The sequence below is a fragment of the Anguilla rostrata genome, chromosome 11, assembly GCF_018555375.3.
Source record: "Anguilla rostrata isolate EN2019 chromosome 11, ASM1855537v3, whole genome shotgun sequence".
NCBI classification, from domain to species: domain Eukaryota; kingdom Metazoa; phylum Chordata; class Actinopteri; order Anguilliformes; family Anguillidae; genus Anguilla; species Anguilla rostrata.
Genome location: NC_057943.1, coordinates 33439163 through 33511251, shown reverse-complemented (window position 1 = coordinate 33511251; position 72089 = coordinate 33439163). Strand labels below are relative to the sequence as shown.

Below are 72089 nucleotides of genomic sequence, written 5' to 3'. Positions count from 1 at the left end.
TAATTAAATGAATTTAAATACTACTATTGTTAACAATAATCTTTTTGAGGACTGAGCAAACTGTCCAGCGGGTTTAACGGCTAAAACCCTCATTTATTGTTTGGCGTTCTGAATACTGAACACGGGTGCATCAACAGTTAAGACTTCTCACTTGTCCAACTTATAAAATAAATTCATTTGATTTAATTGGGAAATGATTGTAAAAGATATCTATCGATTACATCGCCTTATTTGTTGGTAGGCAGAGAAACCTGTTGGATCAACTTTTTATCAATATGTACAACTCATAACCAGATTGACTCTAGAAAGAATAAATATAGCTGCAAGCAGCAATAAACGGGGTCCAAGCACACAGGGACAGTATTACACCACTTAACAAGTAGCCAGTCAGTTCAAAAAACCATGCAGTGGCCAAGTTTCATATGTCTCAGCCAGGTTATGGCAAAGCTGGGGATAGAGAAAGTGGCTAATAGCATTTCCATGCTGGCAATCCAAGAAGGTCAGGTACAGATCTATGTTTCAGATGAGGAAATGGATCAGTTTAGCACGTTTTGAATGTCTAAAAGGAAACAAAGATTTTTCATGAATTTATGAAATAAATAAAAAAATATTGTGCTCTACAATGCCACGACGTTCCTCAATTGGGCAAATACTTCACAGTCGGGCTTAGCATGCATGTGAGTCCTGCCCAAGTTCTTCTCTGATAGATGATACGTTTCAAGTTTGAGGGCAACCAACCCCTCCTGTGTTCCTTCAAGAAATCGATGAAACTCCTCTCTTCAAAACGACCATGCTGAATGAAGACTCCCCAGAAAACTCCACCAGATTAATGTATAAATGATTGTGGGGGGTTTTCTGATGTTATAGGGGGGTCCCACCCCTCCAACCGCACGTAATTCAAACCCTAATCTTCAAACTCTGATACAATTTAACTGAATGAAAGCATGACATTAAAGGCTGAGAGAGTGTGTCCACCTCACAAGAGAAGCATATTGTGTAATTCTAATTTGGACTACTTGAAGCAGAGAGACTCTCTTCTGTCAATGGAATAGAAGGAATTTGTGTACAACTCAATAAATTTAAAATCTTGGCGTCCCCACTCCTACATTACGGTCCAGAGGCTAATTTGCTTTTCGGGCGATGTGGAATTTAGTTCACTTTCCCCCCCCCAACCACGGCAGAGCTTCAGAGGTGGTTGTGCAAGAGCCGTCTCAAGCCCCCCCCCCGTCCCCCGCCCCCCCTGGCGGAACTTCGGAAATAACCGTAAAATCTGCAGGGCGGTGAAGTCATGTTGGTGCCGTAACGAACCGGTCCCAGCAGAACATTAGCATCGGTGTACACAGACCGGGGCAGCGCGGGGGCTGGGGGGGGGGGGCGGGGTTTTTACGGGACGTTCTTAGGACCGTCGTTTTGTACGCCAAAGTGTCTGGGGAACCTGTGGCGTGTTTTTCCCCGCGGTGAAAAGAGACTCTTGTTTTCTCCGACGTGCTAGCCCAATGGATGATGCCCCCGTTTGGTGGGCTGGGCTCTGTGGCTTTTGGATTGCTCACAAAACAGGACCCCCATGGTGGCACTCAAATGGACCCTTCCCTCCAGCTAACAAAAATATACAGTAACCCTTGTGTGGATTCAGGGCCACAAAGACTGGGTTAGTTTTAAGCTGTAAGAGAAACTGTCTCAGTACTTTTAGGCAAACTTTCTATAATATTGATTGTACATGACTAAAATATTGATAGTAGGGGTGTGCAGAGACGTCATTATCTGTATATGTATCTGTTCAACCAACAGAATTATCTGTCTGTGTATCTGTATTTGGATAGAAGACCGGAAGTGGGCATGGTTTATACGAAAGTCATGTTAAATCGGGCAAATGTTGTGTTTTCTAACCTAATATTCATTGGCAATGCAATTGTTGTGCCTTCAAAGCATCAGAGTGATTTAATATTGGCATATAATTAATTATAAGTTTTACGAACTGTCTGAACCCGGCCCCTTTAACTGGGGGACATTGAACAATCAGAAACTGAAAAAAATGTTTTATAAATCGAAAGATTCTGTTTTACATTGGAAATAGAAAGTATTGAGCAAATAGAAAAATATCCTTCAGGTGAAGGGAATAATGTTAAATTCCAATGATGCTTCGTACGTGTTTCTTGATGTGTTAACGTTACTGCAGTTTGCTCAGACAACATGAATTAGGCTACTACTTTACAATAGTAATTACATAACAGTAATACATGAACTTTTTTGCCTGTTTTTTTCCCCCTACTGAACTAAGTTTGGATAGACTGCAAACCATCTGATGTCCTCATATTTTCCCTTGGTGGCAACTATTACCATGAAAATCTAGACTGGATTTCGTGTTAATTTGATAGCCAAGACCTATATGATACATACAGCATGTTACATCTTAAACGGATGAATACAAGGTAAAACGTTGATTTTTCAATATTTCGACTGGATTTTTTTAAATGGAGGAAATTAACACATACAGCTGAAACTACAGGTTCTAAGCTTCATTTTGATGTATAAGTTGCGGGGGTTTGAAGGAATCCAGCTGCCACCCCAGGCCTTTGTCTCGCTAGCTCCCGCACCTGATGCCTCCGCCTCCTCGATGCGGGAGCTGACCCGGGAAAGGGTCAGCTCTCAGCCCGCTGCCTGCTGTGCGCTGACTCGGAGGGGGCGACTACAGAATATAGCGATCACTTTTCAATAATGTGGAGTAAATGAAACGACTAAGTTAGTGAAATCAAAGTCCTATGTTGCAAACAGAATGGGCATTTTTATCCTGTGGCCATCATCAACAATGATATGAATCGATTTGAAGAAACGTAATGGCTGACGCACATAACGGATTTATTGAATGTTTTGCAGCGCAGTGGCTCAAAGTTTGTTGGTGTGTGTGTGTGTGTGAGAGTTAGTGATACCAATGCTATATATATATATATATATATGCAGATATATACATACACACATACAGATGGGCGACAAAACCAACATAAAGTGTCTTGATGTTAAATATCTTCTGGAGAGCATGTTGTTGCATTTGATCAGCATTTGAACAGCAGTACCATCTTTTTAAACCTCTGTTCATCTTTGTTGGAAAGAGTTTTTTTTCCTACTCCAAAAATCCTATCCCAATGTAGCATGTGTTTTGTGTTCACGGTTAGTACGACAGACATATTTTAAATTCCTCTGCGGCATGTGTGTGTCTAATGATGTCCAAGCACACAGGATTCTTGTGTGCATAAATATAGGCGGGGAGAGATATAAATGTGTGTGTTCTGTTCATAAATGTCAGTGAAGCCGGTTGCCTGGAGTTGGGGCAGGATGGAGGGTCTGAGGTCTGAGGTCTGCCATTTATCCGGTTCCCTTGGCGACACGCACCGGGTTGCACGGACTGCAGGTGTGCTGGCGGTGGTGAACGGTTCTGGCACGTCTGGCTTGAAATACCACGAGGACCCGAAAGGAGACTGTGTACGCGCCTCTCACCCAGAGTGCTCAGTTGGACCAGGCTATGGGTGCTGTTGAGTCATGGTGAGGCATGGGCATACCTGGGGATCAGACTGTCTCATTGAAGAGCTCATGGGATCTTGCCTTCTCCAGACTTCACTAATAAAACGGTACCGCTGCTTCTCACTCTTTCTTTTTCTCACCACGTCTCCTCAGCTTTCGTAAGAAATGAGAGCTGATGGATTTAAACTGGCTTCAATTGCATTACAGCTGTTGTTCAGAGTTGGCAAAGATTTTTGGAGCGCAAACGTGGAAGGCCCACAAGCCCCGCCTCCCACACACACACACAGACACTATCTTTTTCTTTAGGTCATTCTCTCTCTCACTCACAGTCTCATTGTCACCCTCTGGAAACCTAATTACTTTCTCACTGGCATTCTACAGCCTCCTGAAAAACTCTCACATCATGTGACACAGTATATAAATGTCACATCCACAACCATAGTGGTTTCTCTGAGAGAGAGAGAGAGAGAGAGAGTGTGTGTGTGTACACAGGGATAAGCCTAACTGTGAGAGTGTAGGCCCTTGTGTGAATCATGGAGCTCAACACGTCTGGTTTGGACAGCTTAATAACAGCAATCTGACACACCTGCCAGGACAGCATTCAAACTGAGAGGTGCAACAGATTATCCAACCTGAAGTTATGAATCAATTAATGTACAACTCACATGTAATAGGAATCTATATATAAAGGATTCACAGTTAGCGTTTGCAGATGGAACAGTGGCTAAGCATTCAAAAGTCCCTGGGGGGGTGAGGGTGGCGGGGCTGTCTTAAGTGGTGAAATTATGTTATTCTGTTGGTGTCTTCCAAATACTGAACTCCATGTTAATAAGAGCAACTGCAGGAAATTCCAATACATTCCTCTATTTTTGCTAAAGCTTAAAAGATGTTCAAAATGACACAAATAAATCCAAATGTAAGCATGTTAATTAAATTCATACTAGATTACATAAATTTTAATGTTACTGAATGGTTCTTCAAAAAAATTACATTAAGTCTGATGGAGCTGGTTCGGAGCTATTTCCTATGGCGCATGCGACCTGAGGTCCACTGTGTTCAAGGAAAGAAGTACCGGCAGAATAAAAGCATTGATATTTGTGTTTTTAATTGTGAGTAAATGCTATTCATTCAATCTGTGCATATGTATAGTCTGTGGAAAACACAACACAAATGTACAAGCTGCTTCGGATTTACTTCAGATGCCCCTGATACTAGGCATTGTATGCCCAGCCAATCACGAGAAACTTCTGTGAGTATCTAAAATGTCCTTCGTTGGATACAGATTGAAAACACACGCTGAACATGCAACGTGGACCCGTTCCCGGGCTGAGCTGGCTGCAGGGAGCCCATGGGGAACAGGTGCTCAGGGTCTCCTGATGGATGAGGACGTGTATTTATAGATGATGGATTTCCACACCTCTGGCCAGAGAGCCATGTCGGAAAATACCCCCGATGACCTGCAGTGACGCTAGCGGAGGCAGCCAGGGCCCCACTACGGCACTCAGATCTGCTGTCTGAATGGTGACTGACAGGGAGGAAACAGGAAGTAAATCACGACAAGGAAAGAGGAGAAAATAAGAAGTGTGAGTGTGTGCCTGTGTGTGTGCACACACACTGTAGAGCCAATATCTCTTGGTATGCTACAGTAGAGCACTCTAGTACAGCCTGTAGAGTAGAGTACTCAAGTAGTAGAGCCTATATTTCAGTAAACTACAGTAGAATACTCTAGTAGTAGAGCCTATATCGCTATGTAAACTACATAGTGCACTCTAGTATCAAGGTCTGTATCTCTCTGTAAGCTGGAGTAAAGTTCTCTAGCAGTCTGTACGGTGTTTCCTGGAACTGCCACATCTCCCTCCCAGGGGTGTCACGCTTGGGTGTGACAGTAAGCTATAGAGTAGAGTACTCTAGGAGTACAGCCTGTATCCTTCTGTATGCTAGGGTAGAATACTCTATTAGTAGAGTCTGTGTCAGCCCTATGTACAGTAGAGTAGTAGTAGTAGTACAGCCTGTATCTGTCCTGCTTACTCACTTGAGCAGAGCAGTGTTCCTCTTCCTCACATCAAATGCTTTTTTGTGTGTTTGTCTCCCCCTGTTGGCCAGTGTACTTTTCATATTCTGGCAGCTGACAAAGATCGGGTTTCACTTGACATAGCGTGGGCTCTCTAAAGCTGGAAGGGCACATACACACGGCTTTATATGAGATTACACAGTGACATTACAACCCCCGATCAGTCTCCGTCAGATCAGAGGAGACTGCATCGCTCCAGCGCTGTGTACAGTAGCTCCTCAGGGACTGGACCCTACACCCTACCGGCGTCTACCCCCAGAGCCCTGAGTACCTCTAATCGTGCTGTTATGGAGCAGTGCAGGGTACAGACGGCGTCTGCATGAAGGTGTTAATATGGTGTTGAAACTGTTGATGTGGGCAGCTGCACCTCTGCCAAAAAAATAACTGTAAGAGCATGGGGGAGAGAAGACCCCCCCCCCCCCACAGATGTACAGATGACATGGCGGGTCTGGATTTGATTATGTCAAATGCATTATAGACGGGCTTTGAGTTTAAATCCCTTTTCAATGTTGTGAAATACTTGGGATTTACACATGACAATAATAGCATAATGATCATTATGCATTTGTTATAATAGAGTTATAAACACCTATAATATGTATATAAATCATAACTGCAAGAAGAAAGTTTACATGATTGGTTCATTAGTTAATAAGCAGTTAAGCATAAAAATACCATAAGAATGGAATGTATTATGTGGATAATAAAATTCAAGGAGAATTATAAAGATAGACATTTATGTTTTTTTTTTTTTTAAATAAGTGTGAAATATTGAGAAAGAGGTAGAACAACAATAGCTGCATTCAGATGAATCTACAATATAACTGCAGAACTTTCTATGGACAGTATTGAAACACTCGGGTGCCCCCTTGTGTTAAGAGGTGATGAATGTGCCATAGAAGTGGTCTGAGCAGGCGGGAGGAGAGGGCGCAAATTGCAGACTAGGTGGATGGCAAAATCGCAATGAGCCGCACCAAAATTGCCGTGCGCAGGTTGATCTTCGCTGACAGGCTCTCCTCCCACTTCGGGGCCTGGCAATTACCAAATGGCACAAAATGACCGAACAGCTCAGGCATGTCAAAATCCATGACAGAAATACCACTGTGCAGAATGGCGGCTTATACCATGCCATGTGCCGACTGGAAAATAGAACCCTAAGACTTTCAACTGATGATTTCAATTAAATGGCATTCAGACTTATAATCATAAAGCAAACCATGAAGCGTATGGCATTCTGTGGCCACGCTGGGCCCAGACCCCACATATAGCTTCGTGTTCTGTGTCTCTTCAGGAGTAGTTAGACTCTCTAAGAAAGGAGACACCATGACACCTTATAGATTTGTTGCCTTTAGTTGCCTAAGGACATTCATTTTGATACCAGTGGAGGGGAGAGAGAAACAGATCAGGTCAAACAGAGCAGGCCACTTGACAACAATGCAATATTGTGTGGACTATGAGAAAGTCTGCCATATCGAACTGCATTGCCTCTCTCTCAGAGGCCATAGTCTAAAAAACTACATACCTGACAAAAGCAATGTTTTAGATATTGTTTTGGGTATTTTGTCCCCTGCCCCACTTCTCCCAATTTGGAATGTCATATTGTACTTTGGCACTCATAACTGGACCACCAAGTCATCAATTTAGGAGAGCACAGACAAGCATGTGGTCTCTACCAAAGCATGTCATGTGTGGCTTCTTATCTCACCGAGGCCTGTGAGCCAGACTTACACTGACGTGGGTCAGAGAAAGACGCTGCATGTGAAGCTCAGCCAGCAGACTTGCAGGTGCCTGATCAATCAACAGAGGTCACTAGAGAACCCCCCCCCCCCATAACCCTGCCCAACACTACTGCCGATTATGCATTGCCCCGTCACAGACAGACCTGCCATTGTTGGGATTCAGCCCTTGACCATGGAGCTTATCCATGCACTAGCATGAAATATGTGCCTTAACTGAATGAGCCACCCATCAGGGATGAATGGTGGATATCTAGTTCAGGACAGCAGTCTTTTACTTCCTTGTGTATATATTATGCATTTGTGAATGCATTAAGACAACACATGGGCAAAGAATTCACAGATTTTTGTTTCCTGGACCTTTAAGGATGGAACACATCTCTTGGCCAATTGCAAGCAGTTTACCAGAAGTTTAAACGTCAGGATTAAACATTTTGATCATTGATCTGCATAAGAACTGGAACAGTCTGTGAGATGAGAACCAACTGTTCCAATTATAATTCAGTCATTTGTTTGGGGTGTTTTAACCCGAGATTTAAACCTGAGGTTTAAACTCCTGCTCATTTGGCTACAATTTGATTCTTATGATCAGAAATATAATTTAACATTTTTATTTAAAAAAAGTTTCAAGTTATTAAACTGTGCATTTGCTATATTTACTTGTTCATTCATCATCATTAATGTACAGAAAAACAATTAAGGATTTTTATTTAATATTTTTCATGTTTTTGTCAAAAGAGAGACATCAGGGTAATTATTCAGAAGGTGTTCTAATCGAGATATTATATTGTCCATAGTATTTTTAAATATCCAATTTCTTGCCTTAATCATATCCTTATTTCTTGGTTCAATAAATTATTTTCATTTTTAATTCTGAAAGTAACGTTTCTCTCTTCAGTCCCTAAATATATACAGTTTTTGTGACACTATGATTACATTTTGGCTATCCTGTCTCCTTTTGTGTTGCATTGTTTCCTATGTATTAATTAATTTCTGGACAGGAGTGTAGTGTAGCAGTTAGATTACTGGGTTATGAGCTCTGTGACTAACACAAAGGTTGTGGCTTTGATTCCCAGATAGGATGCTACAGTTGTACCCATGAGCAATGTACTAAACTTGAATTTATCCAGTAAACATCCAGCTGTATAAATGGATTACATCAAAGGAAAATGTAATATGCCGCAGTTGCTCTCGACAAAAGCGTCTGCTAAGACGTCTGTCAGAATGTAATGGAGTGGCCAAGAGGGCACACTTCCCCCTACTGGCTCATCAAAGCCACTTCCATTTACACACGTGTGTATGTGTTTGTGTGTGCCTGTGATTGAGTGACTGAGCATGTGTGTGTATGTGAGTGACTGTGTGGTCATGTGTGTGCGTGTGTGTGCGTGCGTGTAAGCGACTGAGTGTGCGTGTGTGTGTGTGTGTGTGTGCGCGTGCGTGTAAGCGACTGAGTGTGTGTGTGTGTGTGTGTGTGTGTGCGTGCGTGTAAGCGACTGAGTGTGTGTGTGTGTGTGTGCGTGCGTGTAAGCGACTGAGTGTGCGTGTGTGTGTGTGTGTGCATGCATTTGAGTGACTGAGTGTGCATGTGTGTGTGTGTGTGTACAGTATGTGAGTAACTGAGTGTGTGTGAGAGTGTGTGAGTTTGTGTTTGTGTGAGAGTGTGTAGACACAAACAAGCTTCCAGAAAAGATTCCAGTAAACAACAGACTTTAAAGCAACACATGCTCTGGACTCCCAAAAAAGGTTCTGGCTAATATGCCAACTGGGCTGAAATATAAGACGGTTCCCTGTCCCATCGTGACGAAGTCTTCAGCCCCCCCCCCCATTGGTTATTCCTGGTTCCCTCTACAGATTTCTTCCTTTCCCTCCCTGCTTCCCCCAGCTTTAAGATAATTCAGCAGGTAAGTTATGACGACAATCATTCATTAAGTACATTTGAGTGCACAGTACAATTCATTGAGTCTAACTCATGTTTGCAAATAAATAGTAGAAAATAATGAGATAATGGTAAATGAAGATATTTCTTACATTACTCCTACTGTTACAAATCTGTGGAACAAGAAACTCTTGCTGGATATAAAACTGCTAAAATATTGGATGCTAACTCAAGACAGTTGAAGTAATTGCATCATTGTAATAAATTTAATTATTATTATTATTATTATTATTATTATTATTATTATTATTATTAGATGCAAAAATCAACTATCTAGCAGCAAAAAAACCTCTTTGGAGTACAGTTTAATCATGACTAAATAAATATTATTTGTATCTGTAACGTAACTGCAATATTTAATTTTGCGAATATACTGAAAGTAATGTAAAGGATAGCGACCACAGTTCAGTGAACGTGGTCTCAGATTAGATCAGGAATACAACCTGAAACGATTCAGAATATTACCGGAGAAATTTACATTTGAGCACTTTTTGTTTCAGAAAAGAAGTTCCGGCTTTTTACACTAGCTCTTACAGACCTAAAGGTTCCTGTATGAAAAGTTACCTCATTGAAAGTGTCCGGTTGCGTGTACCGATTGAACTACCAGATTTGTGTATAGTATCTTGTTACTATGCAGTGTCTTTCGTTTTGCCCGACCAATCACGACAGCGATTGACACACCTCCTTAAAAAATGGCGGCGCCCCGTGTGTGCCTGGCAACCGAAGAGATTTCCTGTATCTGCACGTCAAAATAAACGTGTCGGTTGAATACGTGAAATGTTCCTCAGAATGGGGCATTTACTTAGCTAAGGTTTGTCATTTTCCCTTGTATAAATGGCTACTATTAGCAAGGTATCTTGCGGACGAGCTAACTGGGTTGCTAGTTTATAAATGTTGATTCGAACATTCTGCGAACCTAGTTGGATGCAAAGTGGCTTGAATCAGCTGAGGTGTGGTTCGGTTAACTTAGACTGCCGATTATTAGTCAATTAAAATTGCCCCTTTTTAAACGTCAATGATACAATGACTAAGGTTAATCAAATAAACCTATGTAGCTAGCCAGCTACCATGAAGACATAACTTTCGTTACTGTAGTACATTACACTATCGTGATTTAATAAATGCGATTTTTTTTTAATGCAAATATTTCGTAGTATTAAGTGCTCTGGAAAAGTTATCGTCAGTTTTAGAAATGTAGTTCTCAAGTGTTATAGCAATACCAAGATTGTAATTCTTTTTGCTCGCACATTTGTGGTGAATGCTTTGATTCGCAATTACGCAGAACGATGTGCATTAAATTATTTTAATCAAAACTCAAAATTCGTTGCAGTTTTCGATAATACAGACGTAGTGTAGGCTACTGGTATATATATATATGGGCAGCGGTGTACCACATAATTATTTCTCTAAGTTAAAAAGATGCTAGTGTGTTTAAATCCCTGTGGTCGGTTTGTTCCGCTGAACGAGGTAACCCATTTTTGCCTCTAGCTAGATTTCTAAATTTAAACGCCGTAATAAGGACGTCTGCCTGTGAGATGATGCGTATCCGCCGTTCTCTGATCTCTTGAAGAGCCGTCGAGCTGCCGTCATGCCAGGAGAGGAGGTACGTCAGAGGAAGGGTGGAAGCAGGGCCAGAAAGGGCAAATCCAAGGGCAAGGGCAGACATGGCGGCGGTGCCCTGGATCGCCTGGGGGGCAGCGTGGATGGCCAAGAAGTGCCATTGTTCCCCGAGCTCTCTCCTGTCCCTCCCCCTAAAAAACCAGAGGAGGAGAAGGCCAAGACCACCAAGGCCAAGCTGGAGGAGGAGTCTTTCGCTGCCATCTGCCTCCAGGTGCTGTTCCCCTACCTGCTGGCTGGGATGGGGATGGTGATGGCAGGTATGGTGCTGGACAGCGTGCAGGTATGTCTGCTCAGTCTTGGACGTTATCATTTTCAACAGCAGCGCTAGCATGTCTTTAAGAAAAACTGAAACATATGAATGTGTTTGGTTGGACAAAGGAGGCTTACCAGACGTGTAGACTTCATCAGTCTCATAATCCTCCTTTGATCAGGATGTATGAGGAAGTTTCAAATCAGCCGTTTTTGACCTGTTGACTTTGCATGTACTTGGTACAGTATGTCTAAATAAACACATTTTCTCATAAAATTTCTAATATTTATTGCTTTTTTTCCCCCAAAAAGCTTAGAACTCATTTTGTGCTTCACTTAGATATGCATTTTAATTTCATTTCATTTATTAGGATCCCCATTAGCTCCAGCAGAAGCAGCAGCTGTCGTTGCTGGGGTCCAAGCAAAACACAACATTAAGTAGGCTACATAGGATATTATCATGTTAAACATCAAGACAACAATAACATCAAACTAAACACTGCACCACACAATCCATTGCTGCCATCCTTAAAACCAGCAAAATGCTTTCCACAGAGAGAAAAATCTAAGATATTCACTTTCTATAGGCCTATATTATGGCCAAACCACTATTACACCTGTCACCAACAAGTGGTTGCGTTATCCATCTTTATCAATACAACTGTAGTACATAGCACTGTACTACCCATATTAAGTAATAAACATACAGTATGATACCATAACCAGATATTAGTATCTTATAATTTATGTGATAATTCAGTATTGACTAATTATCCTTTTATATATATCCACACATACTTACGTACTATACCATACAATACAATCTCCAATATTTGTTATTATGAGGAGGCCTATTGAGCCAGGAGATGTTATTTTAGTTAGATTTTGAATCAATCTTTATTATTTTCTTGGATAACATACACAGGCAGAGTGTTCCATGTTACCATGGCTCTGTACAGAACTGTTCTCTGCAACATATTAGTATTCAGTCGAGGAAGTATAAACTTACCCATGGTAGCATGTCTTGTGTGATGATGATGCTCATCTGCACTAAAAGACAGATGTTCATATAATATGTTAGGCATTTTAGCGACAGAGATATTTCTAATAATAAGTAGTGAGGCTGTGAATCTGTCTAACTCTGAGCCAGGATCGAAAGTTGTGCATTGTATCTCCGTTAGTTCTATAATAAGGACATCAAAGAGTACAACGTGCTGTCTTATTCTGAGCTATCTGCAATTTCCTTAAGTTGGTTGTGGCTATACTGGACCAAACTACCGAACGGTAATCCAGATGGGATAACTCCAATGCTTTAATGACCTGTTTAGTTGTATTTACTGGTAGGCATTTAAAACATCTACTTATTACTGCAAGAACGATCCCCAATCCATCCGTCCATCCATTCGTCCGTCCATCCATTATCTATACCCGTTTATCCGGGGTTGTGTCGCTGCAGCCTAGCCCAGCGTGCATTGAGCGAGAGGCAGTAATACACCCTGGACAGGCTGCCAATCTTTCCCAGGGCACACGCACCATTCACTCACACACTCATACCTATGGGCAATTTAGAGTCTCCAGTTAGCCAACCTGCAGGTCTTTGGACTGTGGGAGGAAACCGGAGTAGCTCTCCCCATTTTTGCTCACTATTTAGAATCTGACATCATCCCTAGAAGTCTGGTTTCTCTAACTTGTTCTGTGGCAACATCGTTTACATACAATTTTAATTCAGGCCTCAATCTCAGTGAATGCTTTGATCCAAATACAAGGCCTTTTGTTTTAAGACCATTCAGAACTAGTTCGTTATTCTACTCCTGACTGCAACTCTTTACTTAAGCCGTTTGAAAGTTCCTCAGCTGTGGTTTTTTCCGCATCCGCATACACAACTACTTCGGTTTTATGTACTGTTAATGGTATAAGTCATTTGTAAAAACAGCATATAATAATGTACCTAGACAGCTTCCTTGAGGTACTCCACAGTTAATAGATTTAGCATCAGAAAAACTCCCATTGAAGAAAACTTTGTTTCCTCTAGACAAATAACTGTCTAGCCAGAGTTTTGCATTTGACATGAAACCATAACGTTTCAGTTTTTCCAATTGCAAACTATGATCAATCACATCGAAAGCAGCGCTAAAATCAAGAAACATGAAAAGTGGGAAATAAAGCACCCAGCCCTTTCTGAGAAAATAGCCTAATGTATTCTTTAAATATTCATGCGTGATTCTTTGAGCCCCGATGCGCTTCTAATCCCCACTTGTGCCATTCAAAATGTCAGCCTTCGCAGCAGGCACTGAAATGTGGGAAGCTCAAATCCCTATTCACCGAGTGATGTTCCGTTTAAAAAAAAGTACTGTGACTCACCGTTTTAGTCATCATTTCACCGAACATCGATTAAAAAGTGAGGATGAGTAAGCACATTGCGTTAACATTACGTCAGGCTTTCTTTTCTTTTTGCACCATTTGTTCCTTTCATCGGCATCTCTAGGATGGAAGGAAACTCATAAAGCGGAGAATTTCTCGATGCAGTCCAGGTTTCTGTCCATGTTACTCTGCAGAGTGGAGTGTTGTCTCCATTCTGTTAGTGTTTCTCTGTAGGTTTTCCTTTTTTAAACTGGTGGGTGAACCACAAGCCCTGTGGGGGTGGGGGGGGGGGGGGGGGTCCAGGGATTATGCTCCGGAAGAAAAATATTGTCAATTTCAGAAGCTAAATGTGTCATTTTGGTGTGTTTTGACATGAATATATAGAGGTTAGGTCCACAATTATTTTTATTGGAACATGGGGAATGGAGCGTGAAATAGATAAATGTAGATTAATTTTGGTTAACGTAGAAACATGGTTCGATAAAAAATATAAATAAACTTACTGTCAGCGAACAAGACGCGCTTGTCAGCAAAAGCACACCATTACCATACAGGTTGGTATGTTTTTGCATCGTGCATTTCAGCATTTTATTTTATGAAAAAAACTATTGACGCTAAGGACCCAGAGTAGTCCCTCTCTTTCTCCAAACTTTTGCCTTTCCTTAACTCCGGTAAAGGTTTATATTTGTCTCCTCTGTCCGTAAGACATGTTTCCAAAACTCATCTGGCTCATCTTTGCATTGTTTTGCTGATTCCAATCTCGCCTTTCGGTTCTTGGTGCTGACTGAGGTTTGCATCTGGAAGTGCAGCCTGTGTAATTTCCCTCTCTGTCTTCTGAGCACAATGTCCTGCAAAACTTTCACCCCCAAACTATGGGGGTCAATAGCAATTACTCGAGCTGACAATTTAGGATTTCTTTTCACCGCTTTTATAATCACCCTGTTCTCACTTTCTGGTTCTGTCTGCAGAAGGCCTGATTGCGGACTGATTGTCCACTTGTAGTCAGCTTCTTCTTTAGAACATTCCGTGCTGTTCACTTTTGAAGAGACAAACATTCTGCAGTAGCTCTAACAGATTTTTCATTTTCTTTCATCCTCATCCTCATAGCTTTCTTGGTCGTCATAATCTGAAGTTTTCTTGATAGCAGCCCATGCCCTGATGCTCACAACTTTCCACTTATAAACGATTAGAGTTATATGGTAAACTTGTGAAATTTTGAGACAGTCGAAGGTCATTTGTCCCAATACTTATGCTGGCTTGGAATACGGGGACTTGACTCATTTAATTTCATCATTGTAATACAGCCTAGTTTAATGTCTGTTAAGAAAAACACCACACAAAACAAATGCAGAAATTGTGAATTTTTCATTGTTATTTTAAATACATATTTGATTAGAGGATAAACAACCGATTTGATAGAACTGTCCGGTACTTTTACATCGTATTTCCATAAAACAGAGACCGAATGACAGGGAAGCCGGAGAGGAATAAGTTGTTTTTCTCAGCTTGCTTTCGAGGTCGGGAATTAGCTGTCAGGGCCCGCCGCCGGTGAAATATGACATCTTATTTGCCGTTTGTGCTCGTTTTCTCATCGTGATTAGTTTCGTTTTCCCGCGCTCTAGAAATGTTCCCCGTCCGTAAAAAAAAAAAACCTCCCTGTACTTTGACCGGTTTATTTGCGCCCGGGCCGAAGGGAACGCGATGTTTGCGTTTCTGCTGTTTCCCAGGAGCGTCGTGAGGCCTTGCGGTGTCCGTTTTAATAAGCATTAGCAGGCCTCGGTCCCATATTCACCGTGTGAACCAGCCTGGCAGAGTGCATATAACCTTCAGAACCATCGCTAAAAATACATTTCGCGTGAAAGTTTTGGCTAAGGACCAGTTGGCGAAGATGTGACTTCAAGCTTTGGACGGCAAGCCAAGAGGACAAATTCATTAGAGTAATCCAGGTTTTTTATTATTATTTTTGTAAATGCCTTCATTATTTTGAATTTGCACCTTTGGCCGCTGTCACTGAAGAGATTCTGAACTGAGCCACGGACCCACAAGTGAAACCACTCCTCACCTGCGTCACGGACATAGTTTCTGTTGGCAAACTTATTCACCTTGAATCTGTAATGAGCTCCGCACACCTACTGTCTTTCTCTGTGTCCTTGCAATGTGGCAGTTCATCTCTCTCTCTGCCAAGTAATCATTTGGAATACTTTTATCTTTTTTACAAACCAGGACAGTTAATGTATATGTGCACATATGATACATTTGTGTCAAAGGAGAAATTGCCATGAAGTTCATGAAAATTCCTCTTTCATGTAACACTGGCAGGAATCTCCCAGTTGTTTTTACTGGTATCTAAAGGGTTAAAAACATTTCAGGTATGATTTATCCAGTTCTGGAGTGGCGGTTACCTGTACATCTGCTCCCCTCAGCTGATCACAGCTGATCCAGGATCAGTGCAGGGCAGTTCCTCTGCAGCCTTTCTCTCCCAAAGACTGTCTGCTCCCCTCAGCTGATCACAGCTGATCCAGGATCAGTGCAGGGCTGTTCCTCTGCAGCCTTTCTCTCCCAAAGACTGTCTGCTCCCCTCAGCTGATCACAGCTGATCCAGGATGAGTCCTCTGCAGCCTTTCTCTCCCAAAGACTGTCTGCTCCCCTCAGCTGATCACAGCTGATCCAGGATGAGTAGGCCTGTATTCTGCAGCCATTCTCTCCTCAAAACTATCTGCACCCCTCAGCTGACTGCGTATTCTGTTAAGGACAGGACATGAAAAAAAAACAATTTCATTTTGAAATTTCAAACAAAGTCCTCAACCCATATAAAAAGACTTGGAAGCGTAGAGTGTTTAATGAAGATAGTGCTTGTCAGTCATATTAAATCAGACCTTATCAGAATATCTCTCAAATTTATATTACCACAATTTCGTTATGAGAAGGATGGGACTGAAAAGATTAAAAGTGCTTCATATCTAGAGGTACTCTTCCTCTCGGCTAAAAACTTCTTGAGTGATAAACTGTCAGATTTTTGAAGGACTTGTTTTGCGTTTGCTGATGGCATTGACAGAATTTGTGAAATATGTCTGTTGTATATATGGAAAGGTAATACATGCAGTAGATCCTATTCCTGTTTCTGTTTCTGAGGCAATTGTTGAGATTTTGAAAATGTGTGCAATATGCTTTGATTCAATATTGTGTAGTGTTGAAGAGTAGGCTTGGTTATGGTCAGGCATCCTATTTCCACAGAGTAGGTCATGAACTCTGCAGTTCTGATCATTTTTTTTCCAGAAGGATTGATTCATTGAGTATGAAATGTCAGCTCAATAACCAACGACATATAAGCTGCCATCTGGCTGGGGCATGGCAGCCATTTTGTGCCAGATGACTCCCCAGACATCAGCAGAGGTGGAGTGGCTTTGAAAAATAAGGCAATTAGACCTGTCATGATAAGGTACAGGGTGATGTTAGTTCTTTAATGAGTTTGGGGAGTCTGACAGCTTAGTATGACGCTACCTCTGCCTTCTCTTTGTGTGCCCGAGGTCCACTTTTAGTTCTGTACACTAGGATGTTCCATGTGAAAAAAAGGTTCTATGTGTGTTCGTGTGTACAAATATGTGGGTGAGTCTGATTGTGTGCACGCTATGTGTATGTGTGCGTCTGTGTGTAGTAGTTTGTGAGTGTTGTTTGTGTGCGATTGAGTGCGCATGTGTGTGTATATCTCTCAGTTAAAAGGTGTTCTACAGCAGAGGAGCAGTAGAGGGCAGTCCCTGAGGGCACATCTTAGGGACTCTGCGCTGCGTCCCGCCCCTGCCACTGCCACTGTCTGCCGTACCTACGCCGGCATGTCTGCTGCAAAGTTCACCACTGCTGACTACCACTGCTAACTCTGCTGCTGCTAACTCTGCTGCCGCAGACTCTATCGCTGCTAACTCTGCCAATGCTAACTCTATCGCTGCTAACTCTGCCAATGCTAACTCTACCACTGCTAACTCTGCCAATGCTAACTCTACCGCTGCTAACTCTACCGCTGCTAACTCTACCGCTGCTGACTCTACCGCTGCTAACTCTACCACTGCTAACTCTGCCAATGCTAACTCCATCGCTGCTAACTCTGCTGCTGCTAACTCTGCCAATGCTAACTCCATCGCTGCTAACTCTGCCAATGCTAACTCCATCGCTGCTAACTCTGCCAATGCTAACTCTGCTGCCGTGGACTCTACCACTGCTAACTCTATCGCTGCTAACTCCACATTACATTACATTACATTTATTTGGCAGACGCTTTTATCCAAAGCGACGTACAAAAAGTGCATTTCATGGTCATAGACAACTGCTAAACACAGGTTCAGTAAGGTACAATACTTATTTTGTACAGCTATTTCTAGCCAAGAACACAGTTCACACAGTGAACACTATTCTGACCTAACCTCTGCAAAGCCAACTAGGCAGAAGAATAAGCTACAGTATTAGGACAAATACAAATTACCAAAAAGTGCTGGGATGGGGCAACATGTAACAAGTGTCATGAAAAGGGGGGGGGGGAGATTTAGAGTGAAATATACAGCGTGGTGGTACCCCTGCTAACCCCACCACTGCTAACCCTCTCACTGCTAACTCTGCTGTCGCTAACTTTCCTGCTGTTGGCCGGTGACTAATCACAGAGCAAAATCTGAAAAGTGGCTGCTGTCTGCTGTACACTTACAGCTGATGACACAGACAGGACCAGACACAGACCTGAGAGAGAGCTAGGGAGACAGAGAGAGGGAAAGAAAGAAAGCTGGTGAGAGAGAGAGAGAGAGAGGGAGAGAGCAAGAGAGCGAGAGAGAGTAGAAAAAGGGAGGGGGGAGCATAAAAGAGACGACAGGAGAGGGAGGGAGAGGAAAGGAGACATAGCAGAAGAGGAGAGCAAGAAAGACAGCAGTAGAGAGAGCGACAGAGAGCAGAAGAGAGAGCGAGAAAGAGTGCAGAAGAGAGAGAGAGAGAGCGATAGAGAGCAGATATGAAGGGGTCACTGATGCTGTGCTGACACTGCAAACAGGAAGAGAGAAGCAAAGCCTGCGCACCTACAGTCTGAGAGGGACAGAGCAAGAGCGAGAGAGCAAGAGAACAAGAGAGAGGCGCACAGTTACAGAGGGAACCACCACGCAGCTACATTAGTACTGAGTGCGTGTTTCTCACAGGTACTGCACCTGTTTGATCACGCAGACAGACAGACAGACAGACGCAGACGGACAGAGAGGACGAGCCGCATCATCGTTCCGTTTTTCTCCATCGCGGGCAGCCCTCCCTCCACAGAGGCACCCCCGGGACCGACTCGCTTTGACTGACGGGCCGTCGCCACGACGCCGGCTCTCTTCCCGCCAGACCCCCCCGCCCCTCCCCCCGATGTCACCCCGCGGGCCGGAGGGGGGGTCCGCTCCGACGGCGCCGGGGGCGAGATGGGGGGCCGGCGGGCCCGCGGCGCCCCGGGCCCCAGGCAGCAGCAGGCGGCGGGCGGCGCTAAGCTAGGGGCCTCGCTCGTCTCCCTGTGCCGCCGCACCTGGACGCTGCTGAGGGCCGGCGGCCGCAAGGGCTTCCAGAGGAGCCCCTCGGCCGCGCGCCTGGTGGCCAGCGAGGCCTGAGCGCGCTCAAGGGGTCCGGGGGAGTCCCGCCCCTCCGTCCCGGGCACCGCAGCCTCTCCGGAGTGGAGCCTGGAACAGTGCATCGTGGGATACGCAGTTCTTATCTTCACCCTGAGGCAGGCGCAGCGACTCGCTCTTGATTCGAAGGGGACTTTTACCGCTACCGCGGTACCGTGACACTTTTCTTCTCTCTGCTTATTGGGTAGCATTTCTTTCTCAAGCGAACTTTGACCTCTGAGGACCGACAAGTAACTTTGGCACGACGACTGGCCCCAAAGGGGACTCCTTGACGTAGAGGGGGCGGGGCTCGGAAGAGGGCGGAGGCGGGGCTCGGGCGGGGGCGGAGGTGGGGCTCGGCGGGCTCGGAGGCGGGACTCGGAGGAGGCGGGGCTCAGAGTTGGACGCAGACTTTGCCAGGCCGGGGGCGGGGATGCCGCGGCGGTGACGGCGGCCATGGTGGTGACGCAGCTGCAGCTGGAGCTGTGCTACGAGGGGCGGAGGCTCCGGGGCTTCACCTGCAGGGTGACGCGCTCCGCCCACGGCCCCCTGCCCGAGAGCTCCTGGGGCATCGCCGCCCAGGTGCTGCTGCCCTACCTGGTGGCCGGCCTGGGCATGGTGGGCGCTGGCATCGTCATGGATACCATGCAAGTAGGGCTTCTGAGCGTCCATCTTGTTTAGATATGTGTGTGTGTGTGTTTAAATGTGTGTGTAAGTGTGTTTAAATATGTGTGTGTGTGTGTGTTTCTGTTAGTTTGTGCAAGTCTGCCAGTTTGTTTAAAATCAAAGTGTGCCAGTTTTTATGTAATCTCTTGTGTCAGACTCTAAAATGGTGCACACGCATGTGCACGCGTACAAGTATGTGTCTGACTGTGCACGTGTGTGTGTGTGTGCGTGGGTGTGAGTGTTTGTGTGTTTGAGCAGTCTCCTGATTTTGTCTGACTTCGTATACCTAAAAGACTCACAGCGAGGTGTTATTTCCTTACTGTCAGCCACTGCTGTTATGTGACATTGTGCACTGTCATGCAAGAGGCTGCACAGGAGCCAGTTCTTATCCAGTCAGAATTCAGTATGCTCTGGATGCTTAAGCCCCGCCCACAAAGGCAGGGCTGGACCCAGAAGCCCATCCCCCAGATTGCTATTCGTTCCTCGTCATTTTCACGGTCATTCTGTAATTTATCTGACAGCCATTTTTAAATGTAGTCAGAATGACCTACAATTAGCGTTTATAACGTGCACACGTTTAACCTTTAAGCTTACACGTGAGTGGAGAAACTGATGAAGGCCGGTTGCTGATTGCTCTGTCATTCAGAACTAATGAAGTCGTGGTCACTGGTTTTAGCAGATGTGCTTCTTGGGTTTTATGCTCACCTTTTGTTTTTTTGTTTTGTTTTTTGTGTTCGCATCTGGTCTGGGCCGGATGGTCCCTCCGGCATTCCTGTCAGAATGTTCCGGAGATGAAGGGCACTTGGTTGCGTGGGCGGGGTGGTTGGGGTGGGGGGGGGGGGGGAGGTCACTGCGGCAGGGTGTTTTGGAGTCGTGATTTAATTTGACGCGGATGTCGGGGCAGTGGCAGAGGGATAAAAGGAGGGTCAGGGCTTGGGGGGGGGGGGGGGGGAACTGGGCCTCCCCTCTCGGGACAGGAGCCCAGGAAGCGATGCAGCGCCTGACGGATTGGCTCAGGAGCGTTCGGTGAGCTTAAAAATAGAACGCCCCCCTCGCCTCCCCAGTACAGTACAGTGCATGCTCCAGAAGTGTTTTATTTATACGCGCTCTTATTTTTAGACCCGAGCCTGTGGTGGAAAGCATGTAAGAGCTCTTGGCTCTGGTTCAATCTAACCACAACGCGCCCCTCGGCGAGCGTCAGGTGCTTTTTCGCTGCTCGTGCAACTTTGTAAACTTGCTGACGTACACGGGGAGAATGAAATGATCAAAGTTCACAAGCGCACTCTTATGAGAGGACTGTGGGATTTCATTAACTCCAAAATGGCTGCTGTCGAAGCGGGTTATTGATCGAAGCTGGTGGGCGGTAGTATCAGTGCACAGAAGTTTGCCAGCTGGACCTCACCCCCAGTGCTCCTCCTGCCCTCTAGGGGCACTGTAGCCAAAACACGCACGTGACTCCTATTTCACACCCTGACGGCCACTAGGAATTTATTTGAAGTAGCCAAGGGAGGCTAGTTGAACCCATAGTAACTATTTAACTAATAAGGAGGCCACTCAAGGTCATAGTTTCCTCATGACTTATCCAAAGCTCAAACTTGATCTTGAGGCCGGGCCTGCACTTTACCTGTTGAGTGACTAGGGAGTCAGATGTCAAGGTCGTTTGAATAGATCATGCAGGAAACCGACGGCACATTCAGCTAACTTCACGAGATATCTCTTGAAGGGCATGGTTCTCTCTGACAGTTCCAATCTCTTTTATAGCGTTTTGTGACAGTGACTTGTGCTTTCAGCACTGGGAGGTCTTTAAGAAGATCACGGAGGTGTTCATCCTGGTGCCGGCCCTGGTAGGGCTGAAAGGGAACCTGGAGATGACCCTGGCATCACGGCTCTCCACCGCAGTGAGTATTAATACACCTGTACTAATGTGGCTCTGTACTGCACTGAGTATTAATACACCTGTACTAATGTGGCTCTGTACTACTGAGTTCAATCAACTGTTGTAATGTGGCTCTTCAGCACTGGGAGGTCTTTAATACAGGTGTTATCGGTGGCCTGTAGCTAACCTGAGATTACCCTGGCATGCGTTACGCAGTGAGTATTAATACACCTGTAGTAATGTGGCTCTGTACTACACTGAGTATTAATACACCTGTACTAATGTGGCTCTGTACTGCTGTGTGATGATAATGATTGTTTAGGAGGATGATTATGTTGGTAGTGATTAAGACATTTGTGGTAGTAGTGATTGTGATGGTAATGATTAGGATTGTAGTGGTGATTATGATGTCAGTTTTGATATTGGTAATTACGGGGATAATTAAGGTGGTTCTGATGATCGTGATATTGGTATTGATATTTGATTGTGATGATGTTGATGATGACAGTGGTAGTCAATGATAGTGGTGATTGTGATGATGCTGATGATGGTGGTGGTGATGATGAGGATGGCGGTGATTGTGATGATGGTGGTGATGATGATGAGTGTTCGCCTTAGATGCTGCAGTTGGTTGAATGTGTGTGTGTCTGAGCCCTTCTATCTCTCTCAGGCAAACACAGGTCAGATGGACGACCCTGGTCAGCAGTGGACGATGGTGTGCAGCAACCTGGCCCTTATTCAGGTAACTGCAATGCATTCTTTTACATAACATCGCGTCATTAAATTGCATAGCATTGTCTGTCTGATTAATGTCAGTAATAGTGCCGGACCTGGCTAATAATATTCCCATCCTTCCACACACACAGTCAGACTCACGCGCACACAGACACTCACACAAGCCCATACTGCAGACTCACACACACACACACACACACTCCCATAGACACACACACACTTTCTCTAGAGCTTGTGTACTGCGTAGGAGAGGACAGATTCTGAAGGAGAGATGACGCATTCTCAGCACCCCGTCTCCCCCCCCTCCCTCCCTCCCTCCCTCCCTCCCCACAGGTGCAGGCCACGGTGGTGGGGTTCCTGGCCGCCCTGGCAGCGGTGGGGCTGGGCGCGGTCTCCAGAGGGGGGGTGGAGCTGGACCAGGCCGCCGTGCTGTGCGCCAGCAGCGTGACCACAGCCTTCGTGGCGGCGCTGTCCTTAGGTGACCCTCCCGGCCTCCTCCGTTACCGTGACGGCGTTACCATCCCAACGGGCCGACGCGTGTCGCGGGGCAGCCGCCCGTCCTCCAGCGGCTCGCTAATCGGCACCACGGCGGCCCGCCGATGGCTAACCGAGGCCTGGCGGTAGAGACGAGGACCAGCTGTTGCCGAGCGGCCCTCCCGCTAGCGGGCCGGCGTCGTGCCGATTAGCAAACTGTTGACCGGCAGCCGGCTACGGCGGCGGCCCGACGGCGGCTGGCTCGCTCGCTGGGCCGAGCCCTGCCCTTCTCTCAGTCAGAGCTGGGAAGCGGTCCTTGAGAAGCGGCTGCTGAGTCACAGCCTGTTTGTCCAGTCACAGGCGGTTTCCTCATTCTCATTCGTCACGCTGTCGCCAGCTCGGCGGCAGGTGTTCCTGGCGGCCCGACGCCCGCCGCTCTCACATGCTAACCGGAGCGCGGCGGAGCCTCTCTGACTCACAGCCTCGCGCTGAAGGGCTAGCGCTAACGGCACGGGCCGCTCAGAGGACTTCAGGCAGGTCGTGCGCTGCAAGCATCGCCAGCTGCGGGCTGCTTTATCTCAGCTGTGCGGTTTTCCAAAGTCTGTTTCTGAATGCTTTAGCGTGGGTTATTGCTGGCCGTGTTTTCAAAGTCATTTCCTCTTGGCTTATATTATTTGCCTGACCCATCACCCTCATCACCAATACTCAGCAGGACCCCACAGAGACCCTGTTATATATTCATTAAGCACACTTTAATTTGCTGAGGCATACAATTAAATACAGCATGCTGTTCCTGCCAAGGTTATAGCAGCAGTGGTGTGTAAGGATACAGAGAATGTATCCCTGTGCTGTGTGCTGTCAGTATTCATTAGCGCATGTGCTAATCCATCTAACAGGCGCGCAGTCCATTTATTAATTAGGATGTTTAATGAGAAAGTTTAAAGGGCTGCTTAAGCGCTTTTCCACGTCTGGGCATGCCAAGCTAAGCTGCTCAAGCATTCGACTGCCCGCGGGTTTAACCAACCGCTGCGACAAGTCCCTCCGCAATAGGCTACTCGGTTCCATCCGACTCGGGTGGATCATCGGGGGTCTCCCCGGAAAGTGGGCATCAACCCCGACAACGTGGCCACGCCCATCGCCGCCAGCCTGGGGGACCTGATCACCCTGTCGCTGCTGGCCGGAGTCAGCAGCGCCCTCTACCAGTACAGAGGTGGGACTGCGGCGGAAACGCAGTGTGATGGAACAGTCAGGCTCTGCTAAACCAGAGATAGGTGGCGCTAGCATAATGCTGCCAGTCACACGATGATTCATACCGAACATGTTTTGCTACAGTGAGCAATATTCATTTGATTGATTCAGACATGTCAGTGATTGACAGGGCATTGTAGCTCCACCTGTTATGGAGTTAAGGACACCTCACTCCCTATACTGTGATGAATCCCTTTGGAAACCCTTTGGAAGGGTTAGTCCCAGGAGTGATGTATTGTTTTGTGAGCAGGAGCAAGAGGAGTATTAGACATAGGAAGAGTTAGCGCTTAAAAGTCGAGATGGGGGTCTGAGTTGCCCATTATTATGGGGGTTTTGTGGTAGTATTCCACATCGGTTGTAGCTCTACCTGCTATGGAGTTTATCAGATTCTTACATCTGTTTGCAATGTGAGACCAGCAGATGGCAGCAGGAACTCAGTCTCGGCTCCAAACCTGATCTTTAGTTTTAGTGCTAAAACTTGGCAGCATCAGGATTTTTTTTTACAGTGCATCCCTATGTACTTACAGAGGTTTTTACTGGGATTATTCACACATTACAAATTGGTGGGTTTGCAGAAGAGCCATTCTGATTTACAGTGGTATCTCTTGTATGTGTTTTAGAAGTGAGGTATCTCTGCTGTGTGTTTCAGAGGTGAGGTATCTCTGCTGTGTGTTTCAGAGGTGAGGTATCTCTGCTGTGTGTTTCAGAGGTGAGGTATCTCTGCTGTGTGTTTCAGAGGTGAGGTATCTCTGCTGTGTGTTTCAGAGGTGAGGTATCTCTGCTGTGTGTTTCAGACGTGTGGTACCTGTCCCCCCTGGTCTGCGCGCTCTTCTTGTGTCTGATCCCGTTCTGGGTGGTCATCGCCAGGCGCAGCCCGCAGATCCAGGTGGTTCTGAGGTCGGGGTGGCAGCCTGTCATCGTGGCCATGTTCATCAGCAGGTACCGGGATCGGGTCCCACGCTTTCAGTACAAAACCCTACAAAAAGGAGGGAAACGCTGTTTAACTGACAAAACAGAACGCTCTGCTTTTCCATATAAAACACTTCTCGATACCACAAAATATACTGCAGTGTATATAAGTATGTAAACTCTTCAAAACCTGACGACCTGCTGGGTGGCTCGTCTGGGATCATTCTGCATGACCGTGGTCTCGGATCAAATCCGGACCGTGCCGGTTCTGACTGTGGCTGAGGGGTGATGTGCAGTATCGCCCAGGGATAGGAGGGTTCGGTCGGGTAGGGGTCCGTGATCCGATGCTCTCTGGCGACCCCTGCTGGTCGGTCACGCGCCTGGGGTCTGCTTGCTGAAGCCGCAGGTGAAGTGTCTTCCTTCGCCTCAGCTCAGTGTGAGCTTGGCCGTGGGCTGCGGTGTGAAAAGAAGCAGCTGGCGACACCACGCGTCTCGGAGGGGAACCGTCTGCAGTCCGAAATCAGCCACGGGGATCGCCGCGTGAACACGGCTGTAAATAACTAACTGGACATTCTGAATTAGGGAGGAAGTTGGACACGGCAAAAAAAAACTGTAAAAGGAAAAAAACTGTGTGGAAAACAAAAGTTGCTAAAAAAAAAGTTTCCGTATAGAACAGCGCTTAACATGACCAAATGTACTGCACTTAATTTCAGTACATTGCAAAACATAATTTCAGTGCATTGTAGCACTGAACAGAGCTTCACATTACAAAGTGTGTGTGTTATATCAGTAAGGTGGGGGTGTGTGTAGGGCATTTTTAAAGTCTGGGGGACTAGGGGCCGAACTGAGACTGTGCTCCTGTGGAGTTCACGCCCTCCCCACCCTTTACCCCACCCTGTCTGAGTAGTTCCTCACACCTCAAAATCTGCTTCCATTTCATCTCAAAGTTGAGAGGACAGCACGCGTAGTTTGCACCGGAACATGTTTGGTCTTGCGTGACGGGTGTTTGTGAAGGTCTGTGAACTGATAACCACGCGTGTGTTTCCCGTCCTCAGCATCGGAGGCCTCATTCTGGACAGGACGGTGAGCGACCCCAAATTCGAGGGCATGGCCGTGTTCACCCCCGTTATTAACGGTAAGAGGACACGCCCCCGCACCGCCATTTACGGTCAGAGGACACACCCTCTACTGTGCCCGTTTCACAGGGAGTGTCCAGTCTTCCTGTGCTTGGAAATATTTGCATCCTGGAGAATCATGAAACGTCACAGGGAGTCATCAGAAATCCCACACGCATAAATGTTTAGTGTAAAACCAATTCTGATAGTGTGCATGGCCCATACTGGACTCAGAAACTGTTAAAGCTTATGCAACACCAAGAAAGAGTAGCAAGCACAGATTGTAGTAGCCTTTGTAGTAGTCATATTGGTAGTATTAGCATTTAGTTGTAGTAATAGTAGTAGTAGCCTTAGTAGTAGCCTTTGTAGTACTACTAATATTGGTAGTACTAGGCTTACGACTGACAGGAAAGTTCGTATTATACAGTTAAATGGCATTAATAAATACTGAGGACCCTGGACATTCACCAAAACATTAAAAACACGGAACAAGAGCAAATCGTTCAGTAAGAGCTGCATTTATGAGGGGAAATGGGCACTCCTAACCTCTCACTGATAACCCCCTGTGGTGTCGACAGCACAGTGTTTCAGAGACAGCAGCCTGCTAGGTACCCTTTAAGAAGAACACCACGGGCTCTGGAGCAAGCGGTGCACGGCATGCTGGGTAAACCGAGCGGTCGCGTGCGGGGACGCGGGCTAATCGGGTCCCTGCGTCCTGTTACTCGTCTGTAGTGCCCTTCCTGCGTGCTGTCAGACACGCCACCGCACAGGATGTCAAAGACAGATGTTTGCCAACGGCTGAAGTATCGCTGGCGTGCCTTTTCTGTCACGGCTCTTTGAAAGATGTTTTTCCCGTCAAGGTTGCAGCTGAGCCCAGTCTTGGCAGTTTTAGACAACGAAACTTTCTGATACAGAGCTCAAGTGATATCTTTATTTTTTTTTTGTTTTAATTTCTTTTGGCTTGGCGAGTTTTCCTGTAAGATTCCTCCGTGTATTATATTAAGACGCAAGCGCATGTTTTGGTTCTCTGGAAGGAATTTATACGTAAAGTTCATCTTTCAAAAACGATGAGCTTTCATATGGTTCTCTTTAAGCAAAGAAAATTTCGGAGTAGGATTATGTTTTGTTTTGTTGGCATTGGAAGATATGAAACGATAGAGCGCTTCTAATTGGTATCAGACGAGGGCGGGCGGTCCAGTTGGCTTCGAGCGGCTTTCGCCGTTCTTGCCGGGGCAGAATCGGCGGCAGAAGTCTCGATTTCATTCGGGCGAATTTCAGGGCAACGGGATAAACCCGTCAGGCGAAGGAGGAGGTTCAAAGCGTGGCCTCGAATCCTTTCTAGAAAAATCCGGAGGGATGCTACACATGTACCTCCTGTGCCACTTATGTTACATGTACCTCCATCCAGCACTTATTGTGCCTTGCATTATTGTCTTGATATTGTAGCTTGTAATGCCTTCCAGTTTGACTTAGGTTAGGTCAGAGTAATGTTCACTGTGAACTGGTCTTAATGTGTTCGTGGCCATGAATAACTGTTACATAATAAGTAGTGTACCTTACCGGGCCTGTGTTTTGTAGTTGTTCCAAAGACCTTCGGTATGCCCTTATTGTACGTCGCTTTGGATAAAACCGTCTGCCCAATAAATGCAATGTAATGTAATATTATCGGTGACGTGCAGGCTAGGGGTCGTGACCCTGAACCAGAAGGTCGACTATGACAGCGCTCTCCTACCCCGAAGCAAGGAAATTTAACTCGAGCGTCGTCAGTTGAATTTTTCCCGGGGATGAGGTGCAACGGGTGAGCGTGTCGACCGCGGGTTCGACCGCGGGTTCACCGCGCGATTACCTCGTTCCGCTTTCAAATTAATTTCGCTTCCTCATCTATATTTATGAAGGAGAGCCCATGAAAGAACTCATAATTACATGCCTAGGATAATAGATAATTTATGAATTCCTTTAATGCTCCGCGGTAGTGTGGGTGAATGGAGGTTTCTTCGCAGTGAGTCATTATGTATGAATTTTTCAGAAAGTGCCTAGCGGGGGACGAGGGAGAGGGGGGGCTTAGATATTATAGAACGCTTGGCGTTATATGATCTCGCCTGCTGGAAAATATCATTTTAAAATGTTAATGAGTGTGACTCGTGTCCTGAGGATCGGGGGCAGGGGTGGTACGCGAGCTGCAGATGTTTGGCGGGATGAGGGTCTCCGCTAGGCGCAAGCAGTAAATGCTGACTCTCCCAGCCGTGCCGGCTTATTGGACGGAAGCCCGGGTGGGAGGAGCCGGGGGACTGGATCCCCCCTCGCTCCGTGTGGCCTGGGTCCAGGCCTGCTCCCACCCACCCCGTGCCGAGTGGGGGACGGCTCCCGCCACGCTGGCCCGGCCTGGCCTGCTCTGGGGACCCGTGCGCTGGGAAATGGGCCGGTAGCCAGGAGGGTGTGGGTTCCAATCCTGGGTTAGGGTCAGATGAGGGTGCTGTTTGAGTCCCTGGTTAAAATGCAGCCTGGAGCTCCAGAACTAAGCTCCTCAAAACTGCATTATACGGAACTGTACAATTTGGCCTTCTCAAATTCCTGTTGGCTGTCACCTCAGCTGTAACCGGCTTAGCCCATTTTATTTGCTGTGACAGATCCCTTGTAGCATTTCTGCTACATTCCATTCTACCGCTACTTTACACCAGGCCGGCCAGTGGAGGATGGACTCCCCAACTATAGCCGGGTTCCTCTCGAGATTTCTTCCCACTGGGGAGTTTTTTCTCGCCACCATTTGAGGGTTCTCCCCCCACTGGGAGTTTTTTTTTTACCTCATGTGCTTGCTATTCGGGGGTTCAGGCCTGTGCCAGGATGATGCAGGATTGAATAAAAGGCAAACGTCATTGATTCAAAACCAGGGTTAGGCTTGTAGCCAGAAAGGTGACGGTTTGAATCCCTGGTGTTGTCGAGCAAGGTGCCAAGCCTTAACTACGCCAGCTCATGCCAAGCTGCATAAGCCAACTTTGTGTAAGACAAACCGCAAACTGGGTACAGTTAGCTTCCCTGGATAATAGTGTCTGCTCAGCAGAATTACCTATCAAATGGGTGTAGGTCGGATGTTGATGAGTACTGTACACGGTTTACTGCTCTGTTGAGTGGGTAAAGAGACTGAAGGAAGTCTTTGAGGACCGTTTTATGTCATTACACGCAGATGTTTTCAGTTTACTGATTATAGCTCAGCTTGGGCTCTTGCATTACATTTACATGACATATTTACATAGCTACATATTTAGCGGACGCTCTCATCCGGAGCAACTTACAATGAAAGAGAACAGACTGAAAATGAGACGCCCTGTCTCTCTCCCTCCCTTATCTCTCCCTCCCTCTCTGTCTTTCTCTTTCCCCCTCCCCGCCACCTCTCCCTCCACTACGTGTCTCTCTCTCTCTCTCTCAGGAGTGGGCGGTAACCTGGTGGCTATCCAGGCCAGTCGGATCTCCACTTACCTGCATTCCTGGAGCATTCCGGGGGTGCTTCCGCACAAGATGAGGCAGCACTGGCCCAACCCCTGCGTCACCTTCTTCTCTGCAGGTGGGGCCTGTGCAATGACAGCCCAGCCGAAGGGTTAATTCTCTGATTGGTTATTCTTTGTAGTTCCTGGTATTCATACTTCCTGTGTTCTCAAGTCATCCCGTTATATTACTGGCATCATTCAGGATCCACAGAGCCGCAGGATGGGCTGGTCTCGGCTGTCACTCAGAGTGTAACTGACCAATTAAAAGCAGCTAGCAGTTAGCGCACCGCACCTAGTTTCTTCGTTATGAACTGGTTAGTGAGAACAAAAACCAAGCAGGTGTGCAGTTTACCTTGGTTGCATTTACAAGCCAAGGCCCCAAACAATGGCCCCGCCCCTAGTCCTTCGGTGTGTCTGTGATTGGTCAGGGGTCAGACCTAGGGGCCCGCCTTGTTACCGACAAACTCCCCCCCCCCAACCTCCCTCAACAGGGGTCAACTCCAAGTCGGCCAGGGTGCTGTTCCTGCTGGTGTGCCCGGGTCACCTGGTGTTCCTCTACGCCATCCACCTGCTCCAGGGCGGTCACGCCGCCATCACCCTCACCTTCGTCTGCTGCTACCTGTGCGCGGCCCTGCTCCAGGTACGCTCCCATCCCCTCTCTTTTTAACCACGCCTCGGTGCTGCCACCCGCTGGTCAGACTGTGCCATGGCATGGGGAGGGGCCTGTGGGGACTGTCTTGATTGCTCTGCAGGGAGCACTGCTTACCAACGCTTCAATCAAACCCTAATTAGTTTTGCTGTTGGGGGCCCTGTCAAATGTTTTTTTTATTGGAAGTAGCAGGGATTTAGACTCTGTGCTCGGGGATAATTAATATTTACACTCTGTGCTGGGGAATATTTGGACTCTGTGCTGGGGGATATTTGGACTGTTGGGGGATGTACAGACTCTGCTGGTGGATGGATAGACTCTGTGCTGGGGGACATATAGACTCTGTGCTGGGGGATATTTAGACTCTGTGCTGGGGGACATATAGACTCTGTGCTATTGAATATTTAGACCGTGCTGGGGGACATATAGACTCTGTGTTGTCGAATATTTAGACTGTGCTGGGGTATGTATAGAGTCTGTGCTGGGGGATATTTAGACTCTGTGCTGGGGGATGCATAGACTCGGTGCTGGGGGATGTATATATCCTGTGCTGGGGGATATTTAGGCCCTGTGTTGAGGGATATTTAGACCCTGTGCTGGGGGATGTATAGACTCTGTGCTGGGGATATTTAGACCCTGTGCTGGGGGATGTATAGACCCTGTGTTGGGGGATATTTAGGCCCTGTGCTGGGGGATGTATAGACCCTGTGTTGGGGGATATTTAGGCCCTGTGCTGGGGGATGTATAGACCCTGTGTTGGGGGATGTATAGATCCTGTGCTGGGGGATGTATAGATCCTGTGCTGGGGGATGTATAGACTCTGTGCTGTTGAATATTTAGACTGTGCTGGGGTATGTATAGACTCTGTGCTGGGGGATGTATAGACCCTGTGTTGGGGGATATTTAGACTGTGCTGGGGGATGTATAGACTCTGTGCTGTTGAATATTTAGACTGTGCTGGGGTATGTATAGACTCTGTGCTGGGGGATATTTAGACCCTGTGCTGGGGGATGCATAGACTCTGTGCTGGGGGATATTTAGACTGTGCTGGGGGATTTATAGACTCTGTGCTGGGGGATATTTAGACTGTGCTGGGGGATGTATAGACTCTGTGTTGGGGGATATTTAGACTGTGCTGGGGGATGTATAGACCCTGTGTTGGGGGATATTTAGACTGTGCTGGGGGATGTATAGACTCTGTGCTGGGGGATATTTAGACTGTGCTGGGGGATGTATAGACTCTGTGTTGGGGGATATTTAGACTGTGCTGGGGGATGTATAGACCTCTGCAGTCTCACTGAGGGGGCAGAGCTCGGGTGACTCAGCAGTTTGAAAATAAACTGCAGAGCGAGACGGTCTGATTACAGGGCAGCTGTGACTCATCGTCCTGCGGGCACAGCTCCCACACGCCATATCAAAGCAGCGAGTCCATCCGTCTGTCCATCACGGCCGTGCACAATGTCATTATGCCATACAGCAGGCCACATTTTTACCTAAAACGTCTTCTCTAAATGTTAAAAGTAGCACTTTGTTACCTAGCGACGGGCTTGGGGAGCTGGGTGTCTCTGTACTGCACTGTCAGCGGACGGAACCACGTGGTCGTGAGGTCTAAGAGTTGCGGCGGTGCCGTTTTTTTTTCCCCCAGGTCGGGATCTTGCTGTACGTGGCCGACCTCATCGTGCGGCTGATGTGGAGGCGGAGCCTGGACCCCGACAACTTCTCCATCCCGTACCTGACGGCGCTGGGGGACCTGCTGGGGACGGGGTTCCTGGCCATCTGCTTCCACCTGGTCACGCTGGCCGAGGGGGCGGGGCTGTGAGGAGCCGCCACGCGTCCTCGGCCCTGCCCCGCCCCGCCCACTCCCGGTTTCCTGCTCCAAACCTCAGAGGCGGCGGGAGGGCGGGGCTGCCTGGTGCATCTCCACCCCAGACACGGAGCGGCAGAGACCTCACTCGAATGCGCTCTGCCCTTCATCAACAAGTTCACTTGCGTGGGGGGGGGCACGACCTCTGACCCTTCTGGACCCCTTAACCTGCGACCATTTGCAGCGGTCACATATCCACATGCTGTTCATCTGCCCTCTGCTGCTGAAGGGGTGTGGCACATGCACACACACACACACAAACACACACGCTCACACATGCACAGACACTTATATACAAACACATGCACATGCACACACACACGCACAAAAACTCACATGCATGCACGCTCACAAACGCACACACGCTCACGCATGCACGCACTTACACACACGCACACATATATACATTGCTAATCCGGGACCGGACACAGACTCTTGCGTACCTGAGCGGGGATCCTGAAGACCACGGCCAAATCTACATCCTCATTCTGCCTTTAGCTGGAGAAGTTAGGCTTCATAATGCAAGCGCTGGTAACAACCCCCCCCCCCCCCCCCCTGAAAACACACCTGATTGGCAGATGTTTGGCCTTACCCTGGGTGATACATATGTCTTATATTTTCATACATTGCTCATTTAGAGAGCATAGTATAGCGTATTTGGTGAAGCAGTTTCGCTAAACTGGCGGTAGGGGGCGCGCTGCAGTTTTCTCACCTGGGATTTGTATCTGGAACCTTGCTCACAAGCCACACTGCTACTGAACTGTCTGTGACACTCACCTGGAGGGAGGGAGGAGGACAGAGACTGAAAATGAGAGGGAGGGGTGGGGGCAGCGAGAGGAGGGGGCGGGAGAGAGTTTTAAACTGAGAATGTGAGGGAGGGGGGTGGGGTGGGGAGGGGTGGTGGGGGAGAGACGGAGAGAGCGTTTGGGAACAGATGCCAGCTCAGACTTTCACATCGCCAGACTCAGGCTTCGTGTGGCTCTCATTCCGCGTAGTTTTTCAACGAGGCTTTCCGTCACAAAATAAGTCTTATCGTATGCAGCAGAGACACAAAGTTAGAAAATCGCATTTCTGTATTAAAAGTCTTTTTTTGTCCGTAGGGAAGCAGGTAGTGTATTCAACCTGCCGTATACTGAAACTCCTCACTCTCTCACGTTTGTTGTCTACCCACAGCGATCGATGCACGCCACACAGTGGTAGTGCTGTACACGCACAGTAATTTCCCTGAGGAAATGATTTGACGAATGGGAGCTCTCGTCCATATAACAATACTAGGAGATGATACTTAGTAGTAATACTGAGTAGAATAATCGAAAAGGTTGTGGTGTTAGTTACTTTTACTTGAACGACTGGACAAAAGTAGGTCCGGACAGCTTATGTTTTCAGTGTTAATTGTGCCGACGTCCATCCAGAAGTTGCGCTCATGAATTTGCTTCATTGCGTGTCTTAAGTTTTGCCTCCATTTTGTTCAGTCTTGTATTTACTGCCTCTGATGTTTTACGTGCCATCTGTGAGAAACCTTTGTGTATGTGGTCATAAGAGTAGCCTGCACACACACTGTAGACAAAGGAAACACAATTTACCTGTGACGTACAGCGCAGTTAGTCTTAATTCACACTAAAAGCAGTTGAGATATTTGTCAAAATAAAATATTTATCTTGTATCTATTAACGTTGTTCTAAGTATATTTTTGAAGTCATTAACTGGAATGTAATAAACAGAGATATAACTATGTGTCTACTGTATATTGAAATGTAGACAATATTAGAGCTGTTTTCTGCCAAATCAATACAGTTACACACTGGAAAATACAAATAAAAAAATAAGTTTATATCTGATAGTGGAAGCAAACATCCAAGAACTCACACCGTCAGTCAAAATAATGACATCTCCATACCTTGTTTTATTTTTATTTGAAACGACTATCAATGGTACCATTGTGTCCTGTAATCCGCAGAATGTTACTCACACACTTGCAGTACGGAACACTAATAAATATCACTCACATGCCAAAAGATCTTACACAAAGAGCAACTTTACTCCAACAAATTCTCGTTTAAATATTTCCCTGCTGGGTTCAAGGGACCTTTTCAACGATGTGAACACATACATGCTGATTATGAAGAAAAGTAGAACCAAGCGTCAATGTGTTCGCTGTACCACAAACTGTCGGATCAAAGTTATTTTTACAAAATGAGCTGTGTTTGACCTCAGGAGCCCGAAGTCTCACTCAGAGTACAATTTCAGTTAACTCAACATAATGTGCAGAGAGAGAGAGAGAAACGCACTGACAGATTTGCTCAGTTACCCCACACCTGGGGCAGCTCACGGGCCTAAATCTTAAATGAGCTAAACCCGAAGGTCGTGCCGAACCACAGACACAATGTGGCTGCGTTCATCTTCGCCAAACTGCGAGGCAGGAAGTAGACCTTGTGATTGTAAGAGCGGTTCCTATTCAAACATCACAGAATACTCCCCACTGAGGTGGCCACTTATTTTGAGGCTGCGATCACAGATATTATTTCTGAAGGCAATTCCAAAAAACCTTCCGCCAGTCAAAATAGCTCAAACTGAGACTCAGTGAAGGAGTTTGTATTTAAATAGAAGTATATTATTACCTTATGAGGAATACGATGTAATGGTAATGTAAGGGCTTTTCTTACTTTTGAATTGGCTGTACCATATGGATGAGATTCACTTGAGGCCTTGATCTAAGCGAAGAAGGATTCTCCAACCGCAAATCTGAGCGAACGGTTTGGCGCGTTCCTCTCGGAACTGCAGTGTCAACGATCGCTCTTTGATCCTCAGCAGAGTCGGCTCGCGTCCGCCAAGCCGCTGCTGAAATGCTGGAAGTCGGCTTCGCTCTTTCTAGCGCACGCTGCCTCTGTTTTCACAGTTTCTTGGTATAAAGGTGCGGTGCACGTGCGTTCAGGCGCGAGCCGTAGAGGGTGCAAATTCTCTCAAACAGAGCTGCGCTGAACCATGTGACGTGACATCGGCCACCATGCGACTCGGTTGTTGATTGAGCGTAAACTTTTAGAAACCTGCATAGGAACACGAAGACGATACAAAACAACTGACGCAACGACATCGTGAGTTCCCCCGAAAACGACACGCAGCAGGACTTCTGGGAGGCGGTGGCTCCTCGATGTTGTAAAACGTCCTCTCTCGGGCGACTGGCCGTCTAACGATAAAAACGCGCCGTGGAAAACGCTAGAAAGTCGTCTCGGAAATCCTGGCTCCACGGGGACTGGGCCTGCAGGTAACGGGCGGGTGTTCACAACCTCAGCCGGTCACGCGGAAATGGAAGGTGAAGGACAGCGGCTCTGCAGACGACTCTGAGGATGCCGTTGAGAGTCCAGTCCGCGTCGCTGAACTGTCCGCCAGTGACATCACAGATCCGGCGTGATGTCCTGTTGAGCCGACGAGGGGACCTGAACCATGACACGGATCTGACTGTAAAAGCCTTCACATTTTCACATGAAATCACACCGCGTCTTGTAATCACAAATTTTAGCGTACCATTAAATTGTACTTTCTGAGGACACCTGAAATTATGCACGTAGACATACAGGTTACATGAATTAAGTTTCCCAGAAAATGGACAGTATCTGTGAGTGTGGTTTGCACCTTGCTCCTATTCTTTTCCTTGGCTACACTGAAAGTGAACGGGCACACTTTCCTGAAGAGTCAGCTCTTGTTTTATCTTGTAAGACACATAATCTGACAAACATTGCCATTTGTTATAATGAACTGAACAATAATAATCCTGTCTTTTGTCATGCTTGCATCATTTTAACCAAACCAGCCATCAGTAACTCATTCTGCTCTTGGAAAAGGCAACATTAGGGAGTGCACCTCCACGTCTTTGTACTCTGTGTTTACACACATTATGTAGTCAGCCTGTTATTAAGCTAATGACCAGTTCTCAGTCAGACATCACAGAGAAGCCTTTGTGAGTGTGTGTGTGTGTGTACGTGTGTGCGCGCGCATGTATGTCTGTGCTGTTTGTTTCAATGAAAGGGGAACTGAAAAAGACAAAAGAAGCCTGAATGTTGAGTATTGGGCAAGCCTAAATGCTACAGGGGAAATATTATGTAAATGGATTCGACCTTTAAATAACCATAAGCCAACTGCAGTGTCATGGCTAGATATTAGCTAGTAAGCCTACTGGCTAGAATGCACTGGCTTTAAGAGACAAACCTGTATACTGCCTGACTGAAATTAAACTGAAATTAAGGTTTATGGCGGTAGACTAACGTGGCAGTACCAATTATCCTCCTGGAGCTGGAGACGGTTTGGCGACTGAAACAACGCCATAGTTTCTTTCACGTACACACATCAAGCGTTTGCTTCGTACGGTGCCCGCCGCATATTACTGAACAGTTTGGCTGCCCTTGCCAAGCTAAAGGAAAAATTCACCCCAAAATGGAAGCCAGAAAAATATATTGTGGTCTGTGGACAGTAAAAATGCTAACATCTATGATACGGGTAATGCCCTACCTCATACTACTGCCTCTACAAGGTAGGCAGGTTACTCCTGATTATGTAGTTGGGGGAAAAAACTGTTCCTGATTAATGTGAGAGGTGCATGTACATCAGGACTCAATGTCTTGGCAACTTACTGTACTTGCAATTTCACAATCGGCTATCTTCGCGTGTGTGCGTACTCTGTGAAGCTGGCGAGTCCCTGGGTTCTGTTCAATCGCTTATTTTATCTGTCATTGTCTCCTTGATCCTCGAAGGACCTGGAAATTTGTCATGGTCCACTATCTTCGAGGACATTCCAACCCGTTCAGTGCTCCTTGAAGGAGCTAGGAGGAAGGAGCTTGGAGGCTCCTGAAAGATGCATGAGCAAGGAAACACGAGTGCTTCTTTTGCGGAAGTATTTGATCAGAACACTCAACATATAAATGACCGACTTGTGGATCCACCTCTCCCCATCTGGAATCTGTAACTGACGTGACTTCAAACTGAAGCTTGATTGAACAAGGATGTTCTATTTGCCTAACACACGTTTCCTCAATTCCTCCATGCTCGCGTCCTTTCCTTGCGTCCTCCAATGGCTGGAGCAAAGGAAGCAAGGAAAGGACACGAGGAAAGGATGAAAAATCAGCAATTGGAAAGAGCCCCCTATCTTTTAAACGAGTTTCCTTTGCACCCATAGTGCCTTGAAAAGTCTTTGTCTTGGACATCAATGAGATGTTTGCAAAATGCCAAATTTAAAGCTTGTAAAAATAAATTTGGCTATATTTGGTATACATTGCAACCACAGTAAACATAAGTAACAATGAATGCTGTGGTGTGAAATATTTCCTTTCACTCTAGTTTAAGAGTACCAGTGCCCTCAAACCCACAATTCACATAAACACTCATTTAGGAAAAGATAAATCCATTGATATGAAACAGGCGTCGACGCCAGATGGAGAGGCTCAGTTTGCTGGTGTGTAAACGGTTGGATTTCCACACTGTCTTTAGTTCTCCCAAACAGAAGGTTCAAATGCAGTTTGATTGAATTAACCCTTTCAGCGTACAGTACATTTCACGCAGAAAGGATCGTGAGGATGACGTTGTTCGTCGCGGTTTCCCTGTGTAACTCCGAACGTGGCTCGTCAGAAAGCGCCGCGGCCCAAGTCCTTAGCACAACCTACTGCACAGCGTCCGTCAGCAGGATTATGACTTCTATCACAGTTTGTCTGGAGACAAGAACAGGAAGTTTCAACCTTCGGGCCCACTTCAAATCATTAGTGGCTGAATACTTCATAAGTGTTTCCCAGTTAAGGCATCGTTACTAACAACACGCACACGTACACACACACCTAGTCACACACACACATGCATGTACCTAAACCTATGTTCTCACACATACGCATTTACCGAAACCTATCTACTCACACACGCATACACCCCTATAAACACCCCAAAATCGTACACACAATCGTACACACACCCAAACACAACATGTAACGGTAATATGAAACACACAATTCAAACTCCCCTCATCTGATCCTCAGGTAGGCCGGTACGGAGTAGTTGAAGAGCAGGAAGTCCATTCTGTAGAGGTTGTAGAGCTTCCTCTGGTAGAAGGGGCTGATGTCGTCGAAGAACTTGGCGGCCATGTCGCCCGTGGTGCGGGCGCTCTTCCCGGAGGCGGGGAAGCGCACCTCGGGCTCGGCGCCGGCCAGCCGCAGGACGTAGCTGGAGTCCTGCTCCAGCGTCTCGTACTTGCCCACCAGGTCGTAGTGGATGAGGCAGGGGTGGCAGAGGGCGTGCACCCGCTCCCAGTGCTCGTTGAAGGGCTCCTCGCGCTGGGTGCGCGGGTCCACCAGGTAGTACACGAACTCCCGGAAGGAGACGTCGTCGCCGCGGTCCAGGGCCTCGGGCCGAGGGTCGGGCCGGTGGCGGCGCACGATCTTGGTGCCGTAGCGCTTGTGGAAGGCCGTGTTGTAGCTGCGGGTGAACTTGTTGCGGTAGGCCGAGACCAGCCGCTCGAGCGGCTCCCGCACGAAGACGAACTTCAGGTAGGTGCGGAGGCGCCGGTTGATCTCGGCCGTCGAGTACTCGGAGAGCGAGCGGAGGCGGCCGGGCACGTGCGCCTCGTGGGCGGGGATCTGGAGGGGGTCGCCGTAGCGCCCGCCGCCCGTCAGCACCATCAGCACGCGCTTCCAGTTGGTGCAGGCCACCTTGGGCACGTAGCAGTAGAGGAGCCGGTGCTGGTCGTCCACGATCAGGTGCTTGAGGTCCTCCGGGATCAGGACGCGCCGCTTCCTGGTGTGGGCGTGGCACTCCTCCTCCAAGAGCTCCCGCCGACGCTGGTGCAGCACGTGCACGGGAGAGAGCTCCAGCTGCCAGGGGGAGGAGTCAGAGGAGTGGGAGGGGAGGAGTCAGGGGGTGGAGCGGGCGAGGCAAAGAGGAGGAGCTGTTATTATTTTGCTCAAAAGTTTGTAGAAAAAAAATTGTTTTCAACTTTCGCCAGCATCCTCAAAAATTGTCAAAATAATGTTTTTTGACCAAGTTTTACTGGCTGTATTTAGATAATTGTAAGAAAGAAACCGAAAGTATGCCTCAATATAATACTCTTTACTGTAATAGCAGCTTATACAAAAAAGCAGCCCAAAGTGCTTCACACACATAGAAATGAAAACTACGATGAAAACAAATCCAATAAAAACTGTTAGAATAAAATAGTCAAATAAGTGCTGATTAAACACAAGATACGTCACAAAAAGGATCTAAAAGTGAGGCTTTTTTTTACATCAAGAGATAATTTTGGGACAACTTAAGCAGAGAAACAAAAAATAAAGGGGGCAAAACAATAAAATATTAGCAATATGAAGTTAACCTTAAAATATGAGCCTGCTTCAATCATTTTCCATTGTTGGTGCCTCCCTGATATGCAATGGAAAAGTTTAAGGGATTCAAAATTCAAAGCTGCCTCCCTAATTGACACGTGGAACACAAAGCCAGCTGGAAATGGAGGACCTAAGGCTGAGCTGTGCTGGTATCTACGCAGTATATTACAAATGTATGTTGGCACTGAGCCCGTCCATGCTACAAAAAAAACAGTAAAATTGCTTCAACATCACACATAAATTTGCCTGCCAAAAAATGCTACAATACGATGCATTGAGCTATAGGACAGCTGGTTAGCTTCAGACAGGTATGTGTTCCTGACACGCCCATCTAAGAGATTCCATGTAGGGAGGGGGGAGGGGGGGGGGGCTTTTGGGTAACACAAACCAAAAGCCTTTAAAAGCAAATGAAAACGTCTTTATAGTTCCTTGGCCCTTTTCCAGCCCCTCTCTTTGTCTCATGTGCATGGAGGAGCTGAAAAATTGTTTTTTCTGCCTCGCTGAGAGGAATTAAAATGAGCAGCTTTCTCACACAACACCCTATTTACACAGGCGGTCAGGCTGTAAGTAGGTTATGTTGCCACTATTGTGGCCATTGTTGTATATAATAACTATAATATAACTGATTGTTCTGCATGTTTTGACAATATTTACAGAAAGACAATAAAACGTTCTGCATTTGAATTTGACAGGGGAGTAAGAGAGAATGAGAGTTTTGAGGGAGGGGTGGAAGGAAGAAAAAGAGCAGGGAGGGAGAGTAAATGGAAAAAGAAATGATGTCAGATTGCATTCACACACACTGAGGATTCAGGTTTCCTCGGGCATAGGTTTAAAATAAGCAAATGTTTTAATAAAAGCTTCGGAATGATCGCCCCATTCAAACAAAGGAGCTAAAGCCATTCACATTGCTTTCAAAGACTTTTAGATGTCTGGCTGTGAGACAGGAGAGAAGCAATGCCTTGGGGTGGCAGAGAGAGGTCTGTTTGGCCAATGGGATCACAGAAAGAGGTATTTTTGGCCAATGGGGTCGCAGAGAGAGTTCCGTCCAGTGTGGTGGCAAACAGAAGTCTGTCTGGCCAATGGGGTGGCAGAACAAAAGAACTAAATGGCCCCTTTGCAACACCATTAAACGTTTACTCTGAACTCATTTTGGCTAACATCTTCTTTTGACCACCTCAGGCTGCATTCATTCGGTATTCTGGGACTGAAGTCACAGAAACTTTTAAATTCATAATTTAAATAATGAGCACTTTGTCACAAATGGACAGAGGTGTGAGGGGATTCATTGCCACAGGATCAGTCCCGAATGCCACAGTGCGGTCGTCACACTTTTTTCTTCCAGAAATTGTTTTCCCCTCATTAATGCTAAAGACACATGCAGGGTTACTGAGCAAAAACAGAACCAGACATTCAATAACACTGGCCTCATTAGAGTCTGCAGAAATTAAAAGGGCATCTGACCAAACTTTTCCACAGAGAACTTACAGCTGAAAAGTGTGATCGGCTCTGCCCAAATCAGTGTTTTACAAGGACAGACTGTTAAAACGGACTAGAGAGCAATGAATCTAAAATAAACGTTCTTTATGTTTTTTAAAGAAACAGTTTTTTTTATTAATTTGTTTACTCTCTCCCAATAAATCAGCCAGTACTTTTGGTGGAAGTATCCTGTGGTGTCTGTTCATAGAATTTTCAGTTTCTCTATCTATTTTCTGAACAGATTTTCAGCCCCTTTAAAAGTCAACCTCTGTTACTGTTTTAGCTGCAAAATATTGAACCTAAAACTGACTGAGTATCTGGATAGTAGATAGAATATCTATGGTTGCAGTCCCTCTCTGTGAAGCACCCTGGGATACGAAAGTGAGGTGGCCGGTGAACTGTGGGGGCTGCAGGGGGTGCTGTGGAGTGGGTCACCTGGTCACTGTCGTACAGGGCCTGCAGGGGGCTCCTCCCAGGCCTCCTGCCCTCTCTGCCGTCCTGATCCGCAGCTGGAAACACACAAACACACAGTCACACGCACGCACACGAACGCACGCACGCACGCGTGCACACGCACACACGCACACACGCACACAGACACACAGACACACACACACACGCACAGATATTGATGAAATGTATCAACACAAACCCGCCATCATTGTCTAAGCGGCTACAACCAACTTAACCAACTTGGTCTTAGTTAAGACCACTGAGGCAACCAGCCCGAGAGCATCATCAGAGTGTCATCAGAGCGTCATCACAATGTCATCACAGCCGCATCAGAGTGTCATCAGAGCGTCATCACAATGTCATCACAGCCGCATCAGAGTGTCATCAGAGTGTCATCACAGTGTCATCAGAGCCACATCAGAGCGTCATCACAGTGTCATCACAGCCGCATCAGAGCGTCATCACAGTGTCATCACAGCCGCATCAGAGCCTCATCAGAGCCGCATCAGAGTGTCATCAGAGCGTCATCACAGTGTCATCACAGCCGCATCAGAGTGTCATCACAATGTCATCACAGCCGCATCAGAGCACGCACACAGGAGGGCAGCAAAGCAGCCCCTGTTAAAACATCTGGCGGGGTCCACGCTCAAGACAATCCCCCAGATCCGACTCTCCCATCCCCTGCTCCTCGGGAGACGGAACAAAGAGAACACTCTGTACTGTTCCAAAGCCCCGTCTAGCGGCCCCCCTCCCCTCCACAGCCCTGCAGGCCTGCATGAGGTCTGTGGTGCGGAGTGACACATGATTAGATTAGCACATATGCCAGCAGAGAGAGATACAGAGACGGAGAGAGAGAGAGGTGGAAAGGGGGTAGAGTGGGGGGGGCGGGGGGTAGGGAAGAGAAATTGTAAGAGATGGGGAAGATAAACAGGGAAAGAAGCAGAGAGGGAGGGGAGACAGGAGAGTAAGAGAGAGAAATGAGTGAGACCAGTGAAACGTTTTTAAAAAATTGTTAGTTGTCAACATGGGTTTCATATTTAGTGTTGTGATATAAAAAGTAGCTATCAGTTATTTATTACCCCAAAGCAAATTATTTCGTAGTTTAATGTGTACATTTTGTAGTTTAATTAGGTAAAGCTTGGTCAATATATTCATACTTAATACCAATAAAGCATTCTTGAACTGAGATAAGTCACACACAAACACACACATGCACCTCTCCTGCACACGTGCACAAACACACACACACTCGCATGCACACGCACTTGCTCACCCACCAGCAGTACAGTGTAGTAGTATTCATCTAACAGTGCACCCTTATGAAGAGGTGAGATCAAACTTCAGCCTGGCTAAAAATACTGTAACCACAGGAGCAACAGTCCAGGAACCATCAAACACATCCAGAATAAGGCATGCACGGACATGCCTGGGAAATAAACAAACATACAAGCGATTATGTGCACAACACACACTGCACAGAGCTGAGCTCTTCAGATTCACACAGTGCAGGCGTACAAGGAAAACTGGCAAAATATCACTGTTTAACTCCTTCCTGTTGCTTTGAAACTTATTAGCAACAGTGCCTTGCTATATTCCACATACAAATCTGCTTTTGATTGGTCCAAAGATATCACATGTGTGCCCCCAGGCCCAATCGTGCATGAAATATTCAGGCTACAATTATCACAGTACAGTCCCTTGCTTATTTGCTTAAGTTTATAGCAGCTGGCACTGCTGCAATTGTATTCCTTTTGTGAAGCTTTTGATTAAAATGATTAAACTCATATTTTTCTCACAATTGAAAAATCCAGTCCAGCTAGCAAATACTCCCTCCAAAAAGAATGCAGCCAGCCTCTTCTTGCCCCCACCCCACCAGACCCTCTACCCTGTCTATCAGATGGAGGACTGCACGTCTTACGCATCCCACGATGGGCAGATCATAGGGGCCTCTTGTTGGGCATGGCCTGGGTGTACCCTAGTGGCAGAAACCACCCTCCTGACTGACAGTAAGGGCAGACTCTGCTTTCCTTTGCCCTGTAGGATCTAACCCAGCAGTTGGCACTAGCGGTCAGGATTAAACTCCAGACCACGGTCTTTTAGACGGCGATCAGCACTTTAGATGTGGAAGCCACACAGTCTTTAATCTAATCCTGACAGCCACCGCTGACTGTGGCCTATGAGAACACAGTATTCTCCGAAGCAGATCAAAGACAATATATTGACAAGATGCACAACTAACCCTGTCTGTCTCATGCCGTGCGTAGCTTTATTGACTTCGGGGAAGACCGGGATGTACCGAGACAGGAAGCCAATGAGAATCGAGGGAGGTGACCCCCCCCTACATGGGCCGCTGAGTGTAAGGCATCTCCTGGAAGACTTCAGTCTTCTCTGAATAAATACACACAGGAAGCCAATCCCCTGGGGGTTTACACACAAGCATGTATCTGTCGTGGCTGCCGGTCACAGGAGTTAAATAAGGTATTTCATGTGTGGTATGTATGCATGTGTGTGTGTGTCATCACAGTGGTCATGGTGAGCATTTAGCAACTGTGAAAAAGTATTCATCCTTAAAGTTTGTACAGGAAGCGAAGGAATCTAGATTCATATTTTTGTTCCCCCCCCCCCCCCAACTGCGGTAGAAAGCACAGGAAAACACTAAAACTTCTTTCATTAGATGCCTCAACTGTCTCTCTCCCAATCTCCCTAACTTCGACCGCACCACGTCAGTCTCTGGGCTCATTCCAACCGCTCGTTTTATCTCCTTGCATCCTATCCTTGTGTCCTTTCCATGCTCCTAGCTGCACCAATTGGAGGATAAATCAAGGAAATGGAACGTTCTTATTCAGCCAATTGTCAGTTTGAAGCCACGTCAATTACGGATGTGGCATATGTGGCAGATGTGGATCCACAGGTCGATCATTTATACCCATCAGTCGTTCCCAAAAAAAAAAAAAAAACTTTCACAAAGTATGCACTCGTGTATGCTCGCTCAAGCATCCTAGCTCTGTCATCAAAGATGGCGGCTTGACTGATTTCTGGGTCAGTTGAGGGCCGAGGAGACGAGGATGGATACAACAAGTGATTGGAATGAGCCCTTCCCCCTCACCTTTGCCTTTAGTCCACTTTGCACAGAGACAAAGTATAAATAGCTTTAAATAGTCAGGGAGATTTTAAACCTAGTTTTAAGGACATTTCTAGACCTTCTTTAATGTAATTACCAGGAATTAGGTGAACACCCTCTCATTCACCTTTCCATCACACCTCCTTGTTTTTTTAAAATCCAATTCCACTCCCTGAGGAGGTCAGAACAGCTGAGACACTGACCCATTTCAAACGACGACTGAAGACTCACCTCTTCAGGCTGCACCTCTCCCCATCCCTCCCTACCCCCCTGTAAATGACTGTAAGCTTAGGGTTATAACTAGGCAGCTGTTTCGTAGGTGACTTAGGTGCATTAACTGTCTTAACTACTGCTTGTATTTTTTCCATAGATGGCGTTGTTGCCGTTCTCGTTGTGTTAGTGTTAATCAGTTTAACCTTCAGGGTCCAAGTTGAACTATGCGGTTGTTCCCTGCACTTGGACCGGTACTTCTCTCTAGGGGTTTCGTCATACTTGTTCCTGGTTATGGTTATACACTTTGTTGTACGTCGCTCTGGATAAGAGCGTCTGCCAAATGCCTGTAATGTAATAATGTAATGTAATGATTACCTCACAACCCCATGAGGGTGTGGCAGGTGCACACCCACAGCTCTACAGACAGCTGTGACGGAAAATGGCTCACAGTAATCCTAAAGTTCAAGTTTCAACACAATGGAGGTTTAGCTCACCGCTGCTTGTACTGTTTTTCAACCTTGTCAAAAACCCCTGCCTCCATTTTCCATGATACTTTCGTTTCACCTGTCTTTGAAAAATTTTAAACATGGAATCTCTTTCTAACAAAACTCTTTGCCATGCAGCACACAAAATCATTATTCCTTCTGACCGATTCAATGTCCTTGGGATGTGAATATATGATATTTATTCTTAATTGGTGTGGATAGCTGTTCATGACATAATGTGGTCCTAAGTGGGTAAATCGTTCTTCGGTAGACGTTACAAGTCTCTAATGAAAAAAAAACAAAACAATTGGCAGCTCGTTGTGATTCAGAGGCTGTAATTATGGTTGTGACACACATTAGCATGCGGACAGCACAAGCGCAAAGCACCCTGGGAAATTCCTTGGCCTGCATTCTGAGGGGATCACTGAGACCCTGTGTGAGAAATGGCACACACAGCTACACAAAATATAAAGAAATAAATTATCAATATAAAATGACATACAGTAATGCAACACTTCCCAAAATATATGGTTAAATATAGACATAACTGCCATTATTTTTCTTTGATACTGTATATTTATCATTTGTGAAATATATTTATTATTTCATGGGAGTGTACTCCATTTCCATAAGGTAGACAGCAGACAGTAGAAAATCAGTACAGAAATCAACCAATCAGGACAATGATCAGGCATAAAACTAAGGATTAAAATGAAAAAACAAAAACAAAAAATCAGTGAGAAAGGTCAGACAGCCTAGCCTGTCTCTTCAGATTTCCGTGCACCGAGGTTCTGCATAACGGAAAAAATCGTTTGTTTCGAAAGTGATGCAGAAGTGAGATCACTTCCACGCCTGCAGAGAGCCCTGACGGGCCATAAGCGCTCTCGGGTCTGTAATAACCAGCGGAACGCCGACGCAGCAGGAAGCAGAGAGCTTTCATAACCGACCTGCACACGACATCGACCCGCACGGCCAGGAGTGAGTCACAAACCGCGCAAGAAAACAACACGTCCCAGAAGGCCGTGGAAATCTTTCGGTTCTCTTCATTACGAGCCGAGCGCAGGCCCACAGACCTGGCTGTGCAGGTCGTGAGGGCTTCATCTGCCACTGGAGGGCATCTCTCACGGTTACTCTCCCACACTGACACCTAACCAGCTAAAAAAGTCTAACAAACAGCCAATAATGTGAAGATCAATGAAAAAATGAGAAAGCAGTTTCTCTGCTAGGAGATGTGGCTGGATAGTGTTAAAAGCCAAAAAAGAAATCTGTGAATAAAAGCCTGGCGTGAGTCTTAGGGCCCTTAAGACGCTTGTATAGAAAGTTAAGTAAGATAAGGCTGGCATCCTCCACACCTCTGCTCGCCCTGTATGCAAACCACAAGGGCTCTAGTAATGTCTCCACCTGCTGCAAAATTTATTTTTCTTAATTAACTTTCCAAAGCACTTCTTAAAGGAGTACTATGGTGATTTTCACACTTTCTCGGGTTTATGTGCTATTTGCACAAGAGGCATTGAAGAAACACAATGAGCAAAGTATTAAATATGTCCGTTCTGTATTTTTTGAGAAATATGCATTTTAAATTCATCGTCTTATTTTCAACCGGTTGAGAAAGTTGTCATTTTGCTACGTCACGAATACAGTAACCACTCCCATTTCCACGCCCCGTAAAGAAATCTGACAGGACACACCGTCCTGCTGTTCAGACAATGCAAATATTTAACTAACGTTAGGTTCACTTATATTAGAGTGCCTTTAGATTATTTCTGGTTATATTCATTTAGCTAGCTAGCTAACGTTAGTTAGCTAGGAGGTTTGCTTTCATAAGGCAATGTTATCGATAACGTTAGCTTGCTAGTTTGCTTTTATGAGGACGTTATAGTTGTGCTTTTATCTTAACTTGGCTAGCTAGATAGCAAAAATTATAATTGGATACAAGTCAACGTCCTTACCTTAGCTATCTATCGATACTTGATATACTATTAAGCTAGCTAGCTTGTGAAAATTCAGTCTCCCAAAGAGAGAGCGTATCATGGGGGTAGCTATGGTAACGGGGCGCGGTCTGTCAATCATAGCTAACTGACGGTTCTCATTACCACGCCCAGACGTTCGGGAATTTTTATAGTGGGAAATTTAGGCTTAGAAAAATACGTTTTAAAGTACATTGAAATGACTGAAGAATAAAAAAATTATGCACATTTGTTTTGTTGTTGCCTGAAGACAACTGGGAAGTGTCACGTTCAACCACCATGGTACTCCTTTAAAGAAATAAGAGCTACTGGCCTAAAATCATTTAAAACCATGGGCATTTTACTTTTGGCTAGAGGAAACATAGTGAAGTTTAGGTACCTTCTGCAGCTGAAGAGATTGCATAAAAATAAAATGAACGATGTTACAGAGTTCCTCAGGATAAGCCTTAAGTAACCTGGCCTTCGTCCTATGCCTTAATTGTGTTGTAAAACCATGATCATCAAACCTCAGATAAAAACCATATTTCTTCAGCCAGTTGTGTGTTTGAATTAAAACCATCAAGACTGATACCCCTATTGCCCATATCATGTGAGCTTGTCATCATTCTCATTTCATTCCAGGCAGTTTTTAGATTATTACTGCTGAGCTCAGCCTCAATCTTATTCTTGTAACTCAGCTTAGACTTTTTAATTTCAGACCTCGCTTCCTTCTTACTGCAGATTCCCTCTCTGCTTCTACATAGCCGACCGTAAAAGCAGCTTTCCTTTCACATACAAGTCCTTTCGGAGGTTTCGAAATCCACAGTTTGTTTTTCAGAAAAACCATTACTTCTCTGGTAGGGATCGCACAGTCCTTGCAAAAGGAAACACAGCTGTACACAACATCGGTAAGACCATCTAAATCATCCGTAAAGTCTTGGAACACTGCCAAGTCTGTGCGATCACAGCAGCCCTGCAAGACCATGGTACAGTCTACTGTCTACTAAACCTTAACTTGTCGTTTGTGCACCTTCTTCCTCTGCAAAACGGTCTTATGTATGGGCAGAAGGTTATGGTTATGGTCAGATGATCCACGAGTGGTTCCAGTGATAGACTTATACGCCCCTTTAATGGAACCATAGCAGAGGTCCAGAGTTTTGTTGTAATGCGTGAAGCAGGTGACATATTGATAGAACCTGTTCAACGATTCCTTTAAATGACAAAGATTGAAAATCTCTCATTATAACGTTCGGGGCTTCCGGAGAGATGGGTTGCAGTTTCTGAGTCACTTTCAAAATGGTGTCAGCCACAAATTTGGCGTCCGCCTTGGGGTGTATGTAAACAACGGTAACAAATAATTTAGGGAATTCTGTGGGGCGGGGAAAGGGCCTCAACAAAACAGCTGTTCAATGTTGGGTGGACACAGTCGCTCACGCACGGAGATATTCCTGCTACACCTGCTGCAGTTAAATGTACAGACACAGCCCCCCCCCCCCCCCCCCCCAACCCCCTCCCTGAGACTTCCCCCTTACTGTCTCGGTCCAGCCGGAGAGGAGACCCAAAGCCCTTAATATCCAGAGTTGAGTTCATGTCCAAGTCAGTGAGCCAAGTTTCCATAAATACCATGAGAAAGGCATCCCCGTACTCGCAAAGCTGATTTACATTAGCTCGCAACCCATTAGTTTTATTCCTCAGGGACTGCACGCTTGCTAGGATAAGGCTAGGATCTCACAAAACAACATATAAGACTTAAAGAGACAGGACTGCACTCACTTGAACTTTAGAAATAAAAATTTAAACAAACAATCCACGCAGGCGCTGCACCCCAAATGTTGTCCCTGATGCACCCACAGGAGTGTGGAAGCATCATATAAATGATCAACCTGTGGATCCACCTCTCCCCATCTGGCACACCTGTAATTGATGTCGGTTCAAACTGAGGCTTGATTGAATGCACTTCCTTGATTATTCCGTCCTCACATCCTTTCTTCACATCCTTACGTCCTCCATTGGGTGGAACTGAGGAAGTGAGGAAAGGACGCAAGGAAATGAGGAAAGGAGCCAACTGGGGCGAGCCCCATTATCTGAGCCTGAGGAAGGCTGGAGCTGTTCTACAAACATCTCAGCCTACTGGCCTATTGGTGATGAAGCCCACCACCAACTTTACAAAACCAGAGGGGGGGGGGGGGGGTGGATTGATTACGCCAAGTAAACAGGAATTGGGCAGGATGGCTTTCACTGTATATATAAATGAATTATTCTCAGAGTGTGGATCTCATCAATGTGTGAAGCACAAAGCCTGACATTGTTTTTTCCCAGAGTCTGGAAATCTGCTCAGCCAGGTTTCTGAGGAGGGCAGACACAGGGGGGCTGTGAGCTAAAGGCATCGGGCACGCTGCGGTGCGTCTGATAAAACAGCCGCTCCCTCACCGTCGCACACAGACGCGCTGGTCTTACCAAGCCCCTGCTGACGCCGAGGAATTACAGGGGCATACTTGTTTACATGCCATCGCAAAAAAAAATATGGTACAGCAAACAATGCACATGTTCGCTTCTAGAACAAAGGGAAGAAAACATTTAAATAATTAGTGTGGAGTTTACAAAATTATATCACGACCACGCAACATTATAACAACATCCTGCCAATATCCATTTCAAACCCAACCCATTGCAGGCCACAAGACTCCTTTAGAATGCAGCCCTTTACTATAAACAGGAATCCCTCCACTCAAGTTTACTGTGTGTGAATATAAACCCAGGTCCTGAGCCTCTGCCCGTTTCACTTCACCGGCGGTGTCACAATACTTTTATAAAAAGCCCCCAAAACCCACAGTGAAAGGAAGAGCTGATTTGAGTACTTACTCAACAGCCCCACAAAAAAAAAAAAAAAAGACAAGGAATTCAACTTCCTGTTTTGTGAACAGAATAATGCCGACCGTCGCACAAAGGTTTCAGTCAACCGACTCTTACAAAAACAGAAACAAAGAAAGATAAAATCAGATAACCGAACTGATGACTCAAAAGTTTTTGCCCCGGAAACCACGCCTCTAGAGAGATGTTTGGCGTCTTGATAAAATGCCAAAGAAAATTATATATAATCATACAACACGCTGATGTATGTAGGTGTTAATTTGTAATGTGTACTAAACTGTCCACAAATAGGAAGGAAGAGCTGAGGGACTGCCCCACCCACCGCAGCTGCATCAGGATGTCGGCTTTAGGGGGGGATGTGCGGCTTTAACCGAATCAATAGACTTTGTCACGTTCATTTCTTGGCTAGCAAACACAGATGGGAGCCCCTCTATTGTGGAACCCTTAGCGTTTGAATCCAGGGGCCTTTGTTCCTTATGTGCGACCCTGCGAATCTGCGTCTCCCCGCGAGCGCTTTGCGTTCAGGGCTCCCCCCTCTCTGGTTCCTGCCAGCCCCCCTGGAGGTAAAGCTGCCTGAAAAAAAAGCCTGTTCGTATCAGCTGGGTATAAAACTAACAGCCTACAGCTGTCTCTGACTTCAGCCCGTTCCTGCAGAGCCCACTTAGCCAAGTTCGAAGTTCTTTCTGGCAAAAACTGTGAGAAGTAACCCTAAAGGGAGAGTCATGTTTTTGTTGCCATCAATCAAGGCAAAGAGGCTCACATCATTCTTTTGCCATTTCATTTCGCTGGACTGCTATACTTGTGCCATATGGTATAGCAATTACAATAAAAAAAATTCCATTATTGCATCACAGGATGAGACAGGGGGGTTTTCAACAGGAGGGTTCCGTGGACCCCTGGATGTCCTTGGAGGTACTATAGGGGGTCCCTGGCCTTGATATGCAATCACTACACATAGATTTGGAGAAATATGTACAGTCATTGCAATTTAAAAAATATATAATCCTTTTGAACCTAAGATGGAGATCCCCTGGATGTCTTTGTGCCTGGATGGGGGTCTCTGGATCAGAAAAGACTGAAAACCCCTGTCTTAAAGGACTCTTCCGTGCTCACTATTATTCAGTGGACACATAGCTGTCTTTGTTTTATTTATGATCCTTCCCACAATACGAGAGCAAGGTTTTCTTCTCTCAACAGAAGGCTTCCACGGTCATTCTCATTATGTGCCGCTATCCTAGGCTAGATTTACTTTACTTTCCACCACCTACGGCAATGCATGATGTTACTTACTGGTCTGGGAATTAATCGCATAAACGCTCTTATTTTTCTCCTCTGTTGAATGTCGCTCTGGAATACTGCATGCGCTAACTGAATGTACTGTAATATAATACCCTCGAACTAAAGCAGTTTTACCACCATTGAAAAACCAGCATTCACCGGTGTCGAATAAGACCGAGTGAATAAGTCACGGCAAGGTTAATCGCTGCCCAGCGAGAACCGTTTGAGCCTGAGATTAAACGAGCGACTTTAAACGGAGATCGATGACAGAGCAACGGATGTCACCTCGGAGAACGAAAGCCAACGAAACCGAAGAACCGAGCCAGAAGCGAACAAGGGCTGCATTCTAAGAGGACGCCCGTAGGGGAACCGCAAACGCGCAGCGAGGTGGCAGTGAAAGGTGAGCGCAACCTGTGACTTCCACCTCCGGCCCCACCCCCTCCCCCTCCCCCTCCCCCTCCCCTCTCCCTTCTCCGCCAACCACCGCAGAACAGTGGCCCTAGTTACCGAAGCTTCAGATCGAAGCGTTATTAACATTCCCGAAGTTCCCGACGTGCCGGTATCCGCGGTAACGGACGAAGGAATAAGTAAAGCAGTGTGAGGGCTAGGCTAACGTCCTGCGGCGTCCCCCGGCGGCGTCCGCGCGGCTCGGCCAGGTTTCTCTTTCCCAGGGACGGCGGCGAACCGCAACCCGTTTTTTTTTCCGCGGTGAGGATCGAGGGGCTCCCGCCACCCGCCGCAGATGACGGCAGGCCGCGTAAAAACTACAGCTGCGTCGCACTCAGACAACATTCAACAAAGCGTCCTCTGTCATTCCCGTCCCCATCGAAACTGACCCACTTCAGATCCCTTCTCTGTGATGAATTACACATTGTGTGCCTGTGTGCCTGTGTGTGTGTTTCTGTGAGCATATGTGATTGCATGTTTATATCTGCAGGTTTTGTGTATATATGTGTGTGTGTGTGTGTGTGTGCTATGTATGTATGTATGTAATTATGTGTGCATGTGTGTGTTTTGTGTGTGTGTGATGTGCGTGTGTGTGTTTATGTTTGCGTGTGTGTGAATGTGTGTGTGTTTGTGTTTGTGTGTGTCAGGGTCTCCCCCATAATAACAGAAGCCTCATTGTGTGCCTCTCATTTCCGGTTCTGTGGCCCCACAGTGACATAAGGAAGCAGGGGGTGGGCCCGGTTGCTCTGGCAACTCTCCCAGGTGCCTGCCAGAACCAACCCCCCCCTCCCCATGGGGGCACCGTCTGCTCGATTCACAGACGATCACCTCGTAGCGTACAGAAGCGTTGTGGCAGTGTAACTCCAGCTGTGTGAGAGTGACCACACGGCCAGAGCTAAACAGCTCTGCGTGCAGGGGGGGGGGGGAGAGAAAGGTGAGCTCCCCACCTTCCAGGAAACTCTGGGGAGAAACCACCACCATGGCTGGACTGCAGCATGTAAACACTCGGCTAATGGACCTTGAACTGAACTGCGCAGAAAGGGAAATGTTCACTTGGAAGGCAAGAGAAGAACATGTGGTCTCATTCAAAAACCTGTATTGGGTAAATAAAGACCTGTAATGGGTAAATAAAGGCCTGTCGTGGGTGGCACAACTACATTTTTTCTTCATTCTCATTTTTGGTGTTAAACACACATAAATTTATTTTCCGTCTCTTTACTAAGGAATTCTAAGAAAATATCAATTGTTCTCCTGCTACACTTTTAATCCCTGAGTAAGTTCATAGTGATCATCAAGGCTGATGTAGATCAATATTATGAAGATTTTTTTGCAATTTGCAACAACTTATGTGACACACACACACACACACTCTCTCACTCACTCATTCACTCACTCATACTCTCACTCACACACACACACACTATCACTAGACAGATTGTATCAAAAACCCCAGCTTCAAAAACTACAGACAAACTCAAAACACAGGGAGCAGCAGGGGGGATTGCTACAGACAAACTCAAAACACAGGGAGCAGCAGGGGGGACTGCTACAGACAAACTCAAAACACAGGGGTGCAGTGGGGGGGACTGCTACAGACAAACTCAAAACACAGGGGTGCAGTGGGGGGGACTGCTACAGACAAACTCAAAACATAGGGAGCAGCAGGGGGGACTGCTACAGACAAACTCAAAACACAGGGGTACAGTGGGGTGACTGCTATGGAATCAGAGACAGTTTTCTTCCCACGCCCCTGAATCCAACTACCATGCAACCAGCAGTGTGATGCATAGCAACGAGAACTAATGGCGGACAACTGCACACTCACGAAACAGCAATGCGAATTCTGTCAGGTAGGACAAAGAAAGTTGGGATTTGAAGGGAAAGGGACTTGTGAGTGTTTATAGAGGAACAGATTCCGATTTACATCTGGAATCTATTCCTGTATAAACACTTACATGTGAGATCTAAAGGCAACCTTGATCTTATCAGGTGGAAACATGACCCAAGGATGTCAACAAATCTCACCAACTCAGACCTTGAAATATAATTTTTGTGTGAATGGTAAGAACTACAATTGCCATTATTTCAGTTTTTTTCTCCCTTTTAGGTATCTTTGCATATCTGGAAAGGGTACCACCACCTGATGTGGCACCCACGCACCAGGAGCAATGCAGCTGCAGTGTCTGCATTCACCTGCAAGCCAGGAACTATTCCACACTCTGCACCCCCATGCAGTACTGCAGGAAAGAGTTACCGCCATTCGGAGAGGAGGCGCATTTTGCACTGAAGATAGGTCGGTAGCCCTTTTGGCGCCTGCCGCGTTGCTGGGACGCCAAACCTGACGGGAACCCAAGGAACACTGGCAACCGTAAACTCGGCGGACTCCTGCCGGCACAGAGCCAAGCGTCCCAACGCTGCCTCGCAGTCACAATCCACTAATAACGCAGCTGAGGCCGGGTCTTGTATCCATAGCAATGAGACCCTGGCTGTGCTCACGGTGAGCCCCTTTAAACACTGAGACACCTGGGAGGGCTACAGTCTTTGCCAACTATAAATCCCACAATGCCCTGCTGCTTCCTGGGAAACTCCAGAATGGTGTAATTAAGCTAGTATACTCTCGATGGCACAAAGCACTCTAGTTATTAGTATCATTAGTCCATGCGTTAAGAATGTGTACACAGCCCAGAAGAACCACTACAAATCCTTGGCAGGTGATGAGGAAGTCACATGGTCTTGGAGAAACATCCTCCAGTCAGCTGGTAGACAGGATTGTCCATGAGCAGCAGTGTAGACCCCAGGCTGCATTCAGTCAATATTTGTTTGTAACTTTGTTCCCATTTTTCCACAGTTTGAGCTTGTCACACTGTTTATTAAGGAGAAAAACAAGTGATGTTTGCATTTCTTTTTAAATTAAGAGCAAAGGTAAGGAAAATGGCACTGTTTTGGGTTTATTAGCAAACATAATTTTCTGCACCTTCAGGGGCTCACTGGACTTCACTGGCTGCACAAACGTCATTATCAAAACGTCAACCAACACAAACGGACACACGACACGCCAGTTGGCAAAAATGAATATTTCCGCCTGACTGCCAATCCTGCATCCTGAAGACTGCAAGAGCACAGTAGGTCTTACTCCTCTATGGATGGGGAGTCTACTGCGGGGCTTTTTTTTAAGGCAAAGCTAAGCCCCAGATCTAGGTCACCAAATGAAGTGAATCATGGAATCAGTGAATCAACAGTCTTCCACAATATATGAGATTTTGGGAACTTTCACAGTGGGATAACAAAACTGGAAGTACACAATATGACCAAAATTATCTTGACAGCCCTTGGTCTGGGGCTGTTTTTCATGGCTTGGGCTAGGCCCCTTAGTTCCAGTAAAGGCAAATCTTAATGCAACAACATTCTAGGCAATTCTGTGCTTCCAACTTTGTGGCAACAGATTAGGGAAGGCCCTTTCCCCAGGCATACAGCAAGGTCCATATAGAAATTGTTTTGCTGAGATTGGTGTGGAAGAACTAAACTGGCCAGCACAGAGCCCTGACCTCATTCAACACCTTTGGGATTAATTGGAAAGCCAACTGTGAACCAGGCCTAATTGCCCAATAAGTCCCCGACCTCACTAATGTGCTTCTGGCTGAATGGAAGAAAATCCCTGCAGCAATGCTCCAACATCTAGTATAAAGCCTTCCCAGAAGAGTGGAGATTGAACCAAGGTTTAACAACTCCATATTAATGCCCATAATTTTGGATGAGATGTTGGATGTCAGGTGTCCACATATTTCTGGCCATGTACATGTTTATCGGGAATAGGAAGTAGAATAGTAACAGGAGATCCTTGAGGTATTTTGAGTCCGCCTTAGTCAGACACTCACAAGGCTGCAGGTACAAACAGATTTTTCTTATCATCAGACAGTCTTAAAACCACCGTGTCTCCTAAATCACCTCCAAAGCTCATTCTCTTTGGACACAAGATAAGCCCGTGAGATTAGGATGTTTTATTCACTGCCTTTAAAAGGAGAGGAAAATCTGGAACCACGGCCTGCTGCGATGTCACGACCGGGTCGCGGCCGGGTAAGGAGAAGCCGCGGTCCCGGCAGGAGGAGCGCGGAACGTCTACCCCCTTTCATCGGAGCCCAGAACGGCGCACGTCAGCGCGCCACGTGGGCCGCCGTCCGCGCTCCGGTAAACACCGCGGCTCGCTCGCCGACAGCGCCCGCGTGGGCGGCAGTAGGCAGCGGTGTGACGTGGCGGCCAGGAATAATTACCGGCCGGAGGCCTGCGATTGGCTAAGGGGCGGTGACGTCACTGGAAGCTTGCCTGATGCTGACCTAGGGCGGAAGTCTCTTTCAGAAGGAAGCAAAGTCACTGGCCTGAAAAAAAGCTCCCGCAGGCTCACAGTGGGGTTGGCAGCCCACGCTGAGACTTTGATGCCTGAAAAGCAGTCAGTCAGTGTTGCTTCCCATTCTGTAGCACCTCCTCATGTTTAAAAGCCAGGCTAGGCTAGAGCTGCGGTGTCTAGCCTAGCCTGCATTTACTCGGGTGCAGCTAAGTCGCCGCTGCTTCTCCAGGCAGCCATGCGTGTGCAGTACTGCGGATGTTCACGCACACACTGGTATGGCCCTGTGTATGAGGGTATGAGGGCCTGCGGTGGTGCAGTTCGGGCCTGTAGTCCTAAATTTTCTGTACAGTGCCGATTTAGCAGAGTGAGAATTTGCACTTCCAGCCAACTGAGCAGATTCCTATTTACTTTTGTACTGTGTGTGTGTCTGTGTGTGTGTCTCAGTGTTTTACTGAGGGTGTATCAGTTGATGCAAATGAGGTTCTCAAAATCTTTGCAATTACACCAATTGTATATGCAGATATAAACCAATGCATATTGGGTCAGAATGAGGTTTTTGTTCTATTCATTAAAAGTTCTTGTGCACCTCTGAGGAAAAAACTATTTTCATGAATTTTCCTGGGAAATATCAGGTGCTGCCTAACCTCTTTTGACTGGTATGCATAAATTTGCGCACCTCTGTATTTATTGTTTTATTTTTTTCAAGTTGTTAAACTGAGAAATCATATAGTAATTGTGCATTAAAATCAGCAGAAATATTTAATGTTTACGGAGGATGTGTTACTTTCTTCTCGATCAAAGATTCAGCAAAACATGCAATTTTACCAGGGGAGCCTAAAGCTTTGCATACCAGTGCACATGCATGTCTTTGCAGTGCATATTTAAAAGTTTGAGAAAGAGTATGTATGTGCATGCAGTGTGTATGAGTGTGACAGAGGGTACATGTAGGTATGTATGTGATGTTTTTGTATGAGTAAAATCTGTGTGTATGTATGTATGTGTGTGTGTGTGTGTGTGTGTGTGTGTGTGTGGCCAGAGGGCCAGGTGGAGAAGGTGTATTTCTCTATAATGGTGTGAGACTTGGCATAGCACCCTAACCCCTACCTGCCACAGACAGACTACACCGTGCCAGCCTAGCCCAGCCATGCCAAGTGCTGGCAAGGACAGGGGCTGCTAAAAGAGAAGAAAGGAACAGAGAGGTGGCAGAAGAGGTAGAAAGAGAGAGAGAACACAGAGCCATAGGTATTTGAGAGTGGCTGACTAAGGACTATTCCTTTTTTAGAATGCCAGTTCGCGTCACCTTGCGAAATGCTCCCACTGGAAAAGCATGGTTTTGATTTGTGGCAATGCTGTCCAATACCTGCTCAGCCACTTATTCAATCTGGTGCAACAGTCCCAACAGTGCAGACTTTTATTCCAAAGATAAACCAATCTCGTTCCTCATTTTGAGATAAAGCCACAAGTGGAGATTCGGAACAAAGGCAAGACAAAGACATTGTTCCATTTATGAAGTGTAACAGAAAAAGAAAAAAAAATACTAAATCAATTCTTGGTTATTAGATTCTCGTGGTGTCTGTGATAGAAACATCCAAATTTTAAATAAACTTGAAGAAACTGTCAAGTTCAAATGTACAGAATCCGGTGGCAAGCAAGCCACTTCTCAATTTGTCCCACAGGACTCTAGAAGTTTCTCTAGGCTCACACTTTTTACAAGTCCCAGATTTTGAAACATTCGCATTGCCTGATATCACAAGGAATAGAAAACAAACAGCTGTGCTCCCGCGACAACTTCAAGGTCAAGTATGCGTCCTTGATTGACGGGAGGAATACGTTTGGTCAGCATCACCAAACTGATGGGCCGTTGAGGAGAGTCTGTGCTGGGGATGGAGGTGGGGTGACTCGGACTGACCGCAGAGGTGCAAACAGGCACCAGTCGAGGTGGAACGCGAGCACACTTCACACGCAGACATGTTGCCCATTCCACCGCATGTACAGAACCTCAACAGGGACTCCTCCTCCTGCTCTCCAACCCCGTAGTCCATGTAATGTGTGCTTTCCTGTTCTTGCCATGAACAGGCAGTCGAAGCCTTGCTGGATACACAATTCGCATGACCTGGTATGTGCATGTCTGTGTGTGTGTGTGTGTGTGTGTGTATGTTTACATGGTAAAATGTTCCATGTAAAATCACCCTTAAATCAACTTTCGCAAGTACACTGTCTTTACCAATGATAATATGGCCAATAAAACAAGGAAATGTTCTAGATATCTGTCACGTTACTGCGCATAGGAATTTACCATGACAGTTTTTAACATCCGCCATTTTATTGAACATTCGCCTGAGAACACTCGAGCTCACGTGCCCACTCCCCTAGCCGTAACGATACCTCCCCCCGTTACATGCTTAAGTCACCCCATTTGTACATTTCACAGGAACGAATATTATGCCATTATGCCTTCAACATCCATCTCGTATCCTGGAAAAATCTGCCTGAGTGACAACTTTTACATCGCCGGGGTGCGGAAAGTTAAATATTTGTACAACCAAAAAAAATACAGCGGCGAGCAGGCAGAGCAACACGACGCTGCAATCAGCCGTGTCCACGCTCGCCGAACGCAGATTTTCCAGTGAAGTAAGGAAAGCATCCAGAGGTGGTATGAACCAAGTTTCAGGTCAATCGGGCTTACAAGTAATCACAAAAAATTGAGGAATGGCCAACAATGCTAAATTTAAATTCTTCAGGGCAGCAGTGTTTTTTCAGCTGTCAACACCATTGAAGTTTTTCGTAGTTCAGAACAACGTGTCCATCAACTGAGAACATGTTTCAACACCATAAACCAAGAATTAGTGCTGTTAGCGCTGTATGCCAATTTTCCTATACTGCAATGTGATTGGATGTCATTTCACCATCGTCCAACTTTTCCTTCGCTCTGTAGTTAGCCAGTGAATGAAGAGTTTATCTTCCAAATGTAATGTCTATCAGACCTTACAATTCATGAGAACAAGACTTTGCAAAATTATTTTTTCAGAAACAATGGAACAATGGCCGAACATGCTAAAAAATACAACTTTTTATAACACCCATTTTTTTCACGCAATCGACACCATTCAAGTTTTGTCTCGTTCATAAAAACTCGGCCTTTGATTCATAATATGCTTCAAGGCCAAAGACCACATCTGGAATTAATTACAGTGACTTTAATGGACGTGCCCAAATGGGTCAAGCATTGATCCCTCTTGGACTCATATGAACTGTCGAAGTAATATTAACACTGAGGATCTGTAGAACGAACGCCGCCTGGAGTTATCTACCTTACCTACCCAACCAATGTTGTGTAACAGCAAGGAGTGCAGCGTGTGTTTTCCAACGCTCAATTTAGGCTGAAAGGGCCAGCTGGAAACAGGAAGTACGTCGTTGTAAAAAATCTAACAATGAGGGAAAAAACTACAGTGTCAGGTAAATGGCTGTAAGGAGACCGAACTCATATGGTTTTAATTACGTGATCTAAACTGAGGCGAACTGCTTGACGCTGGGCACTCTCATGTTTTTGTGTTGGCTTAGCCCTGGAGCGGGGGTCAGGAACAAGAGAAGCCTGCACGGTCCCTCCACAGTCAGAAGGCTGATCTCAGAGCAGAGGCCGTAGCGGCAGAGCTCTCTCCCGTGAACGGCTCACGGGCGCAGGGCACGGTTCCACGTTCGAACGTTTCCCGTTTTATGACCGCTTCACCGCTCGCAGGCCACTGTAATGCTGATGTGAGAAACAGTCGGGCCGCTGGCTCAGCCGACGGCGGCCCGCTCGCAGTCCATGTAATGCTTTGGAGGGTTCCGGCCCTTCTCAGCCGACGGCGGGCACGCCCAGGCGTTCTCATAAGCGGTGTCCACACAAACAACAGAGGCATCCCAAGCCAGATTGTCTAAAACAACACAACAAATAACAACCAAGACTGTGAACAAACTAAAAGTGCAAACACCCAACCAAACTGTGGCTATAAAAAACTAAAAACAAGTATGTGTGCATTTGCACATGATCATGTGTATCTGTGCATGTGTGGGTGTATGTGTGTTGGGGGGGTGGGGTGGTATGTGGGGGGGTTGCTACATCACTTCTTTCTCTCCCTCTCTTTCTCCCCCTCTCCCCAACCTCCATCCATTCCCTCCTCTTCCACCTCCTTTGGCCCCATGGAGAAAACCGACAGATCGACCCAGAGGTATGCGCCGGGCTCTAGAGGGGGGCTTTCAAAAACATTCCACAAAGTTTTCTCTCTCTTTTACTGTTCTCTTAACCCAGTTCTCCGTTCCCCGCACCCAGTGCTGTCACACAGCTCCGTATGTTCTACCCTCAGCTTCGATTCTCTCACCTCCCCAGTTTGTCTTCAAAGTTGCTCAGTTGCCCCTGGCGACACTGAGTGCAGCTCACCCCTGTGCATCAGTGTAGCCATAGATGCTAATGACCCACCAGATAAAACAGTGCTGTACCATAAATGCTATGCGTGCTTCTGAGCACTGAAGCTGGGATACTCCCGTTTGATGGATCTCATGAATATGCATCCTAAGGAGGCGGAGCTTACCAAGGACAGTGGGGCGCAAACGGGTGCGGTGTCCTTGGGTACGCCTCTTCCTGAATATTCATAAACTATAATACAATACCCTAAACTCACGTTACCAACCAGAAAACCTCCTGTAGATAGGAAGTGGAGCACAGAAGCAACGCAGGAGCTGAGCGTCTGTAAAAAAATCAGCCTTTGATATCTGTGGCTTTTTCAAGAACCCAAAGTTCTAGAACAGCAGTTGCGAATCAAGTCCAAACAGATTCTGCACCGTACAATCTCCCGTAGTCATTCACCAGGACCCACCGATTTTAAGAGACATGTTATATTTTCTCTCAGGGTCTTAAATGAAAGCTCATCACATTTGCTCTTAATCATTACACCACTTTTTTACATGGCCGAATCAGAAAGAGTAAAAGGTAAAAAAATAAAAAACACCATAGCCAGGAGGGCCAGCTAGAGAAACTGACCTGACCCAAAAATCCGGCCGGTGGTGGGGGGTGGGGTGTTTGGATTTAGACAGCAGGCTCCCCTGATGCGATCTCGACTGGCCCTGAATGCTGCTTTTGTGCGCGCAGGGGGGACTGGACGTTTTGGCTGGAGGTTTCCCAGCAACCGTGCCAGAAATTGTGCTGGTACACTCCACCCACTTATACTGCTGATGTACACGTGACTATAAGCATGTATCTTTTTTAAACTCGGCAAGGCCGTCACGGTTCCACATAACAAACTGCATATTTAAGATGGCGCAAAGTTTTGTTTGGCGCATTCGCTGGGCGTCGGCTGAGGCATGGGAGCACTGCTTCAGCTCTGTACTCTACAATTTTAGATTTATAATCAAACAGTTTGCATTCGGTCAAAGTGCAGATTCTCAGCTTCTATTAAAGGGCATTTTTATAGATTTCAGTTTCACCACACCACCATTTCAGGGCGCCATAATGTTTCGGACAAATGGCTTCACAAGTTTTTCTGATTAGTCAGGTGTGTTACATTACTTCCATAGTGCAGGTATAAGAGAGGTTTCAGTATCTAATCTTGATTCTAGGGTTTTGATTGGCTTTGGAGTCTGCTATTCGCGTTTGTCAACATGAGGACCAGAGTTGTGCCAATGGAAGGGATGGAAGCCATTATGAGCCAAAGAAATGAGAAAAAAATAACATTTGGAGACATAGGCCAAGCCGTAGGCTTACCAGAATCAACTGTTTGGAACATCATTAAAAAGAAAGAGAGCACTGGTGAGCTCAGTAATCACAAGGCCAAGGAAGACTTTCAGCTGATGACAGAAGAATTCTTACCATAATGAAGAAAGCCTCCCAAACACTTGTCCGACAGATCAGAAACACTTTTCAGGAGGCAGGCGTGGATGTGTCAGTTACTACTGTCCGCAGAAGACTTCACTTACAGAACTACAGATTCATTCTGCGGTTGCATCATCACTGAAGACAAGTAAGCCAGTACCTTTTGCAGCCATACATGTGCAAAATATGGCTGCCACAGGCACTGGCTCACTTGTCTTCAGTGATGATGTAACTGCAGAATGAATTCTGACGTGAACGAAAGCATCTTATCTGCTCAAGTTCAAGAAAATGCCTCAAAATTCATCCTACAGCAACACAATGACCCCACACTGCTAAAGCAACAATAGGTACTTCAAACAGTCATTGCATGTAAAGGATGTGTCATAAAGTACTAAACATAACTACTTTCATTAATACAACATTGATATGTCCCAAACATCATAGTGCCCTGAAATTATGGTATAAAGTATAAAAAGTGCTTTAATTTCTACATGATGAAACCACAGTGAATAAAGATATCAATAAATAAAAGCTGAGAACGTGCACTTTAACCACGTGTGAATTGTTTCATCACAAATCCCATTGTTTACTAAATTTGCACTAAATGTCCTATTAACTCTCATGAAGCCGATTCTGTAGCATGATGTATGCTACAATGAATGCGTGAATCGTTATGCACGCGGCGAAAATAATTTAAACCAGTATAAGCCCGCTGTAACTATAGCCTACTACCAGCACAATTACTACAGTGAATAGAGCCTGTACACATCTCTCAGCCCGCAGGGGTACGTCACCTGGCTTCAAGTTGCTCTGGAAGTAGAAAATCAGGAGGAAGAATGATCCGACGCAGGTCGCCAGAACCACCCGACCCACTCTGGGCTTCCTCATCCCGAGGGCTGAGGCTGCCAAGCCCCGAATCGCGATTGCACTCCAAGGCTACAGCTCCGGCGACGTCTCCGAGTGAATGTTACTCCAGAGCGTGCCTGGGAAAAAACGCCTCAGATTGTACATGCCGAGTTGTTACTTGAACAAATTATCTCGCACAGAATATCACTATTGGATATAAGTCCCCAAAAAACTAAAACGCTCGCTGGTGTGGATTGTTTCTTGTTGCAGCTGACACTTTGTTACAAATCCGAGTTGGGAAACTTTTCGTTCTTCAAAAGCCCACCAAAGTTTAGAAATTTGGACGAACCTCCGTACAGAGTCATTGTCGCTGTCTGTTTGTTTTTAAAATATATATATATAACTGAAACAAAACGTGTGCTAAACATGGATGGCAGTGGTTCAGAGTAGGCTAAACATTCAGAGTAAACAATGACGTCGGCACCCCCTCTTGTTCCCTGCCTATCAATCAGTCAGCGCACCGCTGCCCTTCAGGTCTGGTTGTGAAGCGCGAGTGCTAGCTGGTACTGAATCTTCTTGAGCGATACGAAAAAGAGAGATGAAGAAAAGTGAGTTACGCTCAAAAGTAGACAAGCATTCTCATTCAAAATTCTAATTTTTAGGTTTTTGGGCAAATATCACGACACAGTCTTGTGCAATTTAGCGCTATCTTCTAGCTTCAAACTTATGAACGAAGTTACACTGATTAGCTAAAATCTCTCTCTCGCTCCCTCCCTCTCTGTCTCGGACACGCACACACCCATGTCGATTCTGAACCAAAAATGTTCTTAATAAACAAAGAATCACTGTAACGTTGATGTTATATTCAAATTATTGTATGTATGTATAACTTAAATTTTGTATGCAGTTAGGGGGGAACTGTTAATTATGGGAAACTGTTCATTATGAAAGATACGGGCTCCCCCATACCTCTGCTATCGTGATTTTATAGTTGAATCGTAAAACGATGCTGTAAATATAGTCAAACCCAAGGAAAGGGGATTGATTGGACCCAGCACACGCCGTTACAGGTTACATGTTAGTATCTGCTAGGTGTTTTGTCATTTATTAATGATACGTTATTCCAGTTCCCCTCAGAACAAAATAATATAACATTATTTTACCTAATACATTGTATTTGATAAGCAAACAAGTTAAATTGAATTTTTTCAAATATGTGCATTTTTTAAAACTGCACTGTTGAATTCTTTCGGGAGTAACGCTGTTCTTTCATTTTCAAAATTTAAGTACTGCATAGTCATTTAATTAAAACAATGAATAAATAATATTGTCTAATCTACAGCGCCCTCTAGTGGTTGTAATATAGCCTACCTTCTTTTGAGACGATGCTTTCAGGCCAATCCGTTTCGTTTACAAAGCGAGTATTTGTCGTTGATTTACGTGGCACACGACTTTTTTTCAGGAATAGTTCCAAACCCAAAACACGGGGAACTTTACTCATTTACAGCTGGGCGTGTACTGAACATATTCAGTACCTTGCTCATAATTAGTCATGCGATGATGTGCCCATTTGCGACCGTGCAACTTTCTTTCCACAGAACCACTTCCCTTTATTAGGCCTACTGGCTTTGGCATGAATGTTGAATTTAAGTCGAAGCCGTTATAGTGAATGTAACTTTTATTAAATTGTCTGTTTGTAGTTTTGCTATTCAGCCCGTCAACATTTTCTACTTTAATTTAATTTAATTTTGTAATTGTAATTTTCCGTGTGTAATTAATTAATTAATAATTAAATAATATTTTAAAAATTATGGCGGCGCATTGCTGCCACAATAAGAAAATATAGTTTTCCTCCCAGTATCAGAAATTTTTTCCGTTATTCAAATAAACTTTATTAGGTCCGTATAACGATGAAAGTACATTGTTTTTCGTTATATGCATACTGAAAAAGATGAATATGTCGTTTTAACAAGAAAACATTTCTATATTGGAACAGTGCGTTGCTACCAAAATGAAAATATATTTTCCGATTAGTATTTTCCTATCTCTTTACAACATGCCATTGACACTTTTCTCACTTTACTCGTTTTTTCTCATTTTGCGTGAGGTTATGATAAGAAAACAGCCTATCGAAGAAGATACACAGATTTCGGTCAGTAAAGGCAAAGAACGCGAATAAACGCTTGTATGCATGATTTAATAGATTTACTTTAGTATTGGGTTGAGACACGGCAAGATTAACCTATGGACATCACAACCACTACATAAAATTAATCTGTTTGATGGCCACAGCATCTTTAAGAATGGCCAAGGATAATGCAAATTCACCTTAACCGACTGGAAAGTGGTTTATTGGAATATTTATTTATTTATTTAAAGTCAGTGTTCTAGAACTCTATTGCTTTCAATTACCAGTAGTCATTGTCACACCATCATTAGTTCAATACATTCTAATCACATATTTGTGATCTCACACCTGAGAGAGAGAGAGAGAGAGAGAGAGAGAGAGAGAGAGAGAGGGGTGTGGAGGAGTAATCAGTAGGGAGAGAGATAAGGTCGTGTTGTTGCAGTATCATAGTCAGGCATTTCAGGGTTCGCGCACCAACAGGTCGACGGCCAGGAGCCCAGCAATTACTCATTTAATTGTGGCAATAATCTCAGCTGAACATTCAATTACCACTTAATGACATGGATGAGAAGAATGACAGCGCAAACGCTTGCGTCTCTCGTCACCTGTCGGACTCGAACCGGGGGCTTTTCAAACTCAGTCCCGAGGGACCCCTCTGCATGCTGCCTTCTGTTTCCATCACAACGGCACCCCTTGAACGTTAACAAGCTGTCAATTGCTCTTAATTGGACACTTTTTAAATGTTAATTAAGTGGTTGATTTACCCTCTTAACTCACATTATGTCAGAAATAGCTGCCCATGCCACGATGAATAAATGTCCCTCATCCACATCCCAGGAATTTTAATCAGTCAGATAAACCGATGATTTCATTATCTGCCATGCACTGTGAGGTAAATGGTGCCTTTGGAAAGCAGCTACACTCTAATTGATTCAATTATAGACTGAGGAGTGGAGAAGGCGGGGGTCTTAAATGTTGAGCCCAGCTTTGAGAGACTAAATCAAGGAACCAAATCTACAGTCCACTAACGCTGTAAGCAGGGCTGTTGGGGGGCTCATCCTGTTGGGCAGTGTTCTAGTGCATGATGACATCACAGTATGTTTCTGAACCTGGACTATGTCAGGGCTGAATGTGTCTGGCTGCCCCGCGGGGCAACACATAAACCAAGGCCGTCAAACTCTTGTTCTTGGAGATCTACCGTCCTGTAGGTTTTCCCCCCGACTCTAACAAAGCACAGCTCATTCAACAGCTGGAGATCTTAATGAGGTGCTAATGAACAGAATCAGATGTAGGCCTACCAAATCAAGGTTGAAATGAAAATCTATAAGGACAATAGATATGAAAGAACAGGGTTAGGGAGCTCTGACATACATGATGCTAGCAGTAGTGAGAGACGGCAGGGCTTCTGTCAGATGGGATGGCAGTGGCTGTGTCTGAATAAGCACACTTGCCTACTACTGAGTATACTTGTTGAGTACACTAGTATTGTTGACTAGGTGAAATTTTCTCAAAATATAGTGTACTTAACGTCCCTGGGTGATATACTTATTTCCAGGGTTTCGCAGAGTATATTCGGGATCATTCTTTTCAGGAAGTAAACTAACATTTTGGTCTCGTATATAGGACACACCAGCTTCACTTTAAAAATTAGGCGCAGCTTTGCTGAGGTTTTCCTTCAGCACCAACAACGGCCTGAGCAAGGGACGTCTTATGCCACTCCAACAATAGTTGGAATATAGTATGGTGGATATTTTTTCGCATACTGCATGCATGTACTGAACAGTATGCAGTAATCAGTACACATTATGCTAGTACACAGGACACAGGATGCAGTAGACATGGCAATGAGTCCGGCAAAGCCAGTGTCTCACTGTGCACCAGCGACCCCTGCTGGCTGATCAGGCACCCACAAGTCAGGGTAATGATCATTGCTAAATATGATTGGCATTCCAATTTGGGGAGAGAAAAAAAGATTAAAAATGAAGTTTTCTGAAAGAAGCCCTGCTTTCCATTGCCTGTTCAGATCAAGTGACAGGTTGTGAAATCTGCATTAACGGGGCCGTCTCAAGACTGAGTTTGAAAACCCATGTAATAGCCAACGTTTTCATTCACCACAACCTAACCGCAACATGGTTAAACATTAAAATATTGTTATAGGTTTGCTGGGTGTACACCATGCAGCTTCACAACACAGAAATCAGGATAAGCTTAGGTCCTATCAAAGACACTCTATCGTGACCAGATGGTCTGTTCCAGTATTTTTCCCACCCTTCCTCATTCTCTGTGGTTCTGTCTGGTATAAGAGTTTCTGGGTGGAGCTATATTACAGGTTATGAATATTCATGAGACATGTGTTCAATGGCATAATGTCCATTGCTGCAGGTTTTGCCCTTGGCCACAGCCCTTCATGAATATTTATAAGATGCATCTCATAAGATCCATTTCAGCTTCAACTGGAGACAGACAGAACACTGAGTGGTCACAATACAGAGCTGACCATCTAGACCAGGAGTGGGCATTTCCAGTCCTGGAGGGCCGGTGTGTACACAGGGTTTTGTTCCCACCAATTGCCCTGGGTAAATGAGCTGATTGATTGTATAAACCAACACTGGTTCACTCGTAGATTAGATTACAGAAAAAATTTTCATACAGGGACACAAGAACTGTCTTCGGTTGTCATTCACATGCTTATCAAGGAATGTAGCAAAAATATCAGATGGTGTAAATGTTAGGGCTAATTGCATAATTGAGGCCAAAAGTTGGCATGAAAACCAGAAACAGATATAGCCCTTGTTGCCTACTTCTGATCTAGACAGTCTGAAGGATGGGACACACTTTCCACTTTACACCCCATTGAATTGATGATGAATTACACCTCAAATTGTAAACACCATCCCTCCTCTGTCTCTTGGTTTGTAAGTATTGGCTCCACCCATTGTAGTCTGATGGAAGCTGTTGTCCAACACCAAGGCTGGCTGGGCTGCCGTTCTGGCACTGGGTTGAGCATGACATCACTTCCTGCCTCCCTCTCCTCCCCCATTCTAACAGTACTCCTGCAGTAAACTGTCATGTTCTGCCATAAAAACCTAAAAATTAAAAAATATAAATAAAATAAAAAATTTTGGTCCGCAAAATGTCTCAGGGACATTGGGTACTTTCACCAGTTAAAACACACCCAGGAGGAGGAAGTATTTGAGTATTGAGTACTGGGTTAGGGTGAGGGTTACATCACTTCCTGGAATATTGAGTACTGGGTATGTTTGCAGCCTGTCCAGACCAGAGGAAGGTAAAACTGGCACCAACCAATGGAGATTTTGGCTCGTGTTTTTCTCCAGAAAACCATTAGACATTTTCACGTTTGGCGATGCAGTCTGATGGTGCAGCCTACTTACGCCTCAGAGAAACACAGAGAGATTTCCAGCATGTTTCTCCAGTCTGCCAGAGCAGCAGGAGATGATTAGTGCTTCAATATTGATAGAGAAACACAGCATGAGAACATTTGCAGACAAGAACATGCTTCAGCTTATTCTGGCTTGTTATTTTTCTATGTCTGAAAAAAAAGAAGATGAAAATTTTACCGGAAATAAAGCAAGTAAACCAGTTATAAGGGGAGGAAGAAGATTCCATTTTCTGTAACATGTAGCTTCTATGATTTGACAATTCAAATGTATATTTGAAAGTGTGCATGTGCGTTTATGTGCATGAGTGTACGTTTGCACATGTGCATGTGCGCACGTGGGTTCATCCATGTGTGGGTGTGTGTGTATGTGTGCGTACATGTACTGTATGGGTGTGCTTGTGTGCATGTCAACTTTTGGTTCTCAACCTCAGTATCGGATGTAATGTCGCCCGTTGCTGATATCTGTGATTTTAGCTCACAAAGCCAGCTCCATTAATTTTTAGTGGAAAATAAAAATATTCCACTCATATATTGATGTTGACTCTGTGCATTATATTAAAAGAGAAAAATCACTTATTATTTTTCTCAGGTTATATATTTTTTCTTACCATACTGACAAATATATGAATTTTTAAATTATTGTTTATTCTGGCCTATGTCATATTTTTGCACCCTAGTTGAAGAGCTGTATGATGTATTGCACAGGGTTAGGAAGCTGAAGTATTTTTAAGGTTCATTTATGGTAGAAAGTTAAGATAACATGTATATAGAAATATATAAAGAAATTGAAATTAAACATTTTGACATGTTATGATTGCGTAATTTATTATCCACCAACTTTGGGATGGCAGGTATACCGTATGCCTACTTTGGGTTGGCCAGTAGACCATCCACCAAGTTACAGCTATCTTATCTTAGCTAATCACAGATTAAACAAGCTCTGTTCCAATGCAGTTCTACCGAATGTTTCCCAAATTATTTTATGTAACTTGGCCCTGTGTTACCATCTGAAGAGCACATGGTCTTTCAAACATTATGTATCACATCAAAGTGTCAAATCACAAAAATTGCTCATGGGGAAAACAGTTTGAGCCGGTGTGACATGGGTCCTTTTGCTACGCCACTTCAATAAACTCAGCTACAAAAACAGGCTGGGGGATTATTGGCATAATTATTTTTCACACAGTTTCAACATTCCCATGAAGGGAACAAGATCATTCTTTCTTAGTTTTTGATCAGGGTTTCAGTTATGCTTACATCGTCCAGCAGGGGGAAGCATTTACCCACATTCTAAACAAGTTAATACAAAATGTGTCACCTTGTACATTTGATACATCTGTTAAACTCCGCCGTCAAGACATACACATACAAATGCACCTGTAGGTAACAACAATGCACTTATTGAAATTCACAATGGCAAATTAGGAAGAGTCATGTGTTTAGATTGAATCTGGGCCTTAGCTTCAATGACATTCAAAAGAGCAATGGAACAGAACACTGATTTTTATCTACGTTGGGTTTTGCCGTGCCCTCATTTAAAAAATGAACATGGAAGTTTCATGATTTCTGTTATCAATATCATATCTCGTTTTGTTTTGCACACGCACACATGCGCTCGCACACACACACACACACACGCACACAGGAGGGGTGTGGGGGTCAAATCGGTGACGCTGCTAAGTCACAGTATTGAAGCATGACTTTTCATCATGTAGAGGGGTCAGGAAAACATTCGTTTTGAGTAAAATGGAGTCAGAGGAATTGCTGCACAAACTGAATCAATTAGACTTCTGCTCAGTCTCAGTTCTACCCATTATGAGCTCACTACAGGTGACTGAAAAGATCACAGCTATCCATAAACACCTTATCTATAGCCATACCCCTAACAAACCAGCTATTCAGAAGAGGTCAATAAATACACTCCTGACATTTACCATATTTATCATGTTATTATGATTTCAAGAGAGCCCAAAGAGCCAAAATTTTTAATTGAACAGAAAACTTATTTTATTACAGAATGTAAAACTATATATTTCAATTTACAAAACTCAGTGTAAATAACCCGAACCTAGGTTATGGTGTTAACAATCTATTGTTTGTTAACGGTGCATACTTAATTTGTGGGACATATGGTGCAACATAAAACACAACAGCAACAATAAAATAAACTATGTATGAAGTTCAGATGGCACAGCAGGTGAAAACAGAAATCAAACAAAGGTTGATTGCACAGAACCTCTCCCTAAACTCTCTGAAAATTTATTGTGCTTAGCTAGAGTTAAAACTTCAGGTTTAACCTCTAAAGTGGCATGTCTTAATGAGAAACTGGACCATTCAGGACAGAACCGGGGGCCCAGTGTGGCCTGGCAGGGCTGTTTCTGAACATTTCTGTGCCCCAGGCCAGACACTCACTGGTGCCCAACAGCAACAACAATGTATATTATTGTGTATGCTATTTATGCTATTTGAACTATAACTAAGCAGCCAAATGTTCTTTTTTCCTCTAATTTCCAAATTCAATTTATTGAATTAACGTATTTTAGCTTCCAAAAAAATAGGCAAATGATCTACTCACCAATTTATTTTGTAACACAACATCTTTACCCGTGCCTTGTGGAAACACCTGAAGCTGTATACATGGCAAAATGTTTGTGACAACACTTGGCCCATTGTTTCTTTTCATCCATCTTAATTACATTGGTTAAACACATAATATTCATGTTTAAAAACGGGAAAAAAACATCACTCTTAATCATTATAGGGCCTAATTGAACTTACCTTTACTTGAGATCATGTCATTGAAGCGTCTCGCGTTTCACAAAACGGCAGCATTCCTATCACTTTTCCTGCAAGGAAAAGATCTTATATTTTTTAAATGATCACACATAGTACGTATCTTCCATTAATACAAAATGTTCTGTTTTTAATAAAACATATTCTAGCCATATGAGGACTAGAAGGCAAAACCACCGTTAGGAAAGCTAGGTGAAGCAATATTCAAGGTCAGCAAAGAAATCTGAATTCTTTGCTGATGTGTTGTTTTAATACTTTTTCGCATTTACAAAAGACCAAGACATATTTGAAATGATTCTTGCAAAAACATTTTTTTTAAATGTATAAAATACAAATTATTCATTTATTTTCTCTTAAAAAGGCAGGCTTTTGGTTATAAACATGATGGAGTAATGCCCCATAGAATTGCTGGCTCTCTGGCTCCAAGAGTTCTCTTTTATAAACTATTGAATCCAAAGCATTCAAGGTTTTTGGCAAATAAATGCAAATAAATGATCATGAAAATCAGAGTCCCGGATGCACTCGTGGTATCCCTATCATTTAAATAACCACTTAACCTTTGGAATAATCAAATAAATAATCAGTTTATTAATCGTTTTACCATGGCATAATTAAATCCATTTATTTACTCACTGACTTCTCCTAACAGTTGATTTGCTCCTCGATTCTTACACTCAAAGGCCAAATCCAGACCCTGTGTTTCTGTCTGTAGCTATAATTATTTTTAAGGTTGAGAACTAATCATCTATATTATCCTAGACTCTATAAAATCGAGGGGAACCTTTCCTTCCCCCAAAGAGTCGTAATTAATCTTAACAAATTACAACTTTGTGTAAGACCTTCTGAAAATGGTCTACAATGTTTCTGGTAACAGAATAAATGCTTGGAGAGAGTTTCTCTTAAGACAACATTTTGATCCTACATGAGGTGTCCCTGGCCAGATTGAACATTCTGCCTCCCTGTGCACCTGAATAAAGGAT

General features: G+C 45.3%; 2 protein-coding genes and 1 long non-coding RNA gene across 5 annotated transcripts; 1 reads left to right on the top strand and 2 right to left on the bottom strand.

The window, feature by feature from the left end:
• The first annotated feature begins 19470 nt into the window (after positions 1-19470).
• LOC135235024 (solute carrier family 41 member 3-like) lies at positions 19471-32068 on the top strand. Its single transcript, XM_064300222.1, has 10 exons — positions 19471-19746; positions 21552-21659; positions 22308-22379; positions 22706-22984; positions 23897-24056; positions 24889-25033; positions 26059-26138; positions 29543-29677; positions 30092-30240; positions 31895-32068. Exons 1-10 carry the CDS (start codon positions 19552-19554, stop codon positions 32066-32068), a joined length of 1497 nt encoding a protein of 498 aa, XP_064156292.1. The 5' UTR covers positions 19471-19551.
• Positions 32069-33993: 1925 nt separating this feature from the next.
• LOC135234654 (carbohydrate sulfotransferase 11-like) lies at positions 33994-71137 on the bottom strand. 3 transcript variants are annotated; one of them, XM_064299475.1, is made up of 4 exons: positions 62737-63639; positions 41377-41450; positions 38099-38958; positions 33994-37809 (listed from the first exon to the last, which is right to left on the bottom strand). In XM_064299475.1, exons 1-3 carry the CDS (start codon positions 62828-62830, stop codon positions 38113-38115), a joined length of 1014 nt encoding a protein of 337 aa, XP_064155545.1. In that variant the 5' UTR covers positions 62831-63639; the 3' UTR covers positions 33994-37809; positions 38099-38112. The 3 variants fall into 3 exon arrangements, with proteins under 3 accessions (XP_064155545.1, XP_064155547.1, XP_064155544.1); XM_064299477.1 differs by lacking the exon at positions 62737-63639 and adding an exon at positions 71095-71137 and having other exon boundaries at positions 33994-38958; XM_064299474.1 differs by having other exon boundaries at positions 33994-38958; positions 62737-63637.
• Positions 44013-48608, bottom strand: LOC135234658 (uncharacterized). Its single transcript, XR_010324164.1, has 2 exons — positions 47467-48608; positions 44013-46655 (listed from the first exon to the last, which is right to left on the bottom strand). It is a non-coding gene; the product is annotated as an uncharacterized LOC135234658 (long non-coding RNA).
• Positions 71138-72089: the final 952 nt, after the last annotated feature.

Coding starts and splice junctions, on each gene's coding strand:
- LOC135235024 (XM_064300222.1), top strand. CDS start 19,552: ATGGTGGTGACGCAGCTGCAGCTGGAGCTGTGCTACGAGGGGCGGAGG. Junction 19,747..21,551: donor TCGTCATGGATACCATGCAA/GTAGGGCTTCTG, acceptor TTGTGCTTTCAG/CACTGGGAGGTCTTTAAGAA. Junction 22,985..23,896: donor CCCGCCGATGGCTAACCGAG/GCCTGGCGGTAG, acceptor CCTCCGCAATAG/GCTACTCGGTTCCATCCGAC.
- LOC135234654 (XM_064299475.1), bottom strand. CDS start 62,830: ATGAGGAAGCCCAGAGTGGGTCGGGTGGTTCTGGCGACCTGCGTCGGA. Junction 41,451..62,736: donor CCAGAGCAACTTGAAGCCAG/GTGACGTACCCC, acceptor GTGTGTTTCCAG/CTGCGGATCAGGACGGCAGA. Junction 38,959..41,376: donor CCCTGTACGACAGTGACCAG/GTGACCCACTCC, acceptor TCCCCCTGGCAG/CTGGAGCTCTCTCCCGTGCA.